Source organism: Micrasema longulum, unplaced genomic scaffold (assembly GCF_059751315.1).
Source record: "Micrasema longulum isolate JH-2025_06_02 unplaced genomic scaffold, ASM5975131v1 h1tg002825l, whole genome shotgun sequence".
Classification (NCBI taxonomy): domain Eukaryota; kingdom Metazoa; phylum Arthropoda; class Insecta; order Trichoptera; family Brachycentridae; genus Micrasema; species Micrasema longulum.
This window is the reverse complement of record NW_028279949.1, coordinates 266,710-338,798: the sequence shown is the minus strand read 5'-3', so window position 1 is coordinate 338,798 and position 72,089 is coordinate 266,710. Positions and strand designations below refer to the sequence as shown.

General features: G+C 31.2%; 2 protein-coding genes and 1 long non-coding RNA gene across 7 annotated transcripts; 2 read left to right on the top strand and 1 right to left on the bottom strand.

Annotated features, from left to right (window-relative positions):
* Positions 1 to 32,411: 32,411 nt before the first annotated feature.
* Positions 32,412 to 41,212, top strand: LOC148271527 (acetylcholinesterase-like). The gene is made up of 3 exons (XM_088241290.1): positions 32,412 to 34,506; positions 36,515 to 36,691; positions 37,508 to 41,212. The coding sequence occupies exons 1-3, from the start codon at positions 32,439 to 32,441 to the stop codon at positions 37,636 to 37,638; spliced, it is 2,376 nt and encodes a 791-aa protein (XP_088097416.1). The 5' UTR covers positions 32,412 to 32,438; the 3' UTR covers positions 37,639 to 41,212.
* A 534-nt stretch (positions 41,213 to 41,746) lies between these two features.
* On the bottom strand, positions 41,747 to 48,622 carry LOC148271526 (uncharacterized). 2 transcript variants are annotated; one of them, XR_015825076.1, is made up of 4 exons: positions 48,428 to 48,622; positions 47,605 to 47,700; positions 47,281 to 47,524; positions 41,747 to 46,911 (listed from the first exon to the last, which is right to left on the bottom strand). It is a non-coding gene; the product is annotated as an uncharacterized LOC148271526 (long non-coding RNA). The 2 variants fall into 2 exon arrangements; XR_015825075.1 differs by having other exon boundaries at positions 41,747 to 46,895.
* A 2,429-nt stretch (positions 48,623 to 51,051) lies between these two features.
* On the top strand, positions 51,052 to 68,790 carry LOC148271525 (uncharacterized). Of its 4 annotated transcripts, none has more exons than XM_088241283.1 (9): positions 51,073 to 51,336; positions 51,431 to 51,586; positions 57,784 to 57,981; positions 59,906 to 60,385; positions 60,729 to 60,896; positions 63,884 to 64,035; positions 64,198 to 64,322; positions 66,379 to 66,585; positions 67,574 to 68,790. In XM_088241283.1, the coding sequence occupies exons 1-9, from the start codon at positions 51,172 to 51,174 to the stop codon at positions 67,711 to 67,713; spliced, it is 1,791 nt and encodes a 596-aa protein (XP_088097409.1). In that variant the 5' UTR covers positions 51,073 to 51,171; the 3' UTR covers positions 67,714 to 68,790. The 4 variants fall into 4 exon arrangements, with proteins under 4 accessions (XP_088097410.1, XP_088097409.1, XP_088097411.1 ...); XM_088241285.1 differs by having other exon boundaries at positions 57,784 to 57,931; positions 67,574 to 67,858; XM_088241284.1 differs by lacking the exons at positions 66,379 to 66,585; positions 67,574 to 68,790 and adding an exon at positions 64,435 to 64,567 and having other exon boundaries at positions 51,052 to 51,336.
* The last annotated feature ends 3,299 nt before the right edge of the window (positions 68,791 to 72,089 follow it).

Sequence of the window (72,089 nt, the reverse complement as noted above, 5' to 3'; positions counted from 1 at the left end):
TCTTTATAGGTTACCCATTAAAAAAAAAAAAAACTGCATTTTACATTACAAATAACTAAGTACAAAAAAAGCTATTACATAAACACAAAAAAATCGCACAAAGGCATGGCCTGTGTGTATGTATATATTTAAATTAAAATAAAGGCTAATGGAAGAATACGAAAGATACAACAAAAAAATAAGTGCTGATATTAGAACATATTTTTTTTACAATAAAAATGAGAAAATAATAAAAGTATTCGCTATTCATAAAAAATAAGATATTTCAAGTTGCTTTTTTATCCCTAATTTTAACAAAAATTCATATCGAAACAAATTTCAATAATTAATCTCTATCATTAATTACACTGGCTACGTTTTCCACAGAGGGTGGTATACAAACTCTGTTGGCTTATGTATAAGTCGCTGCACAACTCTGCTCCAGAATATCAAAGGAAACTCTGCATTCCAGATGAACTAGCTGACAGACGTCTTACGCTTAGATCAGCTACATCTACGTCGAAAGGAAAAGTTATTATACCTCTATGCAAACAGCGCACTAAATTCGGCGAACGTGCATTTGCGGTCGCAGGCCCTATGGCATGGAATGCTCTCCCAGCAGAAGTCCGAAACTGTGAGAGTGAAGTGATGTTTCGGAAGAAACTTAAAACCCACTTGTTCTCTAAATCATTTGAATAAATTCTTAGCATGTGGTGACAAAGTACATTAAGAAGCTAAAATTAAATTTATACAATTACTTTGTAAAGCGCCCTTGAGGTATTATATTACGGAAATGGCGCTATATAAGTTATCCATAATTATTATTAATATAATACCTATTGTCCTTATGAAATTTTTACTCATGATTTCGATTTATAAATGTTATGCAACGTACGTAATTTTGTATTAATGGTATAAAGATCCGACGGGAGTATCTATAATTCTTGCTGCTCGACTGTGGAATCATCTCCCATCCACCATCAAAGATGTTACTACATTATCTCTGTTTAAATCACGTCTGAAGAAACATCTCCTTTCTCTTCCTTAATCTCTCCTCCTTTCCTTTTTCCTCTTTCCTCTTTCCTCTTTTTTCCTTTTTTCCATTGAGTAATAGTTTCGATTTAAGGTAATTTATAAACAAATACGTTTATTTCTATTTTTATATATCTTTAAATTTTTAATCTTTTTTTTTTCTATTGAATATGTTCTGTAACTTGAATAATAAAAATAAAACTTTTATTTTATTGGTTGGTTGGAAGAAATTGCCATTTGGCAATAAGCCCGCCAATGTACAAATAACATTATGTACAAAAAGTTAAATAAATAAATATATATTTTTTATATCCAATGTCCTAAACTGAAATTTTTCATTTTATTCTTCCTACTCCAAAAATACAAATATAATAAATATAATGCCGGTTGGTTCCCTTCTGCTTACTGCAGTTTCTATAAACTTGGTATGCATAGCGAATTATGCACCTGCCGAATTTCCTTCGCTAGTAAATTGTGCAGATAAAGTAAATCTGCAATGCGCACGTCCCGGTGCAATGTATGTGCATACGTATTTAAATTTTTTGTTCTAACAACGATTTGAACATGTGAGCATGCCTCGAAAAAGGCGTTTTTTTTCATGATTATGGTACATAATTTTTATTAGATTGAATTTATTACGTCTTTATGCCAAAACCGCCATGGAAACATAATTTAAGAGAATTTATTTTATTTTATCTCATTTATGCAAAAAAAAATGATTAATACAAGTTGCCCAGCAGTAGATTTCCGATTTTAAATTTAAATTATGTTCGATTGGGAAATGCGGGAAAGACGCATTGGGGTGTATTGGATTTTTTTTACTAAATAGGTACATGTGTATTTCACAACTATTTTTTTTTGTAAAAATATCTATGTCAAAAACACTTAAGTTTGTAAGTGAAAATTCTTGATGGAAGTTCATTGTAGTTTATTAAATAAATAAAAGACTAGTGGTACTTTAATCCACAAATTTGGAATATCCAGTTACCGGTTTCATCGCTTTCGCGACATCTTCGAGACTGGTATCTTTATTAAGGAGTTCAATGTATTTATACAAAACAGAGGTGAGGATAGATAATTCGAAGTTATATTGAGAGTAAATTAAATAAAGTTATTTTTATCTTAAGGATCATTATCAATTTATTTTTTTGGGTTAACTAATGAGATGATATAATGCTATTTTAATGAGTTTAAGTATTTTATTTTATTTTTAGTGTCCCATCCATCGTGAGTTTGATTTTTGTAAATTAAGATTTCTAAAAAAACAAAGGGTAAAAAGTCATTAGTAAAAATATATTACATTGGGTAATTTAATATATTTTTTGTATTATTACTACAAGTCCATACAAAACAGGACCCTAACAAATACTAGGTAATTGGAGATGTGCAAGATATAATATATTAAAATAATATTAATTCACAAAGCTCATTTCAATTTCGTAAAAAGGGAGGGGATAATTTAAACTTATGATAATCCTTTCCATTAAGAATTCGTCTTTTTTAAGTGTAGATATGTAAAATACATAGAAATTTATTTATAACAGTATCTCTTCCAGTCTAGACAAATGCCATTATCATATTATTACTATCAATATTAGTTTTATCTACCTTGTTTCATATTGTTATCTCTACCGGGACAATGCCCGCGTTCGAATTTATTTTAGGCGAAATGTTCCAATGTTCATGTGTGCATGGGACGTTTCATCTCTTTCTTTCTCATGAGAGAATTTAGAGATAAGACATCAGCTTTGAAACAGTTATAGAAATGACCCGCGCATTTGACATAACACGAATATTTGACGGCGCACATGCTTAATAGTAATCTAAATAACATCTACAAAAACGATTAATAGGTCCTAATATATATTTGAATTTATGTTTTTTTTTATTTTTTATATTATAAAACCTCATTGCATTATATTTTATACTTTCTTTATATGTATATTAAGTTAATTATTTTAATAAGTGTCAAATTTTGGGGGGTCTTTGAACTAATGAACGTAAGGAAAAACCGCCACTGGACAGGAGAGCAACTTACTTACGCTATTGAGGCGTACGTAACCAATGGCTTTTCGCCCATTACCGCGAGGCGTAAGTTTTGTGCTCGCTTCAACGTACGCCGCATTCGTGATACGCCATCGACTAAATTAATTGAGAACTTTGTAGCACATATTAGACTTTCAGTTTCAGCAATAAACAAACCGAGGCTTGGTCCAAGACCGACGGTGTCATCCGAAGAAAACGTGCAATGCGTCAGTGATTCTGTACTTTGTACCAAGTCGACTGCAAACGATTTTATTTTTCGAAAATTCATTTCTGTGATTAATATAGTAAGTTCCGAGCCCATTTGGATCAGCCATGTTCTAGCGTTGTAGCCTAGCCGGCAGGGGCGATCGTGTATAGAAGCGATTATGCGCAGCTTACCATTATATTTGACTATAAATAACAATGTTTCACGGTAACTTTATTTACAGAAAAACAAATGAATAGTTACTATTTCTATAAAATCATTGCCACCGTTTGTATTTTTCTCCAAATATAAATAAAAATATTAGCAAATTTCTAAATAAGTTATGTTTTTAGTATTAAAATAATAGATACTATAGCTACACGATACAATATATCACGACGTTACGTCGTTTGAGTTGATTTCATAGATGAGAGTTGTTGTATCACACAGAAACACAGAAGAAATATCCATTTATTACTTATATTATGTACCTACTATGATATTTTGCATATCGTGGGTATACTGGCAAAAAGCTTTAACTCTCAAATCCCTGTTTTGAGAAATAAAGCATTTAAGTTTTTTTCCAATTTTACTATTTTACATCTTATTTAAATATAGTAAGATGTTAAGTGCTCATTTAAGAACATGTTTTTAATTTTTCCTTTTTTAAATTTTATATTAAGTAAATATTAAGTTATTTAAATCTTTTAGCCTGAATAAAACACAGGGTATACGGCTTAACGTTAAATTTCTTTTTAAAACTACAGATATATGAAATTTTATGACTGAGAGTATTTTGCCAGTTTGTAGAGCGTTAAAAATTTTACAAAACTGCATCATTAAGTCAAATCCGCATATTTTTGAGTTATTTGCCAGTATACCCACAATATGATATTTATTTATAGCTTACCTGTAAATAAATCACCGTTTGTTACTGCTAGCCAGTGGTGATAGGTTTAATGAATGGAGGATCGCGGGTTTGTGAAGACAATTTGGCGTAAATTCTTTTAAATTTCAATTGATTTATCGATCGTCCACGAACAAACCGTTGCAATATGTTTAAAAAATGTTTAGTAAACGAAATTTAGGTAAAGTCTAAACTATTGCCAATTTGATGCCAAAACTTGAACTTGAACTAAATTCCAAAACATTTTTAAAAATTAAATTCGCAAACTGTACGTTCCAGAGTATTGTAAATGCCGCCAGTGTCATTGTAAAATTTATAAAATCAATAAAATACCGTGAATAATTCAAAGTTTAATGGTCTTACAAGGGTTTAGGATGGTTTGGAAGAATGAACTTGGATGAAGTGTTTGGAAATGATTTAATAACTGAAAAAACATTGCGTATTTGGTCCATTACACAATTTTTGTACATGAGCATCCCGTATACTAAAATGACAATTGATAGTTAATCCTAAATTTACATACTCACTAATATTTTCTCATATATCACAATTACAGTGTTGTATAATATTCTGACAGATACAGTGAAAATCATGAGAAATTATACAGGGCTCCATATCAAATTTGACATTTGGCAGGGCTCCATATCTAATGTGCATTAATTTGGTCTTCTTAGCGTTGATAATCAAACCTACATCATGTGACCATCTTTGCAAGTGTATAAAATCATCCTGTTATTGTTTCTCAGCAGTAGCTAAATTATTATGTGAAATGTTTAGCATTTATAAATAACTTATTCATAATAGTTACATAAAGTGTATATAAAGTAGGACCCAATATGGAACCCTGAGATACTCCAGCAGTTACACATTTAGTCTCACTTAATTTTCCCTTTATTTTTACACATATTTTTCTATTTGATAGATAATTCACGAATTGTTTTAAGAGGTTTTTTCTGATTCCATAATCATTAAGTACTTCAATTAGTTTGGGATGAATTTCAGAATTGAATAGACTTAAAACATTCAACATAATTTTTCTCAGTATAGTCAAAAATGCATTTATAGAGTTTTACCATTATCCGAACTATATTTTTGTGAAAAAACTGAATAATGATGCTAAACAATTTGTAAATATGCAATTAAACCATTTTTTCAGGTTCAGTGCCGAAATACGGCATTTATTGGCAATAAATAAAGCTAAATACATGCAATAAATAAAAGGTAAATATATGCAATACAAAATAAAACAAAAAATTATTGGACATTGAATTAAATTGGAGGAAAATATTCTTAAATGCTTGACTAGATTCAAAAATACCTGTTCTAAAGCTACATTTATGATATACTATGTAATATATACTACACTAATATATATTAATAACAATAATAGTCCTAAATTGTGACAAAAATACAAAAATATCAAAAATAAAATACTTAAAACATTGAGGAACAAGCTTAAAAATTAAAAACAAAGATTACACTAATATAAAATAAGTCCATCAAATACTTGAAGATGGACATGTCAAAAGTAGGAATAATCGGCGTGCGTGCATGAGAAGATGTATGAATGTAGAGGAAGCGAGGTCTGTATGCCAAAATAGAGTGTTATGGCGTTCTATCCTCTCTGCCTACCCCTACGGGGAAACGGCGTGATGGTTTGTTGTTGTTGTTAAAATAAAATAAAATATAAAATTTTTAAAAACAAATAAATAAAAACAATATTTTTTTTTTTTAAATAAATTGGTAACTAACAGTCTATATTTTTTAATTACACATGAAATTATTTCTAAATTTCAACACGAAATTATTAAATTAAGTACTGTACTATATAAGTGTAATATTATTTTACTGAACAGTTTTATTATCGTTTTTTTTAGGAAAACATGAACAAATGAAATCTAATTATCAAATTATTATTGAATTCAATTACAAATTTTTGATACATCTTCATTTTGCTTTACTATTATACGTATTATTAAATAACTTATCAGTGTTGTATTTTTGATATGTATGAATTTTTATAGTTTATTTTGTATATTAATGTGTGATAATATTAAATTGCATTTAAGAGTTCCGGCTTAACTCGGAAATTTTTAGCTAGTCGGGATATGCTGAATACGGCTTCTGCAGATAATATCGATCTATTTTTCTGTACATATCGGCAGTATAGCAGTTATGTTTTTCTTTTCATTAACTTCTAACTTATATTTTCTGTCTGCATTACTTAATGGGTTAAACAGCCCGTAAAGTAATGCAGACTATAATTTGTTAAATAAATAAGAAAATGAATGATTGTCCAATAATGAAAGTGTGTTTTGTGTGTGTTAAAAAATAAATATATAAGAAATACCTAATAAATCTGCGTTGGTTTTGACAGGTTGAGCAAATAGACAGCAAAAGAACGGCTAAAAGAATTAACAATGTGAATGTTGATGGATGCAGAAATAAAGGAAGACCGAGAAAGACATGGGGCATGACCAAATCGAACAAAAACTTGAAGATGGCCATGTCAACAGTCAGAATAATCGGCGCGCGTGCATGCGAAGATGTATGAATGTAGAGGAAGCGAGATCTACATGCAAAGAGAGAACGATATGGCGTTCTATAATAATAATAATATTTGGCTGATTTATATAGCGCCATTTTTTTTTTAAATCACCTCAAAGGCGCTTTACAATTGTATATCTAAACTTACATTCTTACTAAACTTAAGTGATATATTATATTTCCAGATTTAAAATTGAGGGTATGAAAGTCTAAAAAAGTGGGATTTTAGTTGGGATCTGAACTGACTGGGACTGTCGATGATTCGTAAGTTTGAAGGCAATTGGTTCCAGGCAGTGGGGCCGGCGGCGGCAAAAGCACGATCTCCAAATCAAGTGTTTGGGGAGCGCCGGATTTCGACAAGTTTTCCTCTTCCTGAATCAAATGCTGACCTAAGAGATTTTTTTTGACGTGTATTTTCCCTAATACAAAGGTCCGATAGGTATTTTGGAGCCATTTCATGAAGGGATTTGAATACTATCCAGCAAAGCTTGTATTTTATTCTCTCTGGGCATTTTAACCATTGCAAATCTCGAAAATGTTGTGAGATGTGAGAATATATGTTACTCCCGTAATAAGCCTTGCTGCTGCATTGAAAACAGATTGTAGTTTATTAGTTTGATATTTTGGGAGATTTGCGTATATTCCATTACAGTCATCTAGAGGCGAAACGACATAAGCATTTACAAAAGCTTTAGTTGCATCTATAGGAATATTTCTCCGCACGGATTTGATCTGCCGGAGATGGAATCCTCTATGCCTACCCATACGAAGAAACAGCGTGATGATTTGTTCGTAATAAATAAATAATAAAGTATAGTTTGCGGCGTAATATATTTTTCAAAAAATATTTACCAAAAATCTACATTATATTAAGAATTATTTAGATACGATTATGTTGCATTGTTTTTCGTTTATTCTTAAAGCCAAACTGACGCTGGGGTTTTCAATTTTCTGTTTTCCATTCGATTCGTTAAATCTTGGATTTTCTTCCATCTCTTGTTCGGTTTCTAAAATGAAAACTCAACCCCTTTGGCTTATCTGGAAATCCTACGCTGATTCCAGAATCTTCGAGAACAGTAGACATATATGTATGTATGAATGGGGATGTACACGATATGTCGACGTTTTCAAAATAACCATACATCGCTAAATAACATCGAATAAAATATCGATATTATTTCAGAAAAAAAACAATGTATCGAAATTGTGATATTCGAATTGAGATATTGTATTGATGAAAATCCTTACACCGACTTAAAATATTAATGTTTTCTAACATGTTTTGTTATATCTGTGGCTTGAATCTGGAAGGTCCAATATCAGATTTCATATTTTTCTTGCAGTCATTTTGTTGAACGTCAACGTCAGTGAAAATTGGCGTGTGGTCCTGTGGCTAGTATTGTGGACTCACGGGTCAAAGGTCCGATTATTTATTTAACTTTTTGTACATTGGCGGATTTATTGCCAAATGGCAATTTCTTCCAACTTATTATCCAGGGGAAATCGTTGGATACTTGTTTACTTTCCTTTGAAAATAGTCAATTGCTCTAAAAATAGCTGTTGACAAGTGTTAAAACTAGCCAATATCAGCTTTTAAAGATTTCAAATTGTTTGTACAGAAATATTAAATATTTGCTTAATCAGTACTTATTTTATTCGTTCAAAATTACACTCGTTTAAATATTAAAGAACTTATTAAGGCTTTTTAGGCTGTGCCCGTGTCAAGACATAATAATTAATAATAAAAAATACACAGTAAAATTAATTGGATTAAATTAAAATGACACGTTATGCAATAGAATAACAATCCAAAAAACACGGTATAAATAATAAATAATACAATTTAAAAAAAATAATCAGAAATAAATATAAACTATACAAATTAAGATTCATACTTAATCAAATAAACAAAATAATAGTATCATTGAAATCAATAGAAAAAGAATATACAGGGGTCGGCATTCGAAATGTTACTAATTAAAAATTCTGTAATTTTGTCGATTTCGTTTTTTTTTCATTTAAAAACTTAAATAAATCGTAAAAACATTTTTTTTTAATACGTTATTGTTCGATGTAGCTTTATTTGCAATATATGAAAAATATATACAAGCCTTAAGAAAGACACTTACTTTATAAACAGTTAGGGGATTGAGCGGGCGCTTTCATTTTATGTATATTGCATTTCAAAACAAACAATAGGTTAATATTGTACTTTTTATTAAACATGAGAAAGTTGAAGTTTTAGTCTGTCGGACTTGTCCACAGACTAAAGATATAATACTGACTTGTCTACGACTAACAAAAGATGGCGGACGTACTCGTCAGTTATCGTGGTTTTTTTTCGTATTCATAAAAGTGTTTTTGTAGATAACAACTTACTAATCTAGTGAAATCTGTGTTAAAATAATTTTACTTTAATGCTGTGAATGATTTCAGTACATATTAATTAGTTTATTTCATTTTTATACTAGTTTATCCCTTACCTTCCATTCAGGTAACAATACGATACGTAAATCTGTGAAATCCTATTGAAGATGCCATTCTGATGTAAAATTCGGTAAAACGGGACTGTAGTGTATTTAAACATCGACGTCCCGGTGTATCGATGTTCTGGTATGCGATGTTAAATCCCTATGTGCGCAGCGTGTTTCCCTTATCTATATGAATATGTACATACTTCTAGCTTCATCAGCATCAAACAAACTGAAATAATTAAATAATGTAAAGATAAATTAATTACTAAACTCAACAATGTTTTGAGTTCGTCTAAATTTAAATGGACAACAGACTGAATTTTGCCCCCTAGAGTTATTAAAATTAACATATTACATCAGAGATGTACAACATTTTAAAGAAGGAAATATCTCAAACTACTGTTGATCAAACTAACGGGTCCAAGAACAAGTATAAAAATCGGGTGATATTACCCGTCTATGGGAGGAGTGCTCTTCCGAAACTGTAGTAGTGTTCTTGTAAAAGAATCAAAATTGTGTAGCACTAATAACAAAGTTTTATTTTCATAATAATTTATAATGAAGTATTACGAAATGAATGCCGATTCAAATAACAATATTAACTCAATATATTTATTTTTTGGGTGATACCGTGTGTGTTGGATTTGTTCCGACATTTCGGCTACCATTGCAGGAGCCATCATCGAGATAAACTGTGTGAGTGAAGATGGCTCCTGCAATGGTAGCCGAAATTTCGAAACAAATCCAACACACTCAGTATCACCCAAAAAAGAAACATATTGATAACAGTGACTGTCAAATCTTTTGCAATTTATTTTCAAATATAGAATAATTTTTGCAAGTGGCAAACTCTGCTTTTCTACCAACAGGGGCGCACTTTATGTAGCAATGCGATATTCAAAAATATATAAAACGTCAGTAAATATTATTTTATCATTACTGAAAATCCATCAAAAAGAAATAAATGAGTAGAAATAATAAGAATTTTTAAGGAAAGAATCTGATTGAGATGAAAAACACACCTTTTTTATGCACAAAAAACTACATCCATATTTTTTTGTATATACATGCATTCTCGTCGAATGCGTGAACGATGAATAAAATATTTACGCTCGTAACTTTTTTTCTACTTAACAGATTGAAGATTTGAAAAAAAACTAAAAAAAATCCACAGTAAAGTTTATCATTTTGCAGAAAACCGCACGTAAATCAGTCCAGAAGTTATTTAGTCTATGGAGGATACACATAGAAACATTGCCTGTTATTTAATATATAGATAACAAAAATGCTCAATTTAGATGAATTAATTTACGCAGGTAGAGATGATATTTAAGATGAAAAATAATAAAATAAAGGCTAATGTTAAATTTAATTTGAACAATATACATCCACGAGTGTCAAATAATTTTACTTACGAACAACTTAGGGCGAACAGAAAAAGAAACAGTTTTGTGTATACAGCGATAAAGTTCTACAACTCACTTTCTAATCTTTCGAACGAATGAATGCGTTACAATAATTTAATTTAATTTTTTGTGGCTTTTTTCACTTCGCTACTGGGATCTCTAGCCAAAAATTATTATGCATAGTTGACAGAGTTTTTATATTTTTTTTTATGTACCTACGCAGTGCGCTCAAATAAGCATTTACGCTAAAATATGTGATCGTACGCCAACATGAACAAGTTCTTGAGAAGGTCATTTTAACAAAGAAATTAGATTTATTATTAGACACCTAATGGTGCATATGGCACAACATTGGTACACCAATCGCTGCGTATCTTGATCATTTTGTTACTTATTTATTTATTTTATTAGGTAAACAAACAGTATGTACACATATATTGCCAATTTCTTTGTATATTAGTGTAAGAAACTCATGCACACACCAAAAAAAATGTTTACACTTAATACAATAATTTAAATTATGTTCAATATAATAAATGTAAAAGAAACGACATGAAAAAATATTTATATAATAATAATGTTAAATGTCTGCTTCTCTCAAAATTTCTATAATTTTTGACCTAAATTTACATACATTGTCACAAAAAATATCAGCCTCGGTAAATATATTGTTATATTGGTCGCATATTCTAGGTATTGTAGGTTGTTTATAATAGTTTGTTGACGTATTTTCAGTGTAAAACAAAAGATTTGTCTTGTCTGTCTAGATGGCACACGGAATGAAAGTCTTTCTAGTAGGTTAGGAGAATCAATTTTATTATTTATTAATTTGAATAAAAATAACTGGTCCAACATTATTCTTCGATTTTTAAGAGAGTTTATTCCATGGTACTGCATACTTTCAGCATGATTAGAAAAGTTAATGTTTAACCGGTAGTCGACCTGCTTAAAAAAAAATTGTTGGACCCTTTCTAGTCTATTAATACTTACATTATAGTAAGGTGACCACAGGTACAGTATTCTACCTGGGGACAAACAAATGTTTTGTAAAGTTTTTCATATGTCTCTGCATGTTTAAAAGGTTTTGATACTCGCATAATAAGTCCGACCATTTCATATGTTTTTTTTATGACTGATTCAATATGAATATTAAACATTAGTTTCGAATCAATAATAACACCTAAGTCGCGAATTTGACTATCTGTTATAGAGATCGGGGTATCATTAAAAGAGTAAGGAAAGCTGATTGTTGTTTGTTTGCGCGAAATACAAAATGAATGACATTTACTAATATTTAATTCCAGTAAATTTAGTTACATGAAGTTAAGGTGATAAGTCTTACGTTTCAGGTGCCATACTATTTTTTTTATTCTTAGTATTTTTATTAGGACCTCAACCTTATTTCCTTAACATTGGCTATTTAATTGCTGCTATATTACTTCGGTAATGTCGAGTAACTCAGTTACGTTCAAAACTATAAATTTATCTTATAAAATATGGAGTCAGATTTCTCGACTCGAAGCCTTTATATAATTTTCTCACGATCGGCCGTTAAATCATGATATTATAGGGGATATTTATGAACATTTAACATAACGGTGATATATTAAAATACCTTTATACGCGTGATAGCTACGTTTAACCCTTTACAGGGTACTTTTTCAAAATTCAAAAAGCATGTGCCTTTTTTGCAAAAAATATGTTGTTATATGAAAAGAAGACCGAAGAGAGAGTGAGAGAGAAAAAGAACAGACGAAACATATCAAATTAATTTATATCTATTGTAGACGCTGCGGAGCACGGCAAAAAATTATTTATTATTAATCAATTATGATATTTACTTTGGCCTTTATATGTCCTTGTGGAACAGTTTTGAATCGACAGCCCACGAATAATCTCACCCATGTTAACAAAGTTTATCATGCCGGTAGTTTTAGGGAAGTTTAGTGAATGGGTAGGTGATAAATTCCCTAGACGTTTTACAAAATCCCTTTTATATGTCCGTAACATTACATTTTCTAGTAACGTAACAGTGTGTAAGTGTGTACCATTAATATAGTACACCATTAATATGTACCATGAAGTAAAAAAAAATACTACCCTGGCACTAACGAAATGTACATTTTGTTTTTTTCGACAATCTGACAGATGGAAAAATAATTCAATTTTTTAGTAATGCATTTGCTACTTACACATGCATTAGCTAATTACACATGAAGTGTGATCCCATTATGTTTCTTTAAGATCCCATCAGTATTTCTACACTTTAAAATGACATAAAACGGCATAGTTGAATTCTAATCGGGAGATGCGTACTGAGCGACGTCTACAAAGAAACTTATGGGTCAAAACGTAAAACTACTATTTTAAGGGTAGTTTAGTCGCCTTCTGTTTGATGCGCGTATGCGGTTTCTGTACTATTGTTTTGCAGTACATTTACATCGTCCCTACCATGAAGAAATGAACACAAAGGAATGTGGTCTATAAAAAACTATAGGACGCAACGCCAGTCAGTCAGCCCAACAAGTTCAGTTCAGTCAGTCAGTCTAGTTCACTCAGCTCCAGCATGTAGTTCAAGTACAGTTACTTCAACTCCTTATGGCCGTAACACTCGCCCGATATAATTCATTATTTATTCGACATGTAATAAATTGACATCAAACAGCAACCTTGTGTCTTCTCTGTCGATCTCTAACTGGGGTAGGAGCTCCAACCGACCCTCAACTACCTATTTCCTACAAATCTATAAAAATATTTTATATCGGTACTTAAATATTTCGTCTTTACTTAAGAATAGTCTAAAGCGGTGGTTGACAGCATTTTGTATGCCATGCGCAAATTTTTTCACATACAAGGTCAGATGCGCCATACATCTCGAACTTTTTTTACCTTCTTACGTTCACGTTTGGGATTGTAAAATAGAGATGGAAATAGGAACTGCTTCGCTTATGAGAAGAAATGAATACCTCAATCACGGTATTTATTAATTAAATTACGTCATGGCGCTTATTTTGAAATAATGGCCACAAATATGCAATGCGCCACCTGTGATCGTTCAATGCGCCACGTTTGGCGCATGCGCCACGGTTTGGCCACCACCGGTCTAAAGTATAGTCTAAATTCCAAGAGGCGTAATTTGCCGGTCGAAAAATAACTATAATAAAACAGTGAAGTATATTTTTTTAACAGAAATGCTTTCGAAAACCATTTTATGTTTTACATATTACAACAGAAATGAAGAACATTTTAGAGACGGTAATATAGAAGTTTAGGCATCTACAGGGCTTATGACCTGTCATTGGCTGGTTTAAGTGGCCACTTTACACACTGTGTAATATTCACCATTCTGCCCATATTTGAACATCTATATTCTCAGTATCAGGCATAGAAGAAACATTCACATTTTGTCACTCCTTCACAACATTTGAAATAATCCCACTTCGCCTGTTTATCTGAGAGAGCTTATCCAACTTCTTTCACAACACGGACTATCTCTTTGTTCTAGTAATGAAAGAACCCTTTTGATACCCTATCATCGCTCTAATTTTCTTGCCTCCTCTTTCACAGTAGTAGCCGCTCGATTGTGGAATAATCTACCCACTAATGTTAGAGACGCCCCTTTTTTATTTACATTTAAGTCAAGATTGAAATGTCACTATCTAAATATTTAAGTTGTTCTTTTATCCTTCTTCTTTCCTTCCCATCACCTCTCCTCTCTTCATAGCATAGTGTTATTTTTTTTATATATGTTTATTTTTGTTAATCTTTGTTTTTAATTTTTGTATAAAATTGTAAGATTCAATATGTCCATGTATTTATAATTTTCTCAAACTGACGGTTTGGGTAGGTAGGAAGAAATTGCCTTAAGGCAATATGCCCGCCCTTATATGTATATATATTGTATATGTATATAAAGTGTCAAGTAAATAAATAAATATATTCCTTCAATCCTTTCATCTGTTGATGTTTGTGAAGTTAAAGAGCTGAAACCTTTATTTATGCGGGTGAGATTCATCTAATTGAATTATTTCACCTGCACACTAAGCAACGTATATTTTTTTTTTTCTTTTCAATTTCTTCATGGACCAGGTGGGTTTATCAACAATATATTGAGTCTCTTCTAATTTTTGTAGACAAGGACCGGATTCAACTCAAAATACTGTTGAATTTTATAATTGTTTAAAATTCATTTAATTTAATTTTTAAATGGGTTGGTTTTGAAACAGTGGCGTTTTAAATTGAAAAATCGTATGATTATCTCAATTTTTATCAGATTACAGCCTTAACTCTGAGGATTACATGATTTTTTTAAATGAAAAAACTGTGTTTTTAATGCACGTTTAAAACTAATTCACCCATTAAAGGGTTAAAACATTATACTTGCAAAGGTATCCATTCCCCGCTGATTTGAACAAAGTAGAGGGTGGGGAGGGTATTCGTGACTGGGTAAGTCAGTATGAAGGGTTGAAATACTTTTACGGGAGAATTTTTCCCAAATTCCAGCACGCACGAGATCAGCGGTCGGAAAACGCTGGAAACGAGGTTAGATTATTTTTATAAAATCAATTAAGTATTTAATATTTCAATTCACTAATATCTTCACTAGTAACAATTTTTTATCATTATTAATTGCCTTATTGCCCAAAGGGTTTTTATATATACAGAGGTTATAACAATTTTCAAATATACAAAATAATTCTCAAGTGAAGAAAACAAATCTAGTATTAGATACTAAATAATCATTTAATTTTTTAAGTATAGTTGGTTATTCTATAAAAACTATACTGCTATTCGTATGGAGAGTGCAGAATCTCAGTTCAAAAAAACTTAACAAATAATAATAGTAATTGTACATACTTATAAAATAATATTGGCTTAAATAAAATATCTAATTAAAGAAAAAAAACACAAAAAAAAGTGATTTCAAAATATATATCCATACATTGTGATATCAAGTGCGGAGATACAAAGGTACGTACTGAATAAATCTATTATGGCTTCTAGTAGACGCTTCAGTACAAGCTCTAGTACTGGTGAGTTAAATATGAACTCTCTCTCTAACAATGATCGTCTAAAGGATGCCAAAAATCAGCAAAAAAAAATTAAAGATCTCTTAGCAAACAACATACTTAGTAAAGATCAACGGGGCGCTCTTATTGTTGCTGTTAATAACATTATGGATCATCTTATTTCGCTGGTACAATCAACGCCAGAAAAAACGGATGTGCTTTCAAATGTTATTGAATCCATAAAAACACTCTCCAACGAAATCCAGGATTTAAAAACATTTAAATTTACTGACGATAGAATAAAACCTTTCAAAGGTCAAAAAGACATCTCGACAAAAAAAAATCTATATAATATAATGTTGACTCCTCAATCCGACGAATCAGCTGATGCACTTCTGAAAAAAATATATAAGAAGATAAAAATAAGGAATTTGGGAATAAGTGTAGATGAAGTAAAAAAGGTTTCTAGAAATAGAATACTTATAAAATGCGATAAAAAAGAGGATGCAAATAGGTTAAAAACATGCTTAGAAAGTGAATTCAAAGACGTTAATGTCGACGAACTGAAAAAGAGAAAACCAACTGTCATCCTAAAGGGAATACATCATGAATATGATAAAGAAGAGTTCCTGGTAGACATAATAGCGCAAAATTCCGAAATAAATATTATAAGTCAAGAAAAACCAGTTGAGGACTTATTTCGCATTAAAAAAATTACAAAAAATAATTTTAACGATACATCTAATTATATTGTGGAAGTAGACCCGAAAATAAGAAGAGCGATGATAAGGACTAATAAAGTGAATATTGGGTATCAAAAAGTCGCAGTTGAAGACGCTAACATCTTGATGCAGTGTTATCATTGTTTACGTTGGGGACACAGCGCGGGACGGTGCTTACTCGCTGACAAGGAAAAGGTGAGCTGTACATACTGCGGAGGGCCACATACGCATCAACATTGTGAAAATAAAGAACTTGCTCCCAAGTGTAAAAATTGTATTAATAACAATACTAGGTTTAAGCTGACATTTCCGACGGATCACAGGGCCAACGATAAGATACACTGTAAATATTATGCTAAAATGTTGCACCTTGCCGAACAAAATATTGAATATTAAAATGAGTCATATATCGTTTTTTATGTGTGATTGCTTGTATGCACATATACGCAGTAATCTCAAAATGCATTTAATAACTAAATGTAATAATGTAAATATTTTACTAGAACGCTACAAACCATTCTATAGATTATTAAGTGTATATTTTATTTTGTTTCCTTATTTGTATATAATGTATTTGATATGTAAATATTTAAATACGAATGTTATTGGTGCAATGATGTGTGATGAAAAAATACTTAAATTTTACTACATTCATGACAATATATTATCTAGTATTGTTTACATTTTAATCCGTGAACTGGTTTCACGCCTCATTTTTTATTTTTACTTTAGTGAACATACTCGTACGCGTAAATATTTTTATATGAATTTGGTAGATATGCAACTAAATCAACGGATATTTATATACAATTTAATGAGACTTATATTTTATAATAAAAATAAATCTCTTCAACAAGTACTAGTTTTAAAAGTTTTCATATACGTGCTTATAATGCACGGTGTTGTGTTTTCTAATTGTATAGGTATACTACTTGTAACATATATACTCTCTTTTATTTATTGTTTTACATTTTTAAGAATAGTATATGGTTATTCCATTGAAATATTAAAACTAAGGAAATATTTACTAAATTATATTTATTGCATTGAATATTATGACACGGCTAAAACTTGTATATATTATTTCATTTATAAATTTGTTGATATGACAATTTTTTTAACATATAATAGTCATACATCACTATTATATTTACCTCATCGGTTGTTTTTGAACCATATTATGTTACCTGCTTTTGTATACAATATTATGTTTTTTTATTCACTACAACTGTCACAAGTATATTTCTATATTTTATTTAGGCTTAAAAAGCTTCTTAAACACTGTGAACATATTTATATTTTAATAGATTGTATTATATTGAAAGGGAATATCATGCCATGAGTCTTGAATTTATAGATTACGAGAGCGACGTCGAATATATAAGAGTTAGCAAACTAGAGGATTTCATTGAATTAATTAATTGTAATAAGCGTTTAAATAATAAAATTACTTGTGTCCAGTTAAATATTCGCTCAATATGTAAATATTGGGATATATTCTATGCATATTTCAAGAACTGCTTACAGTTTATTGATGTTCTAATGCTATGTGAAACTTCGATCAAGGAACATGAAACCTGTTTTTATAATATATCAGAGTATAATTCTTTCAATTTTTGCAGAACTAATAAGCAGGGTGGCGGAATAATGCTATATATTAGTAAGAGGTTAAATTTTAATAAAAAAACATTACAAACCACTTTTTTCGAAAATGTATTTGGGACTTTGACTTTACCTAATAAAAGCAATGTACATATCCTGGCAATATATAGACCCCCAAATCTAAACAAACAGGGGTTCTTAAATGAAATCTCACTATTCCTCAAAGATAGTATAAATATAAATGAAAACTTATTGTTCTTAGGAGATATTAATTTAAATCTTTTGAATGAATTTGATCCGATGACTATCTCATATGAAAACATAATGACTGATAACTTTTTAGTAAAATGTATTTCCGACGTCACAAGGGAAGCGATAGTTAGAAATGGAATTACTATCTCATGTATAGACCACATATACTTGAGATATATTCCAAAAAAGGAAGGTGGTATGCGGCGAGAGGCGCTCTCCGCAAACATACGTGCCTGTGTATGCGAATACATGATAGCTGATCATTATACGACAGCGATTAGTTTTCAATTTGCCGCAAATAATAACTATCTAAATGCTGCCAAAAGTAAACCAACGTACATACTGTCACAGAAGTGTGTAGATAGACACATTACAAAATATGACTGGCATGCCCTCCTAGGGGAAAATGATGTCAACGCATTATACAATAAAATTAGTGAGAATTTTGCGAATATATATAAGGATAGTTTAGTTTTAGTTTCATATAAGAATAAAACCAGACCTCGCGCTGTTAAAGATTGGATGAATGGTGAAATATTGAATGATATAAAATTTAGAGACGTATTATTTAAGAAATGGAAAAGCTCTCCTGGCAATAAATATTACGAAAAGGAATATAAAAGGTTACGAAACAATCTAAATAAAAAAATTAACAAATTTAAGATCGCACATTACAATATGAAATTTCAAAATTGTTTCAATGATGTTAAAAAGACATGGGACGAATGTAACAGAATATTGGGCAGAAAATCTAAAACAAACTGTGATGAAGTTATTAAAAGGTACTTTGTTAACAATGATGATAACGTTGAAAAGGTCTCGAATGATTTTGCCGAGTATTTCTCTGAAAATGTGTCTCAAATGTTACACATCTGTGACAAGAAAATTGATAAATCAATATCTGAAGAGCTCCCCCACAGTCTATACTTACCTCAAGCTAAACTATTTGAAATCGTTAATATCATAAGGCTAATGAAAAACTCGAAAGCACCAGGAGCTGATCTAATCAGAATGGTTGATATTAAAAAACATATTGATATTCTAGGACCGATTGTAACGCATTTAATAAATAAAATTATATCTCAGGGCGAAATTCCATTGAAATTAAAATGCAGTATAATTAGACCAATATACAAAGGAGGTGATCATTCATTATTAGGAAATTATAGACCTATTAGTATTCTACCTGCTCTTGAAAAGATCTTTGAAAAATATGTATTATTAAAATTAACAAAATATCTCGAACTTTTTGGAATAATTGATATTAACCAACACGGTTTTCAAAAAAAGAAGAGTACTGAAACTCTTCTCCAAAGTTTTGCTAATTATGTTAATAATGAACTAAATAATAGAAAACATGTATTAATATTGTTTATTGATTTTTCTAAGGCTTTTGATACTATAGATCATTGTAAACTATTAAAATGTTTAAATATAATCGGAATAAGAGGACCATTACTTAACCTCTTCAAAAACTACCTAACTAATAGAACAATGTCCGTAAGTATCGATAGTGCACAAAGCAGTAATAGAAATATCAAAGCAGGTGTCCCCCAGGGTTCCATATTAGGACCCATATTGTATATAATATATGTATCATTCATTAAAAATATTTTTTCACATGTTAAACACTTTGTTTATGCAGACGATACTGCTCTAGTTGTTTCGCATAGTGATATTAATAAATGTACTGAAATGTTGCAGGATGACTTTAATATTTTACAAATTTGGTGTCATGATGCGGGTCTTTTAATAAATGCCAAAAAAAGTCAATTAATGCATGTTAGATCGCCACACGCCAAAACAAATATGTTACCTATTGTAAAAACTCATAATTTTGAATGCCTTCATAACTCTACCTTTGATAGAGCTTGCTTATGCGATAGACTAAAAATTGTGAATGAATATGTTTATTTAGGTTTAACTATTGATAACTTTTTTAAGTGGAATATTCATGTTATGAAAACATGCAAACGGTTAAGATCTGTAGTTAGTCAACTACACAAATTAAAGTTTTTAGTTCCTCTCTCCACACTAAGATTAGTATATTTGTCTCTGGGAGAATCTATAATAAGATACGGGATCACTGCTTGGGGACATTCTTGTTCAACAAACATTAAATATGTACAAAATGTTCAAAATGCACTTGTCAAATTGATTGCACCCAATTATGTATACAATCAGAGGAATAATACCCCATTTATGTATGATAAATTAAATGTTTTACCAGTTAAGGGTATTTTATGGAGCAAAATTATTATCCAACAGATGTTCAGCTCGATATATAAAAATAAATTAGAACACAGCTATCTAACAAGATTTACATCTGTTGATGGCCTAGTAGTACCAAAATTTAAAAATAAATATGGACAACGTACGTTGGATTATATTGTTCCAAAAGTATTTAATTTGTTGCCACTTGACATGAAAACATGTCATAGTAAAAATAAAATTAAGTTTCTATTACGTAAGTGGTTAGTAGATAAAACGTTCCTTTATTGATTTATTATTTATGTAGTATTTATGTAATACACTTTTTAAATTTTTTAATATTCTTTACTTATTATTATTTTTTTACATATATACATTTTTTGAAAAAAAAAAAAAAATTTATCCCTCATTAATTACATTTTTGTTATTTTCTTGGGCTAACCTTTTCTTTTCTTTTATTACTTTCTTACTTTCTTATTTCATTTACAAATGTTAAATGTTAGATCTTAATTTTAATATGTACTTTTAATTTTCTTACTATTTTTTTATATTTTTTTTCTGTAGATATGAATTGAAATTCTAGATTTACTTTACCTTGTTTAATTTATTTTCTTATCTTGTTTTGATTACATTTATGAGCACACACTATTTATATATGTGTCTATTATTTTTTTTCTTTCTTATATTTAAAATATATTTAAGTAAATTACTATTCTTTAATTTTAATTGTATTATTTTACTCTATTTTCTTACTTAAAAAAAAAAAAAAAAAAATCTTTAAACTATTTTTATGTTTATTATTTTATACGTATACAGTATTATGTCTGTACTCTTCTTATTTGATTATTAATTAAAACTAATGTCTGAGCACCCGATGACAAACTATTATTGAATAGTTTATCGGGACAAAATATATCTTAATACTTTGTTTTCTTTATAATGTATTATAATGTAATAATATGTATATTTTATTGAATAAAGACTCTAAAAAAAAAAAAAAAAATATGTTTCTGAGAATAACGCGATTTTTTTTTCAAGGATTAACCTGCTAAGCCTCTATTTAGAGGCTTATCAGCAGGCAGGAAAGAGGAAATATGGAAGGAGGTTATGAAAATACACCACAACACCCAGATCAATTGAGAAAAAAAATCTTTCTTGAATTTATCTCTTGCAATTGGCTGGAATCGAACCCGCGACGCCAGTTTCGCAGTTAGCCGTCTAGCCAACTACGCCACGGCGCCTATAAAATAATGTTGTTTTTGTTGTAGTTTCAATACTAGGCATGTCATCAATACAATACATGCATTGTGCGGAGTTGGGCCACCGGGAGCTGACAGTAGCTTGTTACTTGACCCAATGTCTGCACAGTAGTTAAATGTGTGAGCTGTACTAATAATATAATGTTGTTTTCTTTTTCTTTCTTTAATTTTTTTTCTCTCTTACCATTATATATGTTTATAAATCTGTGTGGATTTAATTGTGAATATGTAATATTTTATATGTATTTTTTAAATATATATATTTAGACACTATAAGTATAATATATTAAATCATGTAAATGAATGCCTCGACACGGGTTGTGCCCAGTGAGGTATTTATATTTAAAAAAAAGTTTTATTTTTTAAGTTTATTTTTATTTATTAAACGTGAAATAATAAATAAAAATAAACTTAAAAAAAGGAAAAACTGAGAGATTAATTTAATTTTCATTTTAAGATTAATATTTAAATGTAATAGAAAAAATGAGCTTAATTTAAGTTATATTAAAGATAATTCAACGTTAGTTTAGACTCAAAGGATTCAACAGACTTATGCAGTTTTCCATATTAAAAAAAAAACATTTTTTCTCTTGGTGAAAAAGGTTTCGCACCCCTCTAGCCGTGAAAAATGAAAAATGTTACGTGAAAGTTATATAATTTGTGTAATGCTTTCAATCATCGACGCTTTTACGTCGTCACTCTTCCCGTACCCGTCAGCTGATCCACTCCTGACTCTTGACTCTTAGTCCTGACTACACATGCTATCATCACGTCAATTTAAAGGGTTAACATCATTGATGTATAATAAATAGACACGATATTCCTACACAAGCTTTGTACATCTGAAATAAACATGTATGGGAAATTGCGATACACCAGAAAACATTCTTCCGAAAAAGAGATATTTCGCTAATTTATTAATTTATTAAAATACACGGCACGCAGTACCTTTTTCCTTACAAAGATATACATATTTAGAAGAATATAAACACTTCAATATAATGTGGAAAACATAAAAATCAAATTGAAAAGTATTATCTTTATATATATAATTCCTCTGTACGTGTGATGTCACCGTACTCCTCCTAAACGGCTTAACTGATTTACGTGCGGTTTTCAGAGAAATATAGATCTTTGCGCTGTGCATGTTCGTAGATATTAAAATTTTCAATCTAATATGTAAAAAAGAAGTTGGGACCATACATGTTTTATTCATCGATCTACCGGGGTTGCATTCGAGGAGAATTGTAAGAAAGAATAGGAAATATAAAGATAAATCATAAAATAATAATAATAATATTCAGATAAAAAAATAAATAAAAGGGAGAAGACATTGTATAGCTCCAACTTTACTTTCCTCCCTCTCTCTCTGCTTCCATTAACATTTATATTTCTTAGTAAAAATACACAACCAACAATAATTAATTAGATGCAAGTAGTAGATGTACATATGAATAAGTATAAATTAAGAGTCGAAATTAAATGTTAAATTAAAATCAAAAGCAAAAGTTTAAATTAAAATTAAAAGTTAAAATTAAGAATTTTTATTAAAATGTTAAAATTAAAACATAAAATTAAAAGTCTAAAGTCAAGCAGGAGATGAATTTTAAATGTCTTTAACAGATCTGATAAAAATCAAGTATTTACAATATAATATGTCGATGTCACTAAAACTGTCATTTTAGGTAATCTATATTCTTCGAAGAGTGCTATTTTATTGTTGAAATTATCATGTAACTTTAGCTTGAACTGACTTTTGAATATTACTTATTAGTCATGATATTGTTGGTTCGGAAGTTAGGTTTATAAAGAAAAATGGCTAAAAAAGTCACTTCTACAAGTGTTACTTTCATGGATTTGCGGGGATATTATGCATCCATAGTAGTGACTTACTTCTACAGTGTTCATCCCGATTTTCTTTTAGTTCGATTTTCCGGAAAACAAACACATGTACAACTTACCCCATATGTTTATTTTATTCTCTTATGTCTTGTAAATTAAATAGCCCAACAGAGTTTAATTTAAAATATAAAAAAAGAAAAATAGAATGCCCATATATTATTATGATACTAAATTACAGCGCTTGCAGATGATCCCTTTTACTATATAAACTGAAATATTGTGAAAAATGTCATTTTGAATGTATCTGGTTATCAACTTATTCAATAAATTTGTAGGATTTTTGTTTGTGGTGCATGAAGCTCTTAAACCAGTTGGAGATGACAGAAAAATACGACGCTTGGCTTAGGTGTGTTGAATGAAATACAGGATTTGGTTATGTAGCGCGAGAGTAACGGCAATAACTGAATTCAACTGATTCGTCTTCATGTCTAAACTGAACTCATTTACAGAATATGAAGGTTTTACGTTTGAAATAGATTAAGAATCCTGGCCAAGTGTTTTCAACTCGACGAGTGAAGGTTAAAATCCTGAAAAATATAATCAAGTAAGTGGTATTTAGTCCGCCGTGTAGTGTCGTGGTTTCCGCGTTCACCTACCATTCTTGAAGTCCTGGCATGACCTGGTCGACGTAAAGTATTCATTTTCAATGTGGTTTGAAACCAATGAATACTGTAAATTAAATACTGAAATATTTCACCGTTTAAGGACTGTCATCTCAAGCGTAAGACTGATCACTCGATATAATAGATGATTGCTGCATTTTTTGCTCCGATAAAGGTTTTTATAGACACGCAGCTCAATCATAATGGCCGCACTTATCAGTAATTGCCGACTTGATAAAAAATTCTAATGTATAAGTGTTGCTTTAGAACTTTTAATCAACATGATAAACATCTGTGACTGAGCACGAGGGCCTCTATGATGATGGGAAGATAAAATTTATCTTAAGTTTATCTACAAAGTATATTTAAGTTTTCTGTATGAAAAATAGAATATGTATGCAATTTTTTTTCTAAACATGTTCAACTACCGGTTACCGACGAATATACTTAGAATTTTCATAAAAATATACACACTTTCATGCATAAATATCGATATTAGTTTGTACCGTCTCAGTATACCGACAAAGATAGCCGTTCATAATCGCGGCCCAGAAAACCTTATATCAGATTGTTTTCCAAGAAAAACAATGGCGAAAATTTTAACCATAATTTTTTTTTAAATAATAAAGGAGAGTTATCGGGGTCGGTATTAAATAAGATCGCTTTTCTCGAAAACCGCCATGAAAGTTTTATTATAAAATGTTTACCTTAAGTATAAGTGTTAACATAAGTTGTGTCCGCTTTTTCCCAAATTAGAACAGGAATACAAATTACCCAATACAAATTAGTCAATAATATATTCTCTTTATTTTTCATATTTGTTTTCTCCTTCAAACCATCTAATGAAAGCAAATAGAAAGAGGTGTCAATAATGCTCCCCTTTGTCCACTTGACATTCCATTTTAAAGACTTGTAATCAAGTAAATTAATATGTATAACGTAAAAAAAAAACAGTTTATTACAGAACAGAAAATTTTCTTACCGATGACGTTTAACTTTTACCATTTTGTTTTGTTTTTGGTGCTCATTTTAAAATTTAAAAAAAAGGAACACAACTTATATGAACACCAAATATATAGTTTCGAATAAATAATATTCAGGTAGGTTCCGAGTAAAATTCTAATTTCTATGGTTTATGGTGAAGTGGACCGGCGAACGGAAAGTTCCTTTGCAGCCATAAAACATCTATGATTCTTAACGTTAACTTCGATATTATGCAGAGAGCATTTAGCTGACGTCATAAAGACTTCAAGCTCCCTAACTATTTCTCGCTTAGAAGCATTACTTATACAATATACAGCGTACAAGTACCGACGCTGGCTGATTCGAATAGAACTTTCGTCTAAGTGTTTTGTGAAACCCTATACCAGGAATGGCGAACCTTTTTTCTTATATTTCATTAAATCAGTTATATATAGTTCCTTTTAATCTCAACGATAGGTGAATCAGGGTCGTAACTAGTGCGAAGAAAATGGTATTTCAATTCAAGACCTCGGTTAATCAGCCCTTCGGGCCTCTGTTGATAAAGATCTTGGGCACCTAGAAATATAACCCCTTTCGGCCTCACAACTTATTTTTATTTGTTCGGAACAACCGAAATATAATAAAGAAGAATCTGTCATTTAAAATACTTCCACCAAAACCACGCAATATGTACAGATATATTGAATATCTACGCAAAGAGTTCTGTTTGTAAGTGATCAAAATTAAATGATAAAGAGTCTTTAATTAAAAATAATAACAGCCAGCTGTCAGCGACTGTTATACATATATGCTAGTAAATTTGGCCCTACGCACAGCGTGTAATATGACTGATCTAGCTATACTTTAAGCGTTTTTGTCATATTTTAATTTTACATATTCGAGCACTGAAACATTTTAATAAATGACCGGTGCAACTTAAAATATATATACATCAAAGCGGGCCTTGAGGGGATATTTTTGTACGTCTAGGTGAATGCACAGTTAAATTATTTTCGTCCATTTTTTATATTTTTTTATAAATTGGGTAAATTTACGTACTAACACCAGTATATCAAATATTTTTTAGAACGAATATAAATAACATATCTCGTTTTATAACTTCCATATCGAAAAAAATATTAAAAGCACTACAGTTCAACACACGTCGAATCAAACCAGGCGTTGACTCGCGACTGACTGGGAGATAGAATCTAGTGTCAAGGTGTTCATCAACTTTGCGACGTGATACATAATACAGATTCGTAGCTAAAAAAAGTAATGCAGAAGATTACACTGGTCATTTATTTTTATTATTTAGTTTTGTATCCCGGAGCCGTGTAAACACGTGATTATATAACTATGCGTTGTGTCCTGGTCCCGTGTTTTCACGTGGTTTAGCGAAAAAGTACTAATAAACTTTTATTGTGACTTCACTAGATGTCAATAAAATGCACTTTTTTAGACAGCTGGTAAACCACGTGAAAACACGGGACCGGGACACAACACATGGTTATCATAATCACGTGTTTACACGGCTCCGGGATACAAAGCACAAAAAAGGAGTCAGACCCTGTATATGTGCGAACATTGCAATGCGCAATGTGGCTGTCCATTAAGGCCAATGTTGGCAAAACTATCATACAAAAATTACTTATTTAATTATTTCAAATAAATCTACGAAGTTTCAATTTATTTAATTTAGAGTTTTCATAATTATGACACTTTTAAGAAACCCTTCACAAAGCATGAAATTTCACAAAAATGGGCCGGGCACAGGGTAAATTCTATGTCTATTCGTCCGATGTTTAATTGTTAAGACGTTTCAATTCTCGAATATGTAAAATTAAAATATGGCAAAAACTATTAAAGTGAATCTAGATCAGTCATATTATACATTGTGCTACAGCCTAAATAAATCTGTCTATTGACCGATTTTTCAGACCCCGGTTAATTAGAATATCGGATGCGTTTCATCTATAAGTTATCCGTATCAAAATCAATATTCATATCGCCCTTGAGATATAACAAAAAATACCTTTGTACTATCTATAAGAATTTAAGACCAATAACCGGATTTAAAAGGTAAATATTCAGTTGAAGAAAACATAATAATCACTAATATTGAAAGCATTAACTTTGTGGTCAAAATTTTTACTCAATGTTATGAAATATTTGTATATAACCACTTATCGACTTTTCTATGTCTACCGGTTCCGAGACGTGCCCGTCTCTTCACGTAAGGGTTGCCTACTAAATGCATGGCATGTTGGCTTTGTATTTTGTGCGACAACTATGGCGAAGGTGTATAGTGGGTTTTGCATGTTGATTTAATCGGTGTCCTGACAAAGAGACGGGTACGTCTTAAAATTGGGAGACATAAAAAAGTCGGTAAGTGACTGTATACAAATATTCAATAACTAGCCATCTTGAGTTTGCATCTGTTGTTTGGAATCCTCGATATACAATTTATACATCACAACTAGATAGAATACTGAATAGATTCCTTAAACTTCTGGATCGTAAATCTCTTACATATTTTGACTCGTATGAAGACTCTTCTTCTTTTCATAGTTTAACTTCCCTTACTAAACGTAGAAGCATTTCTGATCTGTCTTTCCTCTTCAAAATTTTAAGCAATTTTATCGATAGTCCATATCTCTTGGAGCGTATTTCAACCAATTGTCCCGTAAAGTCAACACGACAATTTCATTTTTTTATAATTCATTGCCCAAAAAAAATTATGTTCAAAACTCGTTTATTTATCGTAGCTGCTCCAAATTTAATTTACTTTGTCCCCATTTAGATAATTTTAATACAAAATTTTGTGACTTCAAAAAAAAACTTTTTGAAACACTGTAAAATGAAACATTTGTCAGTGTGTAATAAGTTTATGTTCCTTTAAATATGTTTATTTTTTACATCAAAATGTTGAATTGGTCAACTATATTATTAAAATCCCTCTCCTCCACTCCTTCACTCTATTTCCTTAATCTAACCTTCTTAAGAGCTTTTTTTTTCTCATGTCTTTTATAATATATTATTTTTCTCTTTACTGTGTATAATATATTTCGTTTCATTTAAGAGCGGATACCTGCAATGGCTAATAAGTAAAAAAGGTCAAATATTATTTAGATTTTTTCTAAATAACTTTTGAACTTTTCGGATTCGTTAATTTATATTACTCATTCTGAACTTACCGGCGTATTTATATTTCAAATTTTCACAAACATTTACACACACGCACACACACATTTACATACATAAACAAGTATGTCATATATTGTAAACCACACAATATGTACATTCAGTAACTATCCCAAATAATCAAGTCCATGAAGGAATTTTCAGTCAGAATTTAGATATCAACTAGCGGATCCGACAGACGTTCTCCTGCCCGAACGTTGGCAAAATACTTTTCATTGATGAGTAGGTACCTAGGTACTTGTTTGTGATTGAATTCCACAACTAAAAATTGTTTATATTGAATTCAAGTAGGTACCTAGGTACTTGTTCATGGTTGAATTCCAAAACATAAAATTAATATTTTTTCAAATATGCCATTCTTTTTGCAAACGTCAAACTCCGATCGTCTCACCAACAAAGGGGTGTACTTATGTCGGAATACGATTCTCAAAAATGTATTGAATTTAATTTTATTTTAGTGTTCCCAAAAAATCCAATAAACATAAATAAATGGGTAGAAATTATAAGGAATTTAAGGAAAGAATCTGATCGAGATCTACCAAAAACAAATGCTGTTTGTAAACAACAAAAACAAACAAAACATTTATGCTCCTTACTTTTTTTAACAAATTATTTTGATGATTTTAATATCTACGAACACGCACAGCGCAAAGATCTATATTTCTCTGAAAACCGCACGTAAATCGGTTAAGCCGTTTAGGAGGAGTACGGTGACATCACCCGTACAGAGGAATTATATAAATAAAGATATCAATAAATATCTTAGCCGAACGCATTTCATTAGTTGACCACGTCTTGTATATATATCGTTCTACCAAGTATACGTCTATGCCCCTTAAGGGTATCTAATAGGAAAGTTTGTAGATTGAAATCAACCCTCAGTGCTCAGCTACTGTCCCTCAGTAATTCATCCCCAGATAGTTATTATTTCCTAATTGACAAGCGGAACTCCTGTTTATGAAACTGAGACTGTCATAATGTTTTTCACTTTACCACTTTCAAGATTAATTCATATGAATTTTAGAATTCCGATTCGAACTTAACAACTTACAAGTTTAACGAGGATTTAGAAGATGTCATTGCTTTCAAAATTACGGCAATTAATGTTATGCTGATTGCCTATTTCATATGCCAAGGTGTTTGGATATGATAGGAAAATTTATGTTCCGTTGGAAGATTATCACGATTTGAGATTAGTTAAGACTGTTAGGAGTGTAATCCTATTACAAGTAAGGATTCATACGATTTAGATATTTTAAAATACTGTTTTTTACAGAATCGCACCGTTAAAAAAAAGTTTGACTTAAGGTATGTTTGATAAAAAACGTACTTAAGATTTAAAAAAGTACATTGTTATATGATTATTGAACGCACAATTTAAGAAAAAACAGCACAACGTTTTCGGGTTTTACGTGTTGGTATTTATTTTTAAAAACCAAAATTTAAGTTTATTTTTCCACAACTTTCTTTTTTTATTTCTTTGTTCTTATTGTGAGTCTTTATTCAATAAAATGTACACATTATTACAATATTAATACTTTAAAAAGAAAACAAAGTAATATTCGTCCCGATAAACTATTTAATAATAGTTTGTCATCGGGTGCTCAGATATTAGTTTTAATTAAAAGTCAAATAAAAATAGTACATATATAATACTGTATACGTATAAAATAAAGAGCGTAAAAATAATGAAAATAAAAACATAAAAATAGTTTAAAGAAATATATTTTTTATAAAATTAAGAAAATAGAGTAAAATAATACAATTAAAATGAAATAATGGCAATTTACAAGAATATATTTTAAATATAAGAAAAAAATTAAACACATATATAAATAGTGTGTGCTCATAAATGTAATCAAAACAAGATAAAAAATAAAACAGAGTAAATCGAAAATTTCTATTCATATCTACAGAAAAAATAAAAATAATAAGATAATAAAAAGTACCCATTAAAATTAAAATCTAAAAAATGTAAATAAAACATAATTTATAAATTGAAGACATGAGTGGATTAAGGTGTTATGTGAAAAAAACAAAAAGTAGATATATATGGGCTCAAAGTTTTAAACACCAGTACAATTATTGATTACATAACACCTTCATTCACTGTCAAAATCGATTATCGGTACTTTTTTGTGGTGTAGTTAACTTTTTGTGACAGGGCATAAAAGGTGCATAAAATATTCATCTAAAAAAGTATGATTTTTTAAATTTGGCACCTAACGCCTTCATCCACTCACGTCTTCAATTATCAAACAAATTTTACTCAATGTACCTATGTTAACTTAGCCTTAATTTCAAAAGGCATAATCTGCCGGTCGAAAAGCAGTTATTTTTTTATCAAAACTTTTAAGTTTTTTTTTATTAAGAAAACGCCTTTTTAAAATCGCTAAATCGTAGAATTTTCTTACTTTGTATCAGACTTCAGCCATACGTAATTACAGTTTTTTAGAATGACGTACATATGCCACAATTGTTAAATGGCACGCGGTGAAGATTACTTGCATTTATTCTTCACCAAGTTTACAAGGTAATATTCTTTTAAAAAGCTTTGAATATTAAACGAAACGTATTCGCTAGCAGCTGTCGGCGTGGAAAAGAGAGTGATCTGTCCGAGGTGGTATTCTGAATTTTCTGATCTGATTAAATATAAAGAAATGAGTTTTTTTTTAATTCGCACTTATCATCAACAGCATCTACAAGCCTACTGAAAATGTATTCCTTTCTCAGTGATAGCTATCGACAATAATATTGCCACTAGGAAAAAATACGTTATTTCTATTTATTAATATTTCACCAAAATATTTTGCCTGTTCAAAGGCTCCTTGTGTTCAAACCATCCACTCTCTCCCCTATTCTATTTTTCTAAAACAGTTTTATAATGTGAAACTTTAAAATGTCAATTATAAAACTGCTAATTTTACGTCATTCGACGCTTAATCATCAGTGTGGCCGTGTAGCGGCATGTAAAAAAAAAATCCACAAGCTTCAGAATAGCATCCACGGTGTTCTTTGTCCTATCATGTTTGATAGTGCCCTCTGTTGGCCGGTCTTATACAGTCGATATTCAGTTACACGCCAAAAAAGCTCAAAGTTTAATAATTGTACCGTTTTCGTCAAAATTCAGTTAAACGGTAGCGTAAAAAGGTAAGAATAATCAACTTGTTTCCCCTGTTTTGAGAAAAATGGGAAAATTATTACTCATCTTTGATTTTACTTTTTATGACGCAACTGGCCCTCAAAACTAGGTTTCGTCAAAATAAAAAAAATGGGTGGCACTAAAAAGTAAGTCAAAATAACACATTTCGACTATATTGTTATTTGATCGGCAGGAAATATCCTGCAGAAATGCAGAATACTGCATCTGAGTATTTTAATATAATTACAAAAAAATGTCCGTTTGTGAATTTTTGCCAGTGAAGATTTTTATTTTAAATTTTTTCATCATACTTGTGAATTTATGTGACGCGGTTCAAAATAAAAATTTCTGAAAACTGTGATTCTAATTTTGATAACAAATACGCATAAAAGAGATTAATAGTTTAAATTTCATATTAACAAGTCGTTTCCTTTAAAAAAATTTTTTTTGTAAAATAGAAAACAAAAAATATTTCTTTTTAGAAAACAAGTAGTTTGTAGTTTTTCAATTATTTATTTATTTATTCATTAGCGGACTCGGTCCATTCAAAAAATGGCAAACACTAATCTTTTTAACACATATATAGGCACAATTTAATAAAATACAAATAAAGAAAATTAAAGCTAGGACATAAAATTTAATAATAATTCTAAAAATTATTTTACGAAATGATGAATTTTAATCGAGAAGAGGGTTGTGATGGATTTTTAATTTATTTTAACTTTCTTCCATATCTTTCCCACCTGCTGACAAACTTCTAAAATAAAGGCTTAGCGGATTATTCCTCTGTTAGAAAAATGGTATTTCAAAAAACTTTTCATTATAATATTTTTATGAGTTTTGATTTTCGGTTCAATATTCTGTGTAGATAGGCGAAGATACAATCTCAGGTACGATCCACCATACTAGAACCCGCTAGTTTTTTTTCACACAGTAAGATAATGTTGTATTTTATTTTTACAGATCTGGTGTAAATTTACATTGCTGGTCGCAAGATGGCGATCGCGCGAAATGCCTGCCTCCTCCTGTTCCTAGTTGCGGGAGTCTTCGCGTCCCTCCGAGACCGGCGGCCCCGTCACCGGCCTGATCTGCAGGAGCCCTACCTCCTCCACTCCATCGAAACTGCCCAGGAAGCTTTCCATTCGAAAGACAGCACTCTATCGTCGCACTCTCCCGACAGGCTGGAAAAGCTGAGACACAACCTTCCGCAAGACCCCGAACAAGCCCTCAGCAAGAGAAACGACAGCCCTGGCAGTAAACACGGTCTTGAAGAACACGCAGAAGTCCCTCAGAACTCGCATGACAAAGTTTACCTTGGGCACGGAGACACAGTACGATACAACCCAGAACTAGACATCATCAACAAAGTAGGAGAAGACGTCAGTGTCTCATATGATAAAGAGACCCACAGCGTCGAAACTAACCTAGAGCATCACACAAATACAGAAGACGAATTCGAATCATCCGAAAAACCAGCTCCAAAAAGAAGACAGTTCACAAGACGGGAATCACTTTCTAATCCCGATGAACTACCGCAGTATCGTTTTCCCATGGCTGATGAGCCAGTCCCTCCAAAACCGATAACTGAACAACCAGAAAATAGAAAACCCGACCAAGATGAAATGGGCGAAGATCCTCTTGTGGTACAAACGAAAAAAGGAAAAGTTAGGGGAATCACCTTAACAGCCGCTTCTGGTAAAAAGGTAGATGCTTGGCTAGGAATACCCTACGCCCAAAAGCCTATTGGACCTTTGAGATTCAGACACCCGCGACCAGTTGATAGATGGGGCGATGATATAATAAACGCGACGAGTCATCCGAATACTTGTACGCAGATCACGGACACCGTGTTTCCAGATTTTCCCGGAGCAACGATGTGGAATCCTAACACTCCTCTGTCTGAGGATTGCTTGTATGTGAATGTGTATGCCCCAAAGCCGAGGCCCAAAAATGCAGCCGTAATGTTGTGGGTTTACGGAGGTGGTTTTTATACTGGAACGACCACTTTAGATGTGTATGATCCTAAAATATTAGTATCTGAAGAAAATGTGATTGTGGCGTCAATGCAGTACAGAGTCGCATCACTCGGTTTTCTGTTCTTTGATACTCCAGATGTGCCAGGAAATGCGGGACTGTTTGATCAATTGATGGCTCTGCATTGGTTCAGAGACAATATTCACGCATTTGGAGGGAATCCAAATAACATTACGCTCTTCGGAGAATCAGCCGGGGCAGTGTCAGTGTCACTTCACTTATTGTCTCCTCTATCAAGGAACTTATTTTCTCAAGCGATTATGCAATCAGGTTCCCCAACAGCTCCATGGGCCATTATATCGAGGGACGAAAGTCTCCTCCGAGGCTTGCGACTGGCGGAGGCTGTTGGGTGCCCTCACGATAGACACGACGTATCAGCCGCCATCGAATGCCTTAGAACTAAAGATCCTCTAGAACTTGTTAACAACGAGTGGGGAACTTTAGGAATATGTGAATTCCCATTTGTGCCAATTATCGACGGTGCCTTTTTGGATGAGACACCATCTCGTTCATTGGCTATGAAGAACTTTAAGAAAACAAATATTCTAATGGGCTCGAATTCCGAAGAAGGTCACTACTTTATCATTTATTACCTGACTGATCTTTTCCGGATGCAAGAAAATGTCTACGTCAATAGAGAAGAGTTCCTACAAGCTGTAAAGGAATTGAATCCATATGTGAACAATGTTGCGAAGCAGGCTATCGTGTTTGAGTACACCGACTGGTTGAATCCAGACGATCCTATCAGGAACAGAGATGCGCTAGATAAGATGGTGGGCGACTACCAGTTTACCTGTAACGTGAACGAGTTTGCCAATCGGTATGCGGAGACTGGGAACAACGTGTATATGTATTACTACAAGCATCGCAGTGCCGTGAGTCCGTGGCCATCGTGGGCGGGGGTCATTCACGGAGACGAGATCAACTTTGTGTTTGGCGAGCCCCTTAATCCGGGGAAGAACTACGCACCGCAAGAAGCAGAACTTAGCAAGAGGATAATGCGCTACTGGGCCACTTTGCTAAGACAGGGTAATTAACTATTCTTATCATAAGTTTCAATAGTCTTTTTTACTTTTATACATATTATAATTATTTTATTTATAGATTTATTGCACATAGTTACATGCATATTTATTATCAGAGAATCTGTATAATACTAAAGCAGTGGTGGCCAAACCGTGGCGCATGCGCTAAATGTGGCGCATTGAACGATCACAGGGGGCGCATTGCATTCTTGTGGCCATTATTTTAAAACAGGCACCATGTCGTAAATTAATTCATTTAATTCAGTAATTGAGGTATTCATTTTCCTCTCATAAGCGAAGCAGTTCCTATTCCTATCTCAATTTTACAACCCCAAACGTGAACGTAATAAGATAAAAAAAAGTTCGAGTTGTATAGCGCATCTGAACTTGTATGTGAAAAAGTTGACGCATGGTATACAAAATCCTGGCCACCACTGTACTAGAGCATAGGCACCAGCACAGAGCACTTTAGAACTACTCTTACGTTTTCATTTTCATTACCCTATCCCGAACCCAGTGGAGCATAGGGAACTTGATTGAAAAAAATCATATTTATTTATTCATTATTTTTATAAACCCGTTGGGGTTAAATAAAGAAAATTATTTATTGTGTATGCAGTTAATTGGCAGAATTCTATATTAAAATTTTATTAAGTATCAAAAATAAAACACATTTATTGGATTAAAGTCTACTTTTATTTTTTAAAATATATGTGACCGTTTCGTCTTGTTAGGACATTATCAAATTGACTTAAATATTTACTAAGTATCCATATGTACAAACAATAATTGTTGTTTAATGATAATGGTGTATAATAGTACTAATAGTTTATGAGCTATTTAACAAGTATTGAGAATTTTTATATAGACCAAGATAAGTAAAGTAATTAGTAATCAATTGAGGTTTACTGGGTGCATAATAGTACTGATAGTTTATGGGGGTATTTGACAAGTAGTGAGGATTTTTATATAGACAAAGTAAAGTAATCAATAATCAATTAGAGTATACTGAGTGCATTTTATTAGGTACATTATGGGTATATTGGAAAAGCCCTTCCATTATTTAAAATATTTGTAGGGGTACAGCTTTAAAGTTAATTTAATAATTCGATTATAATATTGATTCAATTTACAAAGGTTTATTTTGAAAAATAGTTGAAACTCCACATTAGAGTTTTATGGAATTATGAATTAAACAATGTTGATATTTAGATTATATTATATAAGACGAAACGAGTCACATATGTTTAAAAAAAAGGGGAATTAAATTCGATAAAAGCGTTTTATTTTGGATACCTTACAAGAGAAAAGTTATGCTTTGTCTGGTTAGTGTAGTCATCATGTCCTTTTTCAGGTTGATTTTAAATCTGTCTCCAGTGTAATTTTTCAAGTGGTAGGATAAGTCATAAGTGTTTAAATTCCATGTATAGTATTTTTGACTGCCCTACGTTTGTCTAAGCTTTTTTGATATGGTAGTTTTGTTATCTAGTGTTATATTTGTGTAAGTCAGCATTTTTGGTTAATAATATCATCGTCTTGTTGTTTCTCAGTGCAATTTTGTGTACAATTTTTATCACTAAAGTTTTATTCAAAGTATAAAGTCAAACTGGTGTGTTTTTCGTTCACAAACAGTTGTCATAGGGGTCTAGTTGAATTATTTTATTTTGTTGTTTTTGTATCCTTGTTATGTCCGCTTTGTTACCGGTTCCCCAGAAGGCGGCCATGTAGCTCAATTTACTTTTAACATAAGCTTCGTACATTATGTTTTTTTTTTTTTTTTGAAAAGGCTATACCTATAATGATGTCATTACTTTGGTGAGACTGTCCATGTTGAGTCCTAGGTATGTCGGCTTATATAGACTTATCTGCACTCGATTTCTTAATTCAGAATTTTCACCGAAGAGCAGCCATCCACTTGAAGACAGTTATCAAAGATTCTGGTTCTATTTCATACGGGCTAAACTTTTAAAGCTTGTTTATTTAATATTGACTGATCATTTTTATGGTTGCAGTAACCCAAGTATGTCATCTGATGGAACATGGACCGACACGTACTGGCCCGTACACACAGCGTACGGGCGAGAGTACCCTCTCCCTGGATGTGAACTCCAGTGCCACTGGACGTGGGCCGCGACTCAAGCAGTGTGCCTTCTGGAAGAAATACCTGCCTCAGCTTATCGCAGTCACTAGTAAGTTATACTACTACAATTCTACAGAGGTTCTAGTGCTTCCAATAATACTTTCATGGTCCCGGAAATGACCTTCTTGATCATATAACAAATTATCTCAACCCTTTCAAATCTGAATTAATTCCTGTTAATACACAAAATATCAGATATTCTGTATGTAGTTTTAGAAATAAGGGTTAGTAAAAAAAAGCTCCTGGGAGGAATTATTTGAATTTTTTTAGTGATTTTTTAAAATTCTTTTGTAGGTAGCTACTTTAGAAATTATTTTTAGTTCAAGCTTTTGGTCAAGCAAAGAATAATTTATAAAAGTTAGTATAAATATTCAAATTAAAAAGTTGTTACCCAAGTACATTTTCAGTAATAATCAGCATAGGTAATAACGAAATTCAATGCTATTCTATAAGAGGACATAATGTTTCAGACTCCCAAAAACAAGAATCAAGACAACTCAGAACAATCTATACCACAAAGGGCTAAAGATGCTAATGAGTTGCCAAAAATTGTTTAATAGCCTAGACATCCAAATTTCCTTCTCTAAAATGATCTCCATCTCTCTCTTGTCTTGGGGTACCTTGTCAGGTCCCCTCAACATTGACAATCACTACAGCAAAAGAATCTCGTTCCGGCGCTACTCTAATGTTCCGCAGCCAGGACAACCGTTTATTGATTGTATAAAACATTTGGACAAACTCAAAATATTGTAGGTTAAAATATTAACATGTAAATAATATATTAGTATAATTAATTATAGTTGTAGCAATATTACTATATTTTAATTGTTCGGCCACCGTAAAAAATGCTTGAAATTTGTTTCAGGTAACTTGGAAACAGCCAATGCACCGAAACCCCCTCAGATTTGCGGTGCCAAAAGTCTAGCTGTCCAGAGTCTGCTGGCCGCAGTGTCCCCACTACTGGTCTTCGTCTCCTCGAAGCACTTCCATTCCTAGGTCTCGCGGAGCCGGGGACCCCAACGGGGGGGAAACCTTTCAAACATATCATTTTAGATGCGTCGGCTAGCAAATGCGACGCTCCCTGTCATATCAACTAATGTATTCTCGAAGAAATAATCAACACAATATGCCCAATTGCAATCGCGCAGATAAAAACACATAGTTTAAGTACTACCCTATTGGTTAGTTATATTTATATGTATTTTTATGCACAGATTATCGTTGTGTTACCGTTGTATCTGTTGCTGGGGGTTTCTTTCATTTTTTAAATTGTTTTAGATGAAAATGGTGAAAAATTACCGAGCCTGCTGGATGTGGAACGCAACGTTCATCGTAGCATTTGCCTCGCAGTGCTGACGGTAATCCTTAGAGACATAAGTCTCAGGAGCCAATTTTCTGAAGAAGTGTACAGGAGTGTGTTCCAATTATTGGGGTAAAGCACATTTCTTTTAATCAAATGTCCCTCTGCCTTGAACGGCAAAATACGGGCCCTGCCCTGACTTACACAACCGAATTTCTAGTACTTACTTCTAACATTTTTCAAAATTCTCAGATTAAGCAATTAAGACATACATAGATTTTTTCAGCTTTTTGTTAGGTCAGCCAATCATACGGAATAACTTACACTGCATTCAATAATGTTTCTGAGTAAGTATGTCTTTGGATGGGATCAAATATGTATTCATTAAATTTAAGTTGAAAAACACTAAACTTTCTCTGTTTTGTCTAAAACAAATCAAATCGACTGTTTATTGTTTTGAAAGCTTTAAGCACCCTAGATTCGGTGTTAGGGTAGACTTTGTGTTGAATAGGAAATCACTTGTTTTATACATTGTTTGTCCGGGAGTGAGCTTTGTCAAGAACATTATCTAAGAGCAAGACACACTGGAAATGTATGCTATAAAATTAATTATGTAGTCTTTCGAGACAATGTAGATTTGATGTAACTTTGCTTTCAAAGTAAAATGCTAAATTTCAATAAGTATGTTTCATAATACAACAACTATATTTATATATTTAAGGAAAATTGCCATAATGAAATTATATTAGGTAATCAAATTTAAGAGTAGTTTTTTCTTCTTATATTTCCAAACTATTTTTCAACAAAGTTATCCTTATCCATTGTAACGCAATATAAGTTGAGGTGAACAAGCACATACAAAAATGTGCGTATTAGTATATCTGTAGTTTTCCCAAGGCCACGATAGTCTGTAACATATGCGTGTGTTTATAACAGTCCAATATTAGAATATCTTTAACACACTTATAGGGAAATATAAAATCAGGCTGTGATCTCGTGACTAGTGTTGTGGACTCGCGGATCACAGGACCGAGGTTCTAACCCCACTCTATTCCAACTTGATTCCCATTTTCGAATTGTGAGTTAGTTTATAACTAGTCGAAAATGGCCCGAAATTGAAATATTTGGGTAAATCATAAAATCGCAAATACTTCCTTGAAATTATTTTTATTTTTATTTTAACTATCACTTGTCCCTGTTAATTTGAAATATTAACCACAATTTTTTTTAAGAATTAAAAAATACAATGTAATTATTATTCTTAGGAACACAATTTTTCTACTCAAGTAATTCTTATAATTTTTGTAACTTACATGCTGTGAACAGTTATAAAGGATTATTGGCCCAGTTATAATTTGTTTTGTATCTATCTATGTGAGTGTTGCTTATAATTTATTATTGTTCAAAACTAAATAAGTAAATAGACCAAAAAAGAACAGTCAGTTTACAAGATATATGTACATCTTTGTGATTAATGCGTTTGCCTCAATTTAAGTTGCGTTACCTGTACTTTATGTTATTCTTCATTCATTAAAACAATACTATTCTCAGGAAAAAAACGGGTCATGCAAAATTGGAATCAAATCGTATATTTGCTCGTGTGACAGTTTCATACTCTATGAATTACTAAATATAACTTTATGGTCTCAATACCAATGTCGGTTCCTTGTAGACATTTCTGCTATATTCAATAGTTCTGATGTAGTAACTTAACATAGAAGTAATACAATAAATTTTCTATGACAAAATTGGAATTTGAAATACCTAGAACTGTGTTATAGGATACTGAAAGTGAATCTCCGGAATTATTTATTAATGTAAAAAATGTTAAAACAATTTATAAATGAAAATGTGTCTAATAATTCAAGGGAAAAAGATTATCCATCCAAATATTTTTTTATTTACTTCTACAGAGACATTCAAAAGAAACTATATAGTAACACTAAATCACAAGATGAATCGTAACCAAACTATCTAGAAAATTCAATCGTTCTGGCCCCAATTACCGGGCCTTATGAGCCTCATTTTAAGTTTACTATATGAATAAAACACGAGTGATACTTTAATCCACAAATTTGGAATATCCAGTGACCGGTTTCATCGCTTTCGCGACATTTTCGAGACTGGTACCTTTATTAAATACTTGTTTTATTTACTTAATAAATTACAATGAACTTCCATCAAGAATTTTCACTTACAAACTTAAATGTCTCATTTTAAGTGTTTTTTTCCACCTCTTTGCGATCATTCTTTTTTGTAAATTTTCCCCTTTTACTTCTGATAAGCCGTTTACCATTTTTTAATAATAAAACCCCTATTCCCACCCGATGATGCATAGGGCACTACATTGGAACACCTAGTGGAGTGTATTTCGATCACCTGTTATATGAAGATCAGTTGAATAGTCTTACGTTTCAGGTACCAGTCCATGTACAGTGAAAATTACATTGTTAAACAACCATTAAAACAAATATTTCACGTCAAACCTGCCAGGAATCGAACTTGGGACCTCTACCATGGTAGGCGGATACACCAACAGGATACAGGATTTTTAGTCAAGAGTAGCTGTCGAGTCAAAAACACTTATTTAATTTCTGCAAATTACCAGGACGCGAACCCTTTTGTGAATAACCAATGTTGCTAAAAAGGTCGAGATTTTTACATCCACAGCTTAACTTGTTCATTGTTAAATAATAAATTATCTTCATTGCTGATTAATTGAGTTGAAATGTTCTTATTAATTCAAATGTGGATAAGTAGTCTATAATAAAATTTCTGATATAGTACCTATGAAACTATTTCATTTGATGTCTCAGTATGTACTGAAAAAATATTAATGAAGACTATTGATTACCACGACAGATGGTAAAAGATTCAATCAAGATAGATCGTGGTCCCGTGATAGTGTTGCAGACTCATGGACCAGAGGTCCGAGGTTCAAACCCCCTCTACCACAACTTGTTTTCCATTTTCTAACACGGTTATTTAAAAGGCACTAAAACTGAGCATATTTACAAAAACTAATATTTCTTTGTCATAAAGAAAACAAAATTCTCAGACTTATAAATAATACTGATTGGATAGAATTTAAGTATATGGGAGTGTTCAAAATAACAAGAATTGATAAATTTTTCTAAAATACAGTTTTCCATCTTGCATTAAATATTCTTTTTACTTTTGACTGATAAGTTGAAAACATTTATTCGTCGTAATGGAGTTTTCTACTCCTATTTGACATTGATGTCCTCTTTCAATTGAAGAATGTAGTATTTTTAACACATTATTGCGACAATATAAAAATTACTTATTTAAAATGTAATAATTTATCGAAAAAAACGTAAGAAAAATATGACCCCACAATGTTGAGTATAAAAAATAAATTATCTTGTTTTATTTTTACGTAAGTGATTGCTTATGACTTAAATATAATATACATATTATCTTATAATAAATTAACAGATTTTCTCTTATATCCGATATGACATTTATATACTTTAATATCAGCATATTGAACTATAAATTAAATTAAGTAATAGTTCTTCCGTAACAAATTAGAAGCCTTTTATAGATGAGATGATTTTTATATTTTATTATACTAACCTTTATTTTAATATTCCCAGTACCTCTTACCTACTTTGAAATGTTCTTAACTTGCCTAAGTACAATTCACTAAATAATTGATAAAATGAATTGTTCTTAGTAACAATAGTTAGTGATATTCAAACTTCATCTAAGAATGAAAATCTAAAATAAATTGCAAATCACAACATGCAAAACTTTGGATTATTTCAGAGCGTTAATGATGGAACGTCCAGTGTCCTACTAGCAGTACTTTGCAACCTATCAATAAAGCGAATATTGTCTTATTATTTTCAAATGTTTAACCGTATAGGCAGCATTGCCAACCTCCAACACGCAAAAAACAGGAGATTTTTTTTTAAATCAGCAGATTTTGGTAAATTCATTACAACCCAAGGGTCGTGGAAGAGGGGAGTGGGTGGCCAACATCACCAACCACTAGATTCATTATTTCCTTGTAAACTGTGGGAAGGGGGGGCGGCCAGTTACCAACCTCAAAATACTTTATTCCCCAAAGGCCACAAGTGTGCGGAGGAGAGTGGCTCTTGATTTGTTGTCCGCCTAAAAGCCCTAAGCGGGGGAGGGGGGGATAGCTACTATTGTGTCAAAAAATTTGACGATTCTTCAAAATATCATAGATAAAACCAAATCTGCAGAATTTAGATCAAATTCGGTAGATTGCACACAAAATCTTTGAATCTACCGGAAAATCAGTAGGGTTGGCAACGCTGCCTATAGGTGCCACTAATGAGATGACTCGCACATGGAACAGTGTAACATAAACATTTTCATGTATCTAGAATATGTTTTGCTGCTAATTTAACATACACATTTCAGCGTTACAACCTTCATTCTATCATGTCTCTGGCTACCACCTTCCAGTTTTGCTGCCCCAGAGCCCAATAGCCACGACATCATACGACCATTGCAGTCTCAGCTTCTTCGCCCTTCTGAGTCGTGAAACAACACTTTTTGGGAGCTCCAGATTCCTCGTGCCGTGCAAATGCCCTAGCCAACGCAAATTAACACATTGCCTAAAATGAATAGAGAGACTATTCCATTTTCGATTCCGCATAATATCCTCTAGCAAAACTTATCTCTATTGGCAGTATTTTTCTTTCCCAAAAACATTCCAAAATCTGTCAAACCCACTAACTAGACAATTTTGTTGAATATTTTTTTTCATCTTGGTGGGTAATTTAATCACGTTTCTACAAACATTGTTGCGGAAATGGCTGTGAATACAATCTAGCTCTTGACGTTCTATCATTAATAAGCTAATTGTATTCTACATACTATACGGTATGAGTTTGAGTTACGGTTTATTTTTTATATTTTTATTTATCAGCGAAAACTATAAAATCAAGGAACGAAAGTAATTATGTCCGTAAGTAGTTGTGCATGTGGATCCCTTCTTGTGTAACCTTAACAATTTTAAATCGCCATTTGATAAACGTTTATATAAAACAAAATTACATCCGCACTGGGAAAAATTAATATAATAATCAAATTAGAATAACTTTCATCGCTGTAACAATTTCAAAATTAAATTTATATTAACAGTTGGTGCCTGGTATGTGTAAAAAAAGATTAATTGTTATTTAATCTAATTAATATTTTATTTTCATAAGATCCTTTATAGGGAGGTGTTCAACGATTCATCTAAGAGGACAATTATATAATTTTTCTAGGTTAAAACTACATACTCAACAACTAGACACCAATCATTGTTAAAAGAAAGATTCATCTGATCTTTAAAATAACCTCCTGGTGACAAGTGGTAAAAAACTTAAAATGATAACGTCAAAAACAAAATTATTATTGAGTTGATAAAAAGACCCTGATCTCGAAGATAAACTGCTTAAGCCAAAGTAAAACTTCATAACCAAAAATACTATATTAGAAAAATGAAAAATAATAAATCTCTATTTGCCAATTGAACAAATATATTAACACTTTGTCGCTTACATTATAACAAAGCATAATATATTTTAAAAAATAGGTTTTTTATTTTAATTTTATTCCTGTTAAAAGTGTGTGATATCGCATAATTTAGATAAATAAACACCGAAAATAATATATAACACAATACGCACAGATCACCAACGATATGCGGTGTTAAAATGTGAGTGACGATATTATGATATATCTGATATAATTTTGATGATTTTTTGTTCGGCATTGTTTATTACTTAAATCAATTTATTTGTGTTGCATCGAGTTCTTTTTTTTCTAATTATCTATCTACTATAAAACATATTATATAGTTATACACCTAAATGAATTTAAAATAGGTAATCCTAAGATATGTATTTTTAGCTGGTAATACCATGGTCTCTAAAACAATAATTTTTCACGACTTGAATATTCTTATATGCTACGTAGATACTTACCTGTCATATAGTGCCTATTAGTCACTTTTCTATTTGAAGTCCATTGTTATAGGTAATATAAAAGATATGTTTAATGTCTACTAGATTATAACGTATTAAGATGTTTTATAATTAATTTATCAATAATGTTTAATCGATCAAACGCTCAGATCAAAACATCTAACGTGGGTGTACCTTATGCACAATTACGTAGTAATTAAAGTTTATGCTTCTTTTTATAGAAGACTTTTTATTTTATCATTTGATTCAATTATAAAAACACAATGTTTTATTTCCTTACACACAAAGACCTATTTTATATGGACACCCCTTAAATATTACCGAACAGCTCGATGGCCTAAATTGAAAATAAAAAATGCTTAAAAACAATTATTGGAATGTTGATTCAGTTATATAAATTAACAAAGTCTTTTGTATTTTTTAATGTGGTGTTTATATATAGTACGACTTTTGTAAGCATTTATAGACTTTTAATATTATGTTGTAATTGTTCTGTAATTCTTACCTCATATTAAGGTATTATGTGTAGTGACATATTTTAACAAAGATATTTCAGATTGTTTAAATTTTTAGAGCATGGATATGTATTGGATATTTAACGAAACAACGTGTAGTCTTTGTCAAAAGGATATGTAATTATAAAAACATACATATCTATGTTATGGTGCAAATTTATGATCTCTAAAATATGTGAAAATATTTGTACATATTGCGCAGTATATGTAGCTTTATACATATTTTATATCAAAAACTATGTATTAACGCAACGTTTGTGAAGAAATGCATTACCTTACAATTAGGAAGGTACCGTTGAGCTGAAAGTATCGAGAACCAAAGATACTCTACAGTAGGTGGACTTACTTAATACGGAGTAATTAAATTAACCAGATGCAAAGAACACACTTAAATATCTCCCTTGAGTTGCTATACTTTTTTTTTCATACAGCATTTTAATAGTTTGTGTCGGAACTTCCTACGATTAATGAATCGATAAGTCTGTGTCAGCTCTACTTTGAGAAGGAAAATAACTACTAAAGTATTAGAAAATCAAGGTCTGTTAAATGTGAAAATGTACAATTATTTATATGCGTAATAGAGTGCACCATTGTGAATAGGATTTCCCTCAAATTACACACTAGAATCTTAATATTCCTTAATACTAAGGATTTTACAGGAGTGTAAAGTTATTATATTTCCAATTTAAAATTATACAATTAATATTTAGGTTAATTTTAAAATGCTGTATTTTACAATACAAATATTAGAAACGTAACATAGTTAATTTATTAAAATATATATATAATATATTCATGTTATTTATTATGTTGTTCTGCTCAGATTCATTAACAGATCGGATGATATAAATCCGATACTTCAACTACCTACATATAAAGGCCACTCAGTTCTTGTGTTCTTAATTGAGCTGTTTTTTTATTGTTAAAATATTTGTTATTGTACTTTAAACAGATAGGCAAAATAATTGTATATTAATTAAATAAATTATGAATTCTATCGCTAAATATGTATAAATAAATGGATTACTATTTTTAAATGTTGCATCACAGTCAAATCTTTATTCACCCTGAGCTTCAATAGATATTTGTCTGGGATAATTATTTTAATATTACCATTCTGCTTTAATAAGTGTATCTATAAAATAATATAAAACTACAGCGCAATTATTTAAATTAGCAAGTGTTTTGTACAAAATAGTCGCTTTGCATATTAATCTGTTTATTTTTTAATTGAGATTTGACATTGTCAAATAGTGACTTTATTTGTGAATGGGAATAACTAATAACCGTATAATAAAGATGGATTGATTCTGCCTAGCTCATTTTGCACTTAATCTGCCGACATTGTTTTGATGCAGTTTTACAAATCAATTAATTATTTTATATTTGAAATGGTGCCATGCTCATAAATAGCTCTTATAGTTTGCTCAATAAATAATCTACTGCTTTTTTTAAATAATCTTCAAAACATAATCAATATTGCTCATTTATTTTTAATATTATTTTGTTTGAAAAATGCTCAGGATAAACAGTCACAACAGCTATTGTTTTATGATAACATTTTAAAATATGAATGAATAATTTTACTATTTACGTATGAATTTATTTTGTGCAAAATCACTTAAATAAATGTAATATGCTGAGCAGTTTCAGAACAAAACTGTTACTTCGTCCCGGGTCTTCAAAAGCATATATGAGGAACCTCTGGCCCGCGGAAATGTGAAGTTTTGGCCATAACAAAATTTGTTCATAAACTCAATTCATCAAATGTATGTGTGCGAAGTTATTTTATTTTATAATACCTAGATAAATAATATTATCAGAGAGCTCGAGGCCATTTTTCACAAAAATGGTTCTTAATAAATTGTCCTTTATCAAAAGAACTGCAGTTATCGTGCATCATGTCTTTTTAATTTTGGTAGAATGGCTGCGATTTATTTTTATATGGTGTTTGCTGACTACAACTTACATGTGTGGTTACCTTGATATTCTGGCTGCAATTCAGAGGAAAATTGGCAAACTGGGGTTGACTAGAAAAAGGTTACCCCATGCTTGCTTTAAAGTAAACTAAAACTAAATATTTTTTTATCTTAACAAAGCTTGATGCCTAGTATAAATATCCTATATTCATCTGCTACACGTTCAGTGCTACACATCCAGACTACAGATTCTCGGAAAAGTAAAGAGGTGTTTTGAAATAAATTTATTCAAGTGATTTAACAGAAAATAAATACATAGTTTAATTATTTATTTAAAATTACAAAATAATTGGTCCACATATATTAAAATATCATTTCAAAGTTTCTGAAAAGACGATTATGGTTAAAAATTTACAGACTCTTTGTTTTATTTGCATAATAAATAATAATAAAGATCATTTTTTTACATGTAATCATAATGTTTGCGCTTTAATATCGCTTTTGGCACGGCAAGATCGTACACTACTGGTATATTTTGAGGATTACTCTGCAACAAAAAAATGCTTGATGAAGTTATGTAAATTCTGCTTTACATAATATAAATGTTGCTGTAAGATTATTTTTTATAGGGTGTAAGCGAAAATGTGCAGTGATCTGTGAGTAGGTAGGTGTTCATTTTTGCTGTCAGTATTATATATATGGAAACATTCATATTTAGAGGGCCTAATCTTCGGAAACATTCATGGATATTGTTTAAAATATGTATGTAGCGTAATTTATCATTTAAATTGTATTTATTATTGAAGCTTCGTTGAATGCATAATGTTGAGTGTTAATAAATTGGATAGATGTCATTGTAAGACAATTGCTAAAGGTTGCATTATGATGAGAAACTAATAAATGCTTGTAAATAATAACCGTTTTATTTTTACCTTTATACTTCAATTCTTATTCTAGTATATGAGAATCGGTGCCAAACAAGCTTCCGATGCCGTTGCCCCCTGTGTAGATCTATTGTGACGGGGCCCCGTAAATTGATTCTCGAATAGGTAGGGGGCGAGTGCTCTCAAATCCTCATATTGAATATTATGATTAATTACGTAGTGTGAATAGTTATACCCTGGCAGACGATCTAACAGGTATACGCCCTCCATCCGTCACTTAAGATTTGTGTACCTAGAGAGTAAAATACATATGTTTAATTTGATTTCCAACGTCAAAAATATTTCCTATTCAAATAGCTAATCTTTTTTTACCCGGATCAATCCTTTACATTATTATGCCTCTCATGGCCCAGAGCTTTCCAATCATCTTAATTTTTAAGAAGCATTTTAGGGTTTTGCTATCCACACCTGCAAATTGTAAAAATACTTAGATGGATGTGTTGCATAATATTTTTATTTGATGCAAAAGAAACTCTTACTTCTTTACAATCGGCCAAAAATACACAGTTTTGGAACTAACAGACCACAGCTATACTTACTCCGTATTCATCAATCTTGACAACCTTTCCTAGTCCACCTATTGCAGAAAGGTTATAAGAAAATGAAGAACACATCTCTAGGAGGTAGTTAGTCAAAATGGCCAGAGTAATCTGGTGTAAACCGCTCAAAATCACTTCCTAGGGAGGACATTCTTTCTGTGTTTTCACTGTTTTCAAATTGGTTTCTGGGCGACGTCAATCCGGTTTTTTATCTTTGTATTTTTTCATTGGACTATTGCACTTGATACAAACTTTGACATTGGGTATTTGGCCTTTCAAATGGCAAAAATTAACCGCTGCCTCCTCGGAATAATTCACAGCGGCCATCACCAAATCTAAAATTGTTAATTATTTTTCCAAACCAACAATATAATTCAAGAGAAGTGTTACAATTAGTGTTTTCAGTTAGAATGCGCATTTTCGTCGACTTTCAAACAAGAATAAAATAGGCACGAGAAAACAGAGAACGACGCAACTAATATTTTTTCTGAATTTTCTGACGTGTAAAAAATAGCGAACAAATTAACATTTGAATTCCAAATCGTAACCAAAAGACGTAATTCTAATAAATGATTGTTAACAAAATAATTACTTACCTTAATATATGGTGTAGTGATTTTCAAAATGTGTTTAAAACAGAAAAAAATATTAATCATACTAATAGCTATTTCGAACTATTAAAATGTAATTGAATCAAATTTTTATTTTTTATTGTGTGAATAAAAATCACATTTTTTAAATTTGTTCTCAGATGTCATTGGTCGTTATCTGTAGACTGTTGTGAACTGTGATTGGTCGTGATTTGTCATATTGTTTTCCAATTATGTCAGTTTGACCACCATAACCATAACACTAGTTAACATTTGCAATAGACAAGTTTATACTGTTTTTCTTCTTCTTCGTTTTTTAATGGCCTTTTCACATCTCTACTTGGATGTTCTGGCCAGTGTCGAGTATTTTTGTTTTGTTTTTTTTTTTTTACATATTTACACATGTGTTAGTTATATAATATATACAAGTTAGTATGTTAGTATTCAATATAAAATAAAGATATAATAATATTACATATTTACAGCTTTACACCATTTATAACTAAATATATTATAAATACACGTTTATTGGGTGGGGACAGGAAAGTTAGAATATGAATAGGGAATGGGATATTAATATCAGAGAGGTCGGATAAGAAATCAGGATAACAATCATTTATGGGGCAGTTTGTACTGTAATTAATGACCCAATGAATCAACAAAAATGCTTTTGTTTATGACAGCTGCAGTATTCATTATTATTTTCTATCCTGGTCCAATAGCAAAGGTTCTTGCTTCTCCCACAAAGGATTCCAGATTAAATTTTTAGTGAGATCATAATGATCTAATTTATATTTTTTCGAATCTGATTGCTTTTTGACACTTTTCTCATTTAGATCTTTGGCCTATTATGGTGCAAAAACAAATACAAATTTATATGAAACTTGATGCTGTTCGTAAATTTTCGTGCTGTACCAAAAATAATTACAAAACTAGTGTTTAAATTGGTAACTTAGAATTTGGAAAAAAAACATCAATTACCATGGCATAACTTATCAATTAAAATTTTATATTATGAAATGATGGGGGTAACCTATTCATAAATACAAAACTGTATTAAAAAAAAAATGACGGAATCATTTATTTACATTTTTGACCAATATCACAAAATTAAAATCCTGTTTTTATTATTTACATAGATAACATCATCGTCAGCCTCACTTGTAAAACTCGTAAGTCCATAACTTGCTTTTGTTCAGGGGAGAGTAAAAATCATTTTTACTTTAGTACATAGTAGGAAGTTTTTTTTCAATCCACATTTTTTTATTGCTTAACCTACCATCAATTTTAAATCAGGTTTGTACCAAGCTTCACTGTTATCTTGGCTAGTAGTAATTATTCTAACATTCAAATTAAAATTGCGATAAACGTAAAAAATACTTAAATTATTATTGTAATCTCACTGAAAATTGAATCCGGAACTCTCCGTGTGTCAGGCAAGCGTCAGCCATTAGTTCAAGGGGGCCACAATTTGGTTTGTTTTTCTAACCCACTTGCACGTTTGGTAAAATTTTGTAATGAAAAAAGGTAGGGAAATTTTCATACCTTCCCCTTCCCCCCATTGCTCCCGCCCCAAGGACAATGAATCTACCGAAATCTACCGATTTATTTTTCTGTATCTACCAATTTTCGCATCATAGAGGCTGGAAATGCTGTCACGGACTTTTGACCAGCATTGTTATTACTAGAAATTTTCGGTAGATCTACCGATTTTAGGAGCAATCTACCGATCTACCGAATTTTATTGAAATACTACAGATTTCTTCGTTTTTTTCATAGAACAAATTTCAATACAAATAAAACGAATACATGTTGAAGTAATTTATTGTTTCTTTTCTTATTTATGTTGCCATTTGTTGATTGTTAAAAAAATTCCTTATCTATCGTACATAAGTTATTAATGAATTATATATTAATGAAATGAATAGGTTAGTATTGGTGAATGGTGATTCCCGTTTTTTTTCAAATATATAATATTGTGGTATGATAAATCATGACCATAGAATTTCATGACATTATGGAAAAATTCATATATATCTTTGTTTATCTTATAAGGAGAAATGAGAAGGGATCACCGTTCATATAAAAACGATAAAAATGGTTTTTCTTCAGTTCATAATGTTTTTAAATTTAGTTGAATCATTGTTTTAAGCAATTTTCAGTACTTCAGCAGTTAACAGTTTTTACATTTAAAGAACTTTAAAATATAAATTATTTCTTTGTTTGACAGCAAAGATTGACTGATGATTGTAAAAATGACCAGGACATAGAAAGATAGAGAATACCCATCAATTTCAGGGCCTCTATGCTGCAAGACGCCTTTACCTGCAACAAAAAAAACTATTTATACCGAGTCATTGGCAGGCTTACAATACACAATACTTGAATATTCTGGGCCAGTTTTGCAAGCCAGAATCAATATATTTTGGTGATTCACATATTGCAGTCCTTTTAATTTTCAATTGTTCATTCATCATGCGTTTTCGACTATTTAAAGCAACGGCCTTAGACGAAACGGCGCTTTCATTTTGAACAATTGTCAAATTTATTTTTGCCTTCCCCCCCCCGCTCACATCTCCCGAATCTACCGATTTATTTGTCTGAATCTACCTATTTTCGCTTGATTTAGTCTGGCAACTCTGCTCTTGACCACTCTTGACAATCGAAATTGACAGCTGCTTCATATTTTTCAAATTTGTGAAGTTAAAATACGATTTTCGGAAGTATTCTGTATTTATTGTAATATCGAAATGAATATAAGCGTATTTGATATATTTAAATTTCCAATTGATAAGAGTAAAATGTGCAGAGGTTGTCTTTCTCAGAATAATAACCACCTTCAATCATTGTTTACGATTGTAAGCGAACAAAACATGACATTAAGCGAAATGCTTACGGGTATTACTACTTTAAAGGTATAATTATTGTACCTGTTGATTGAAAATCCTTATTTCAGCTTTAAAAAGCATTGTGACGTTTATTTATTTGTAACTAACATGGTTATTTTAGATTTACCCAGACGACGGCTTACCTGATAAATTCTGTCCTCACTGCGTATCTCAAACCAGTACGACTTATTCCTTTAAGCGGCAGGTGGAATATTCTGACAAGATTTTAAAATATTTTCAGCAAAATGGTTGTTTATCATGGGCGGATTCTAAAGAAGTAAGTTTTCTTAGTATACATGATTTGATTTTACATTATTTACAAAACAAACACATTTTATGAATACAAAACAATAAGATATATTTAACTTAGTTTCCTTGAATACGTGTTTTTTTAAATGTATATGTATGTATATATGTATGTGTGTATCAGTAGCGTGCCTAGGGTTTACGAGTAAGGCAAGCCCATATATATATTTTTATTTATTTATTTATTTTACTAGGTAAACAAACAGTATGTACACATATATTGCCAATTTCTTTGTATATTAGAGTAAGAAACTCATGCACACACCAAAAAAATTGTTTACACTTAATACAATAATTTAAATTATGTTCAATATAATAAATGTAAAAGTAACGAAATGAAAAAATATTTTTATAATATAATAATGTTAAATGTCTGCTTCTCTCAAAATTTCAATAATTTTTGACCTAAATTTACATACATTGTCACAAAAAATATCAGCCTCGGTAAATATATTGTTATACTGGTCGCATATTCTAGGTATTGTAGATTGTTTAAAATAGTTTGTTGACGCGTTTTCAGTGTAAAACAAAAGATTTTGTCTTGTCGATCTAGATGGCACACGGAATGGAAGTCTTTCTAGTAGGTTAGGAGAATCAATTTTGTTATTAATTAATTTGAATAAAAATAACTGGTCCAACATTATTCTTCGATTTTTAAGAGAGTTTATTCCATGGTACTGCATACTTTCAGCATGATTAGAAAGGTTAATGTTTAACCGGTAGTCGACCTGCTTAAAATTTTTTTTTAAATCCACATGTGGTGTAATTCCCTGACGGCCTCATAGTATAGTGGTCAGCGCATTTGCCTACCATGCAAAAGGTCTCGGGTTCGATTCCCGACATGGTTGATTTGAAATATTTATTTAAAAAGGTGTTTTTACACTAGAATGTGTCATAGTCCCTGGACTGGTACTTGAAGCGTAAGACTGATCATCTTACCTTCATGTAGCAAAAAAGATAAAGATATACTGCGATTGCAGTGCTCTATGCACCATTAGGTGCGGAAAAGGAATGATGATGAATTCACTTTTGTGAAAACATGATGTATGCTTTCTTCACTACAGTTGGACAGTCTACAAAGCATCCAAAAAGTATATTATGACGAATAACAATATTTTATGAAAATATGCATAGGATAATCTTTCTGGGTTCGTTTAAATAAACGAAATAAAGAAAACACAATATTATTTTATATAAAGTAATTCCTCAGATATCAACCATTACCAATAAGTAACATTAATAAAATATAGCATGCGTAGAGTTGAATAATAGTCATCGGAACCCACAGATACATAAATATAAATTATAATTGATATAGAATATTGGAAAAGGAAAAGGATAGTAGATAGGCAAATAAAAAAAGAAACGTCGGCCATCTCCGAATTCTTTTTATATATGACGTTCGCACAAAATGAAGTAAATTATCATAAATCTTAACCAGTACGGGTCTTTAATCAATGAAGATAAAAATAACCGTTTAAAATTATCAAATTCCGCAAAAAAGAGCATAATAAACAATCGTAAAGTTTGTTCGATACAAAATACAAGATACGCTCTCTGCCAACTTTACCTTAAAGAAGCTGGCTTCAGATTCCCATATAAAACTCAACATATACAGACAAACATTTTATGAGTTTACTGTTTGTTTACATGCGAATTGCACCGTGAAATAAGCCCCATAAGAACCCCACGTGCGAGAGCGAGATAAGAAGACATAGTGTCGTTCGCGCACACGGATTTCATACGGTTCGGATCTCGGGATGCGTACAGTACCAACGTCGAACAGATCTCTAATTCTCATTTGGCGCGAAATTTAAACAACTAAATGAATTATTTTTAAGCGTTAGGTCCAGATTTGGTTATTTTGAAATAAAATTAATAGGCAAGCCCGGCTTATGGGCTTCTATGGAAATACCGCCACTGGTGTGTATGTATATATATATATATATATAAATAATATTTCTATTTGTTTTTAGTTTTTATATGCAACATTTTATTTGATTTTCAATATGTATTTTCTTTAATTTTAAGATAGAATAAATAAAAAAAAATAGTTTGAGACCCCTGAAACATTATATATACAAGCAGTCATACTTGCTACCTAGATGCTAGGGTTCATGCTCATTCGGTTGTACATAAGAAGTATATACTACTGACTTTGCAACAATAACCGATGAACCGGAGATTCAGTCTGTTTGTATAATATACTCTATTGATAAATGTCTATTTTTATTTTTGCTGAATTTTTGTGTCTAACAATGTGTGCCTATGTACGATTTACAAACCTAAAATACATCTCTTTTTTACTACTTGTCTTCTATACTTCACTGTTTTACTATAAATCTTTTGTTCTTTTTTTACTATACATTACATTTACTGAGTTTCACCATAACAATTAACTATGTTTTCTTTATATTAAATAACCATGTATTTAACTTTCATTTTGTACAAATTGGCTACCGCCGTTAGTTATAATAATAAATGAATAAATAATATAAATTATACATTGGTGGATTTATTGCTTCCAACCAACTGATAAAATAAAGGTTTTATTTAGATTATTTAAGTTTTCCTAGTGCTCTAAAAAATGTGCTCTGCATTCATTTTCTTTTTATTATAACCTAGTTGAATACTAACCACTTTGTTTTTATCTTAAATTATTCTCAGCTTTACTTTGTTATATTTATATTTAGAACACATGATTTTATCATGTTCATTGTTATCTTTTATTTAGAGATGTTATGTTTATTTTAAACTTTTTTTTTATTTTTTGAATTTTATGTTCACTAAATTGTTTAGTTTTAATTATTCTATTATATTTCAATAGAATTAAGAATAGTCCAGAAGGAGCGTAGAATAATATTTGAATACATTGGACTGTGTCCAAAAATGCCCCCACTTTGCCTCATTTTCGTCGCACGCATTCGTGGAGTCGCCGCGTAATGTTGCCATATGGGAAAAAATATAGTCATAACACAAATGTAAGGTTAAAAAAAAGCTATTTGTTAATTTCTTAAAAATTTTATTGTGCACGCGGAAACATTGATTGACACAACAGAGTTGATAAAAATGGGTAATTTAATAACAGTAATTGAATTGATGAACTTTGAACTAAAAGTATAAAACAATTTTTATTTGACATAAAACGGATATTTTTATATCATATTAAATAATATTTGATGTTTTAAAGATAATGTCGGTCAAATGTCTACCATGGCGTTGTTAAATCCGAGATCCAATTTTCATTAGTTCTCTCATTAGATGAGCAAAGTAGGGTAAACAAATTTACTACCCTGGCAATACTAACGAAATTTCCATTTTGTTTTCTTTGACAATCTGATAGACGGAAAAATAATTCAATTTTTAAGTAATGCATTTACCAATTACACATGAAATGTGATCCCATCCTGTTTCTTAAAGATCTCAGCAGTATTTTTACATTTTGAAACGACACAACACGGCATAGTTGAATTTCAATTGGGAGTTGCGTACTTAGCGACGTCTACAAAGAAACTAATGGGTCAAAACGTAAAACTACTCTTGCGGAGTAGTTTAGTCGCCTTCTGTTTGATGCACATATGCGGTTTCTAGACTATTCTTAATTCTATGTATATTTTATATTTTGTTCTACAGAATATTTTTGTTCACTGCTGTGATTATTTCTGCAAAACATTTTTTTGTAAAAAGTTCTTTGAACCATTGATGTATAAACAAATAAATAATTAAACAGATGATCTTAAGCTTACTTAACAGATGTAAATAGTACTTCACTATTCTTCATCATCATCATCATTTCTCTATCCGCACCCAGTGGTTTATAGGGTACTGGCACATGAATCGTAAAGCTTATTACCTTTCCTCCATGTAACAGATAATTGGGCTATGTTTATTTATTTATTTAACTTTTTGTACATGTTATTTTTAAATTGGCGGGCTTATTGCCAAATGGCAATTTCTTCCAACCAACCTATAAAATAATAGTTTTATTTTTATAATTCAAGTTACAAAACATATTCAATAGAAAATAAATATTAAAAAGCTAAAGATATATGAAAAAAAAGAAATAAACGTATTTGTTTATAAATTACCTTAAATCAAAACTATTACTCAATGGGAAAAAGGAAAAAAAAGGAAAGAGGAAAGGAGGAGAGATTAATACCCGTATGCAGAGACAAACCTTAAGGTGAGGAAAGTACATTATATTGTCTTCACCTTTGGGTTATTCTCTGCATTTGAAATTAGAATGTACTTTTCTTACCTTAAGTTTTGTCTCTGCATACGGGTATAAGTAAGAGAAAGGAGATGTTTCTTCAGACGTGATTTAAACAGAGATAATGTCGTAACATCTTTGATGGTGGATGGGAGATGATTCCACTGCGGCATGAGCGGCATGGACACTACATGAGTTAGAGAAGAAAGAGGAATTGTGGATGGGTATTAAGAGAGTGCCTTGAGAATTAGAACGAAGAGGTAAACCATGAACTGATAAGCGTTGAAATTTTTCACGCAGGCATATAGGAGCGTTAGGACTATGAAGTACATTGAACAGAAGTGAGAGGGAGTGATAGTCTCTCCTCCGTCTAATTTTGAGCCATTTCAGTTGCCTACGATAATCAGAAATGTGGTCATATTTCCTAAGACCAAAAATGTACCTTATGCATGTATTCTGAAGTCGTTCAAGTTTATCGAGTTGTTCACAGCTTTAATCAGTCATGGAAACATCAGCGTAATCTAGAATGGGTAGTAGTAATGCTTGTAATTCATTAGTATGAGCTTGCCAGCATAGATGTTCATCCATTAGCACTCCTAGATTTTTTACGGATTTCCTGTATTGAATATTGGTACCATTGACATTAAGAGGATTAAGTGAAGATACGTCGAGCTTACTAAGCAATCTTAATTAACATGTTGTATTAGGTTTATCAGTGCAGTGCCCCATGCATCATTGTGTGCGGATAGGGTAATGATGATCATAATTTTCGAACCAAGAAGTTCCAACTTATTTTTATTATGGTGCTATGCCATTTCTTTTTATGTCGGGGGGGGGGGGGGGCACATATTAGCCCCGAATATAATGCAAATGTTTTTTGGAAAAATAATTTGAGTAAAAAATATTGCATTATATTCTAGTTAATACGATATTTATTTATACTTTTACTTGGCACTGCACATACTATGAAACTGCCTTGGGTTCCAATGCTGTGCCCTATGGACCACTGAGTGTGGAAAGGGAAATAATGGTAATTTTTACGATGATTCATGTAGGATATTTTTGCATGGTAGGCAAACGCGCTAACCACTGAATAACGAGAAGAACAGATATCAAATTTATTTCAGAGATGTTTTAGCATACAATTAAATATTAGTATTGTCAATGTGTCTGAGAAAACAAATAAAAAAATCATTTATTACTGATGATGATGATTTCACTAAATAAAGGTATTATTTAGTTAATTTAAGTTTTTTTTATTTTATTGCTCAAAAAACTTATATTTTTTAAATACTAATGTTGTATTATTTTTTTTATTATTATTATCTAGTTATTGTCAACTTTACTGTGTTATATTTATATTTAGAACATAAGATTTTCTCATGGTTATTGTTATCTTTTATTTAGAGATGTTATGTTTCTTTTTTACTTTTTGTTTTTTGTATTATATGTTCACTAATTTTTTTAGTTTTAATTATTCTATTATTTCATACTATGTACTACACGTTTATTGTGCACTGCTGTAATTATTTCTGTAAATTATTATTTTTTGTAAAAGGTTCTTTGAACTGTTAATGTATAAATAAATTAATAAATTAGTGATACTTAAATTAATAGTATTAGAATTCTCAGTGTCCAGGCGGATAAAGAATACAGTTCTGTCTTTGAAATTGAACTAGGTTCCTGGATGATTATTTTCGACTCGATGGCTGCTCTTGGATTAAATTCATTAAATTAAAATCCTGAATAAAGTAATCGAGTACGTTGACGCCTTTGTCTACAATTTTTGAGGTCCTCGGTTCAATTCCCCGCCAGACAGGAAATATTAATTTTAAAGGTTGTTTGAACTGCAATGTTGCATTGTTTTAGACTGGAACCTGAAGCGCAAGACTGATCACCTTACCTTCATGTAATAAGTGATCAAAGGGGAAATGATAATTATTTTTTTTTTTTTTCAGTTTAAAATTTTATCAGATCCCCTGAAGTTAGCCACAATAGAAGATTCGGATATACTTACCCTGCAAAAATCTTCTAAGGGTCTCTTATCTTCGTCAACGATTTCAAGTGTTAAACCATCCTGTAACAGATCAGCAATATTTTTTACAGGTGAAGTACAAACTAATGATAAAAAGCAGGAATGTCTTGAAAGTCCAAAGGTAAGATGGCAATGAAGATATTTCTATAATTAATGCAGTTATTTGTACGATAACTGAATATTTGTTTAATGTAAGGCAACTTCTTTTTTTTTCCGAGTTCGTCAAGGTTGCGTCCTTGCACCATTTCTTTTTATAATCCTTACGGACTTCATCCCAAGAAAGTCAATTCCACTAAGTTGTGGCATATCCATCTCCTCCCGAAAATTCTGCGACCCAGAGTATGCCGATGATGCAGTTACAATTGACGATGCAGTCGTGGTAGTCGCTGTAGATAGACATAATACTCCGTACTCCGCATGCATGGGTTTAAAAATCAATATTGCGAACCCATGTACTGTGTAACACTTCGTGCCTTGATGCCCAAAATCCCCTTACCCTGTCAAATCAAGTCATCGAAAGGGTCAAGAGTTAAAAAAATCTGGGAGTATATGATAGGGAAAACGGAAGCTCTCAAAAGGCCTGGGGGCGCATCTATCAATGAATAGCAGTATCAATCTGGAGATTGGATATTTTCTCAGTGAAAACCAAATGAAAATAACTTTGTACTATATTATTAATTGAATCGGCTTTCACTTCCTAATGCCTTTTCATAAAAATGAAAATAAATTATAACTTTGTCATTAGTGTTAAACAATTTTATTATTTTACGAGAATACTACTGCTTTATTTTATTGTTCTGCTCAATTTAATTAATAATCACACATTTAATCACCCCTCGCCTTTATTGACAATGTTCCATTTGCAGTGTGATACTGGACCTCCTTCACTCCACTTGCCACCCCCGTAGACATGGGCCCGCATCTATTAACACCCTCTTAGCCAAGTGACTGTCTTCCCACATACCGAATCTTAGTTTTAATTATTGTATCATCTACTTATGGGCTAGATTTCAAGAACTAAACTCCTCTTAGCATTATATCCCTCATCTGTACTAATTATTGTAACATCTTTGTGCAACTGCAACTCTTTTCACCTGGAAAGAGTTCAGCGGAAGTTTTTACGCTACATTCAGTTCAAAAAGTGCAAACCTGTAGATAAAATTTGCTACCAAACTTTGATGTCTGAGTTGAGGTTACCATTTCTCTACACCAGATGGACAATTGCTGACTTCACTCCAATGCACAAAGTGATATGCACCCTAATAGGTCCAAAATTACAGTCCCTGATAAACTTTCGTATACCCACAAGGACCACCAGACTACAATACATGTTTCAGTGTGAGTATAATAGGACAAACTTCACCCACCATTCTCCCTTGGCACGCATCCATAGAACTGCTAATAATTATGTCGAGCTGTTGGACTGCTCTACACCACTCCTGCTGCAGTCAAATCACCTATCCTACCTATCGAATGGCCATCCCCTCAATTCTTGTCTTCATTTTATTTCCTTTTTCTTTTTTTAGAATCAATTACATGTTTAGTGTAACACTTATGATTTAATTTCTTGTTATTTTATATAATGCTTTATGTACTTTTAACTGTATATTGTAAGAGCCCTCAGGGCGTTTATTAAATAAATCTGCTTATGGGCTAGATTTTAAGAACTAAACTCCACTTAACATTATTTTCCGTATCTGTAATTTAGACAACTGTCCATATATATGCTAACACCTTAGATAGGTGGAATAACCATTCTGATTTAGGTTCCATCACTAGTTAATTTGTTAGTTTTCTGTATAGATTCTATAATGACACCTTGATCAATATTCTGTCTATACTACATTAGTTTTATATCACCCGTCGATGGGAGGAGTGCTCTCCCAAAACTGTAGTAGTGTTCTTGTATAAGAATAAAACTCTGTAACCAATAACAAAGCAATATTTGAAAATATTTACAGTAAAATAATGATTCCAAAAGAGCAAGCAGAATGAGGAATTTTTTGCACTTTTAATCTCAAATACATATATTTTTATTTATTTAGATAATCAGATCTGTAGCTGAGCTTTTTTCCAAGAAAATTTTCCACTGCGACACTTGTTCAAGAATATTTCACAGCGGGACAAGTTTAAAAGAACATAAAGCTAATTGTAATGAAGAGCCCGTCGAAAACAAGAATAGCAATCCTCAAATCCTTTCCACGATTACACTCTGCAAAATTTGCAATACATCATTTGGTCCAGGGCAAGAGATGTCTGACCATCTACTATACTGCGATAGAAAGAACATTGAATCATTGTATGAAGATAACATACTGTCTGAACCGGCTGCAAGTGAAATCTCAGAATCTTATATTTCTGAAAGCGCAGATAATGTGCTCAAATCGACGTGTGGAAAATCTAAACGAATCCATTTAAAACTGAAACACAAATCAGTAAAAGAGTCTAAGCAAAATAAAGGAAAACCGTTTATATCTATATGTGATCATTGCGAAGTTCAATTTCGAAATCAAGAATCATTGGAGGTTTGTTAAAAATCAATTCTTTTTTTTAGATTTGTCATCCAAAATAATTGTAACATAAATCATTTTTCACTACAAGCGGCCTATTGCAGAGGTTTTGAAGCCCTGTGTTTTTTGTTTATTGGAAATTGTTTAGGTGTTACTTTTAGGAATCTTTTTATTAGAAAAATAAAAACTAATTTTACATGAAATGCATACAGAACTCAGAGTAATAATGCGTAACCTTAGAGAGAAGCCCTAACACTATGTTTCATAGAATTTTGTTGAATTCATTCACGTCTGAAAATAAACTGTGTTGCATATATTGTATTTATGTGTTCAAGCTCAAAATGTATCTGTATTTCAGATACATCTAAAAATTCATAGCGAGTTGGGAAAAATAAGTTGTGCTTTCTGTTCTATGGGTTTTAATACTAAAAGCACATTGCGAGAGCATGCAAAAACTCATGATTCGTTCAAGCCCTACACTTGTTATTTCTGCTCTTCAACTTTTACTAAAGGACAAAGCCTTCAGGTTTGTTACTATATTTATTTATTTTTTCCATTATAAACAAAGATTAATAAAAATAATTTGACCTCACTGGGGTTCAGTGGCGAATAGTGATTTTGTTTACAGGTAAGCTATAAAAAAATATCATATATTTGTACCTAAATAGAAGGTGCATAATAAAGTTTAAGTAATATATGCTATAAATTGATATTTTTCTGTGGTTCTGTGTGATACAACAACTCTCATCCATGAAATCAACTCAAACGATGTAACTTCGTAATATATTATATTATATAGATATATTATCCATTACTTTAATATATAATTCATTAGAAAAAAAAAAAAAAACCACTATGAATTCAGTCGATATTAGGTATTCAATTGAAATGTCAACTGGCCGAATTGTTCTAGTAATTAATAGTGCTAAAAATGGCCGCGTGGAGTGCTATATGTCCTGCAATATGACGCATGAAAGTAATTATGGTCTTATGTCAAAAGTACCATCTAATGTTTGAACTACTGTTTTCCAAACCAAGAATCTTCAAATAATTTGTGTAATCTGCAAGTTTAATCTAGGAGAACAAACCCGCACTGGGGTTAAGACATTTAAAATATAGTATACTTATTTGTACGAAAAAATTAGCTGGAATAATTGGCTAGTTTCTTGGCTCACCGCAGGCGCTGGGCGCGCTTTATTAATATTTATATTTATACTAGAATAAAAATACAAACGGTGGAAATGATTTAAAATAAATGGTAATTATTTATTTGTTTTTCTGTAAATAAAGTTACAATAAAACATTATTATGGTTAGTCAAATATAATGGTAAGCTGCGCATAATCACTTGTATACATGGTTCGCCCCTGCTGGGGTTACCCGTGCCGAGGACACTTAACAATATACTTACATTTATCTTTAGAGTTTATGCATGGAAATTACCTGAATAATGTACGCATGTGATGTATGGAATTGGATAAACAATGATAAAAGTAGGCCAAATGCTGTTGAAATGCCTTCTGCCAGGTTAAGTAAGTTTAGTTAAACACAAAAAAAAAAAAATTGTACAATTTTGCCTTTTTAAAAATGTGTTTTTTTTTTTAAATCGCGCAACTAAAAAAAAACATGCGTTAGATAAAAACAATAATTTTTAAAGTTATTTCTATAAAAAAATGTACTTAAAAGTTTTATACAACTAAAATATAATTAGTTTTCGACCGGCAGATTACGCCATTCAAACTTTGGTAAATAGATTCTCACATAAAGACTTAGTATTGAACTAAAATTTGTCACAATGATTTAATGATAATAGATAAAACATTAAAAAGGCCGCAGCAAAATCTTAATTTTTTGTTTTTGAAAAGAAATACATGCATTTGAAATCACATAAATTTTGTGACATTTTTTTTTTATTTCAATGTAAAATTATGCCTTCGGTAATACTTTAAAATTTTTAAATTATTGAAATATTTTAGTTGAAACCTATTTTTATAGAACTCTATTTTTTTATTTTTTTTTTAGAATAGAATTTTGATTGTAAATATTTAATTTCTTACAATATATATCAGTAAGTAAATTCAAAGTAAATATAAAGAATTTTTTTGAACCTGAGTCAAAACAGCTTTCTATTTAAATAAGTATTTGTATTGTTTTCTGTTTTTCTTTTTATTCCGCATATTTTTAATTATTTTCTCTTGTCTATTTGAAATTACAACTTCAAATTACTAAATAAATATAACAGAGTAAGTCTGTCCAAGCACAAGAGCTAGTCTCTTTTTTGGAGAGTAACAGCTATAATATTAAAAAATTATAAAAGTAGATTGTATAGGAAAAAAAACATGTATCAATTATGTAATTATGTTAATCAAAAAAAAAAAAAAAGAGATTTGTGCAGTATACTAAGCTGAGACAAACATTATCTTCAAATTTGAGAAAGGGATGCTGGGGGAAGTTTTTTCAGTTTCTCCGTGGGGATAGGCAGAGAGGATAAAACGCCACGTCACTCTGTCTTTGCATTCAGACCTCGCTTCCTTTACATTCATACATCTTCTCATGCGCGCACGACGATTATTCCGACTTTCGATTGTCCGTCTTCAAGTACTTGTTGGATTTGGTCATGCCATGTTTTCCTGCATTCATCAACATTCACATTGTAAATACTTTTAGCTGTTTTTTCGCTGTCCATTCGCTCTACATGTTCAAACCAACGCTGCGCTTCTTTTTGATTTTGTCATTTATGCTTGTCACAAAAATCCACAATTTTATGCTAAATTATATTTTCATAAAATAACTTTATATATTTTGATGTTTATAAGTTAAAGAATGAAAAAAACCTAAACATTTATCATTTTTGCATTGAATGTTTTTCATAACAATATGTAGAAAATTGCTGTATGAATTAACTTAGACAAAAATAAATCATTCTGTTTTGTAAGTTTAGTCTTTTTTAAATATATTATGGTAATTTTATTTATATATATATATATATATATATATATGTATATATGCCCAATGGGCATTTTTAAGGACGTATTTATACATAGAAAATTATTATAAATATATATAGTAGACTTGGTGGGAGTGGAAGCTTTTACTGGGCATAGGGGAATAAAAAACCATAGTTAGTTCTATAGTTATTGGTATGAAAGAGTAAGTTTTGTCTGAGGTTTCTAGTTGGGATATTTAATTTTATTGATCTCAGTAGTTCAGGCGCATCAAAGAGTGAGTTGAGAATTTTAAATAGGACTAGAAGGTCGGATTTATTTTGACGGTCTTGAAGAGAAGATATATTTAAGGTAGTTTCTAACTCATGTTTACTGGTCTCTGGATAAGCCCAACCTCCAGCCTGTCTTTCTTAAAAATCGATGTTGAACTGATTCAATGTTTTTGATGTGAACATCATAATATGGAGACCAGATAACAGAGGAATACTCTAGGTGCGGGCGAACTAGGAAACAGAAGAGATAGTCCTGTTTCAATAATTGTGTTTTAACTGTATTAAATTATTTTACAGACTCACGTAAGAGTGAAGCATACTAAAGAAAAAGCATTTTCTTGTTCTTTGTGTCCAAAGAAATTTATCGAGCGAAGAGCACTGAATCGTCACAAAATTGTACATAAGAAAAACTTCTTTTGTCATATGTGTACTATGACATTTGGCTACAGGTATGCTATCATTTTCATTAGAATACCAAGAAGTTTTATTGATACTTTGTATCAAAATTATTACCCATGGAGTTTTATCAAGAAATATCTTATAACTTATAACACATTAATAGTTTTTCTTTTTTATGATGAAATTTAATTTATTACTCGCTCTGTTTGTAGATTTGCCTTGAATGCACACCTCGAAACGCATTCCCTAATTACTGACAAAGTTCTGTGTCCCCAATGCAAACAAATATTTAAAAATAGTTATCAACTCAAAAGGCACTTGAAAATATTTCACACGGGTAAGAATTTAAAGAAAAGTTTTTTTTATTAGAAATTTTTGTGCTACCTTGTCCTAGATTGTTATTTATATTTAATGAATTAACTTTGAGGTCAAACATTTTTACTATACAGGTTGGCGACCATCATTCTGAACTTGACACCATCCTGGGCCAGTCTAATCGGCGCTGCTATCCGGCACACCAAACCACCGTCTAAGATTTCAGAGCCATGATACTCTCTTTCGTCCCGTACCCCGTCTGCCCTCTATTTTTCCTTCCACAATACGTTGGAGAAGGGCGTGCTGTCATTGCGAAATAGGTGACCAAAGTATGAGGTTTTCTTTTTCTGACATTGGTCAGTAACTCCTTCTCTTTATTCATGATGCTTAAAACCGCTCTATTGGAGACACGATCACTCTGTGAGATTCACTGCATTCTTCTGCACACCATAGGTCGAAGGCCTAAATTTTTTTCACTGTTGAGACTTTAAGAGTCCATCTCTCTACTCCATACAACAACACCAGCAATACATAGACCTAATTGTTCTTCATCTTGTGCTTAGACTCGGATCTCGGTTGTGCAAAAGTTTCTGCATTTTATAGAAGGTTGATCTCGGAATCTAAATTCTGGTCTTTATTTCCGAATCCGGATTCCACTAGTCATTTAACTAGCATCCTAAATATTTAAAATGGGTAACCTGTTCTATTTCATTTCATTTATTTATTCAGATATTTAGAACATTACATAAAAAAGACCCAATTCATTCTAAATACAATAATAGATCACAAATTACAGTGGATAGTTATGTTATTAAAATAATATAGCAAAATGTAAAAAGAAAAATTAAAAGTTAGAAAGTGCTTTCCTGGGGGAAGGCCCACTGTCGTGAAATATGTCGACATCCGAGGCAATGCGATTAAGTAGCAAGATTGCTCTACCAACCGGCATAACCATTGGCAGGTTGGTTCTGCATCGTGATAGGTAAAACAATCGATGCTGTCTTTGTCGAAGATAGTTATTAGGTACGAACAGACCTACATCCATCGGAATTTCTGAGTTATGTATGCGACCACCAATCACATGGAAAAAGTGAACACCCAAATGAACGTCCCTTCTCCTCCATAATGACTGATAGCCTAGCATCCCCAGTAAAAAGTCGTTTGGGAAGAGCCAAGGATAATATCCACACTCTTTTAGGTACAGATAGTGCAGAAATTTTTTCTGCACTCTCTCCACCATCAAAGAGTATCGAGTCTCATGTGGCGACCAAATAATGGAACTAAACTCCAAACGACTTCTTACCAAGGAATTATACAATGTCCTTATAATCTTAGTGTTAGAAAAGATCTTGGCATTTCTAAGAACAAAACCAAGCATTTTAAGGGAGTCATTACATAGATTAACTATATGAAGATTAAAAGATAACTGAGCATCAAACAACACCCCGAGATCTCTGGACGTCGAAGCCCTTTCAAGCCTCACTCCGTCCATGAGATAACGATAGTATATTGTTTTGGATGCTTTTGTGTATGCCATTACAAAACATTTGAAATTATTGAAGAATAATTTGTTTTGTTTGCTCCATTGAATTATATTTTGAATGTCACACTGAAGTTTAATATAATCTGAACAAGTCAGTATTTCTATACCATCTATAGTGCGACGAATGTTAATGTTTGCTGGCCACTATAATTTTGGTCTTTAGCGCATTTATTTTGAGTCCAGATTCCTTTCCTGCATTATTTACCGTTTCGACAAGTTGCTGCAGATGATCAGCAGAGTTCTGAGACGTATCCGTTTCTTTGTTAGGACACTCACTATATCAATACTAATTTATATTGTCACCTTCACATGACTATTTAAAAATAAAAAAATATGCAATGTCTTGTAGCAGTCTCATGCAATGGTATGTTACATAAAATCCAGTTATTCCGAGGCTACCTTTCGTTTTGGAGAACATAATACATTCATCCAGGAATATAATGATTTGCTTGATTTTTAGTTACAAATATCGGCCATACTGTAACTGTTTCAACTTATACCGTCGATGTAGAATTATTTTTATTCATTTCTCCAGGTGAATGTCACAAATGTCTAGAGTGTGATAAACAATTTCCTCACCTGTCCCGACTTAGCAAGCATCTCTTGACCCACCGCAAGCCAGACCAGCGCAAGTTTGGCTGCCAGTACTGTACACTGAGATTTAACTACTCCCACCATCTGGCAAACCACGAGCGTACGCACACGGGGAACAAGCCATTCCTCTGCACCGTCTGTGGCAAAGGTAACACGACAACCCTTTTATAAAACATTCATCAAACAGTATGTCGCATAGTTACTCGACAATACTCATGACGTGTTATTTACACACGGCATAACAATCTAGAAAAGCGCCATATAGCTTAACAGAGAGGAAGAAATGTATCGTAGTCCTAGAGTTACTAAACTCTCTGGAGACTTTTTCTACTTATCGCAATTCTTAAAACACAATTATTTTTTGATAAACATGTGATTTAGAGCAAATTTTGTGACATTTCCAAATATTTTTAAAAAATGTTACACGATATGTGATATACAAAATGAGTGACTTACAGTCATGTTATTTTATGGGTTTTTCAGAACATTTTTTTCTATTGACTGAAAAGAAATATACTGGAATGTCTTTTTGAAATGATGGTGCAGAATCCCCATCATAAACAGTGTCCATCTCGGTTTAAATTTGCACGGGCATATTGCCTTTCAAATTCAAGAATTTGATGATGGATCGATATTCAATTTTACTGATACTCTTTACATTGACTGATGCAAACATCTGTTAAACAACTGAGCATCGAACATGGCTAAAATTAAAAATATATTTTTTTAATGCATGCACAATTATACTACCAGAATCTTTTTAACGAGTAACACAATCTTCGTATTGAGGCTTGAAATTTTGAAGACTGCCTATGTATTTTGTTAACTTTATATATATGTATTTTATTTATTCATATTTTTCGCTTACGAACTATAATTAATAATAAAAATAATCTGACCTCACTGGGGTTTCCCGTGCCGAGGACACTTAACAATATACATTTTTCAAATTACATTTGAGAATAAACAAAGAAGACTAACTTAAAAAACAAAGATAATTAACAAATATCCAGACAGTTTTAAAAACAAGGTATTTATGTACATCTATATTATTTATATTACAAAACACACAATGAAAATAATAAAAACTTAGTTAAAAATTATAGTTATTTTAAACAGTATTTTGTTTCTTCCAGGATTTACTCAATCAGTGCATCTAACAGTTCATCTTAAACAACATGAAAACATTTTACCATTAAACTGTAAAATATGTAACCAATCATTTACTAGCAAACATTGCCTTGATCGCCACTCGAAAATACACCGTTGTAAGTAAAATTCCACAAGGAATGCATATTAAAAAATAAATGCCCTACTAAGGTAGATTAAAGGCACTTGGACTTAATATCGTTAGATGAACGATGGAAGAGAGAAGACTTGACGGAGACATTCAAGATCCTAAATGGTCACTATGATTGCACCCTGAAGGGTTGATCTCTTGATAGAGATGTTCCAACTCAACGCGTAGTCATTACTAGAAGCTCTACCACATATGGGTTTCAAACTGGAGTAATTTAATAAACATAGGTATTCCATAGTGGTAAATCAATTTAAGTGATGTTTAGGTGATTTTTAAAGTAAGAGTACTGCAGACAAAATTATGCAACACATAGAGTAGTCTCTGGTAACAACTGTCGGTTAACTCGATCTGTGTATGATTCTCGAGAGACTTAACCACACTTGCCTGCCTTACTAGACGCCAGGTTCTCTAGTTCTAGACCTTGCTGCTGACAGTTAGTTCGTAGTTTATGTCCGAACTGTCCAGACGCAGATAGGCTGTTGATAAGATAACCTTGGAGACAATATGTGGACCCCATATGCTCGGTAGTGGATCATAAAAACAAATAAAGTTTCTGTTCAAGTTGCCAGACTCACAAGTTACATTTTTATCTAAAGCATATACCTTCTTTGGTCAACGCCTTAATAATTATATTTACCTCTCGCGTCCCTGGGAACACATATGAGGACTTCCAGTTTAATTGTATTTTTAGCATTATATATTTTTTTTTACACTGGCAATGCTTTTAAACTCTCTAGTGTATTCTTTAACTGCAAAAGCGGCACATAGCATTCTTCGGGTAGATTTTAATGGTTATTATTTCTGTTGAAAATCCTCGAGTGTCAATTACTCAATTGGCATCCAGTTGTGCAACCTTTTCACATTTAAAAATGAGATTTTTTTAAGAAATTTCATTACTAAAAAGTCTTTAAGTAGATAAACCTGTTTAAAGATAAATCATTATTGGAGTGTCTTTCGTAACATATCTTTTGAATCTTTATAAAGTGTTTTATTTTTAAAAAAATGTAATTATATATCAATTTTGTAAATGTTAAAAATATATTATTTTTTTAATTATCTGTTTTATTTTTACCACCCTAATTATTTATAAAGAATTTTTTTTACTGGCTGTCAGGTTTGTCTCGGGTCTCGGGAGGATATATCCTTAGAACCCTCATTTTATTAATCTTCCTGTCTCATTCCAAACTCCTTTGCCGATCCCACATTCTAAACATTCTTTTCTTCATAATGTAAAAGATTACAGAAATATTTTTAGTAAGAGAAGTATCTACATTATGTACATGCTCTATCAGCCATCAAAAACAGCTGTAATAAAAAAGATTTTTCTAAAATATAGCAAACAAATTATGATCAATCTTCACCAGTCTGTTTATAGCTAATTTATACGCATATATTTTTCACTAGTTTAAATTAAATAAAACTGAAAAGGAAACTGATGCCATAGAGCAAAGAGGAGGTTCAGTGGTTTCAGTTTTTATTTTATATGTTATATCAAACTAGGACAAATTTAATAAATATATATTTTCATGTGTCATCAAGCGCTATGATTTTTTAAAATTTTGTGATTTTGAAATGACTCCACTTACTACGGTGGATTTGGACGAACATGTGATGTAGTTTGTTTTTTAAATTAATTTTTAATATTTTTTTTGTACATTTTGGAGAAACTTCGCCATTCAATTAAATGGTCTATTTTTTACCGCGCATAACAAAACATTTTTATATCCAATTCCCCGTAGCACTGAACTTCCTTGTTGGGATAAGATAGGCATTAAATAAAAAAACAATCATGTTTTGCATATTTTTATTTCAAAATACGGAAAAAATCAGTTACAATACATATTAATGTACGCCTTCAAAAAATATTCCAGAAGCAAGATGTATTTGCTTTATTTAAAATTTCCAATAAATCTATAGTATTTTTCACATATTTTTTTGTTTTAGTACCATTTTCGTAACATATTTTTGGCACATTTGCTTCAAATATAGAAATACAATGCCATTTAATTAAAATCATTGATTATATATTTAAAATTGATGAGATTCTCAGTCATAACATAAAGAACAATAAAAAACTGAATTAAAAATATGTGCATTTTTTCAATGAAAATTTAAGCAGAAGATAAATATAAGGAATGTCACAATTTTAAATTATTTTAACCAGACATTCATAACACATGTTATATCAATTAACTCTGCCTTTATACAATATTTTTTTAGCTCCCTGGTTGGACGGAATAAATAATAATACTTTTAAAAATACTCGTAACATTATTCAATATTTTGGACGGAATATTATAAGGACATCTCTTAAGTTCTAAATTACATAACCAAATATTAAAATAAGCCTTTAAAACTATGAAATTTAATAATAAAATAGTTTTGTAATAGTAATTATAATATTTCAATCTTTGTTCATAATATCTAACTTAAAAATATTGTTTTAGAAATCTTGAAATGAAAATAAAATGAAAAATTATTATTTAGAAGCAAAATTGTATTTTTAATGACCCAGAACATTACGCTATTGATGTTTAAAATCAATAATTTTCTAACAAATAAAATAAGTGTTATATGTATTAAAATAATTAATTAATAACTTAAGATAAAATATGTTTAGGATAAAATTCATAGTCAATGACTTAGTATGAACTTACGGAAATATTTATTAGTGTCATCGGTAACTTTCTGGATGTAAAAGGGATTAAGAGTTATAGTGTTCTATTTTTTTTATTTATTCTGTGTTAACATACTATGCACCAATTAATAAGTGAAAATTTGCAATGGGGATCAATAATAACAAATTGAAATTATTTTCAATTACAATAAAGTACAAAGCACAGTTTTAATTTGAATTCACAGTACTCTCTCGGTAATTCACCACCCCTAAAACTGGCAAGTGTCCAATTAGGGAAAACGGCTTTACAAACGTACAAAATATTGTAAAATTTTAAATATGTATTTTGTATAAATAGTTTTTATTGCAGAATTTATCTGAGGATTTGACTGAGAGCTGCAGTCCGACAATTATTATTGTTTCATCGTTAGAATTCAAGTCTCTTAATATATTTATGAGTAGTAAGAAGTGGGTCATATTTCTCAGAACTTTCTGTAATCGATTCCTCAAAAACAATTCGCTTTACTTCGAAGTTTTCAGTCACCCTCTGAATCAATTCTTCTAGATTAACTAAGTCGAGGTCTATATACGCATGGCGGACTACTGAATTCGACCTAGGAATGCCAGCAAATGATAGAACCCGATATTATGCTTTCAACTATTAAAAATAACTGCAGATTAAAGTAGTTGTTGGATAATCCAGCGGCAGATTACTTAGAGAGTACTGTACTAAAATCTCACATACATTTTTTATAGGCGATTTTTTGGTTTGGAATGCATTAGTATAAAAATACTCCCTGGAAGTGATCACTTTGCCTTTATTTAACTTACCAATAAGATTATTCAAAATATAGTGTAAATTTTCAAGTTTGTGAAGATCTACAAAAATAGATTGTTATTCAAACTCCATCAAACAGAAAAAAACAACTTTAGTGCAACGTTTTTCAATCCAACATTGTTATATTGGTCATTATTTCTTGTATAATTATTATGAACTTAAAATAATAAGCTTAGAAAAATCCTTACTATTGGCACAAACTTATTTTGTGACTAGTAAAATAATATATTTAGTCAAAACGTTTACAGTTATCATTAGTCTAAAGATACAATTTACAATTCTTAAAATATTTTATAATTAATAAACCAAAAAATATTATATTAGCAACAAAATAATAAAAACGATTCATTGTATGAATCTAACAAATTTATAATTAACAATTAATATATACAAGATTCAATTTGTGTATGTTTTTACTTTAAAAAAGACTCCATTTTTGAAATGAAATAAAACAAAAGTAAACTCGCATTTGCGGTGGAGTGAATTAAAAATTGATGAAATGGATTTGGATGCAACATCTCATTAGAAAAAAATGGCTATGAAAATACAGAAACTACAATAATTGTAAGGGGTACAAATAAAAAGTCATTTTGAAGTATTTTTTAATAATACTTAAATGCATTTACTAACTTAATAAACTGTCATATTACCCTGAATTAAAAATAATATTTTAGTATTTGTGTGATTTTTAACCAAGGTTGTTTTCCACATGGAATGAACTGCTAGCTGCTGTATTTTTTTATAAGAAAGTATGTAAAAGACCCACTAACCGCACATTCATTTATTTTAAACAGAACATTATCATTGTTCTACACTGTCTGTTACAATTAATATTACGACGTTAGTGAGAGGTGGAAATTTTAAATACACAAACCAAAAATAGTTTAATAAACTTAA

What these genes read in the sequence shown, in the direction of transcription:
- LOC148271527 (XM_088241290.1), top strand. Translation starts at nt 32,439, where the DNA reads ATGGCGATCGCGCGAAATGCCTGCCTCCTCCTGTTCCTAGTTGCGGGA. An exon ending in GGCCACTTTGCTAAGACAGG is followed by an intron (nt 34,507 to 36,514) that starts GTAATTAACTAT and finishes TTATGGTTGCAG; the next exon opens with TAACCCAAGTATGTCATCTG. An exon ending in TCAGCTTATCGCAGTCACTA is followed by an intron (nt 36,692 to 37,507) that starts GTAAGTTATACT and finishes AATTTGTTTCAG; the next exon opens with GTAACTTGGAAACAGCCAAT.
- LOC148271525 (XM_088241283.1), top strand. Translation starts at nt 51,172, where the DNA reads ATGAATATAAGCGTATTTGATATATTTAAATTTCCAATTGATAAGAGT. An exon ending in CGGGTATTACTACTTTAAAG is followed by an intron (nt 51,337 to 51,430) that starts GTATAATTATTG and finishes TGGTTATTTTAG; the next exon opens with ATTTACCCAGACGACGGCTT. An exon ending in AATGTCTTGAAAGTCCAAAG is followed by an intron (nt 57,982 to 59,905) that starts GTAAGATGGCAA and finishes TTATTTATTTAG; the next exon opens with ATAATCAGATCTGTAGCTGA.